The sequence below is a fragment of the Ixodes scapularis genome, unplaced genomic scaffold (assembly GCF_016920785.2).
Source record: "Ixodes scapularis isolate PalLabHiFi unplaced genomic scaffold, ASM1692078v2 PGA_scaffold1__304_contigs__length_218370807, whole genome shotgun sequence".
In the NCBI taxonomy this organism is placed as follows: domain Eukaryota; kingdom Metazoa; phylum Arthropoda; class Arachnida; order Ixodida; family Ixodidae; genus Ixodes; species Ixodes scapularis.
Window position 1 is genome coordinate 74,546,283 of NW_024609846.1, and position 72,089 is coordinate 74,618,371.

The window sequence follows — 72,089 nt, forward strand, 5'->3', positions numbered from 1 at the left end:
TGTTATTTGTGCACTAATCCACCATTCTAGAAAAAGCTGGTGCAATATGACCGAAAACGAGGTTCGGGGTTTTAAGGACGAAAGAATACTCTCGCTAGAAAGGAGAAGAAAGAAGCGCCTCAGAATGACCTCGGGGGCCCAAAGATAGCCAACAATAAGCACAAAAGAACGTTGAGGGTAACTGCAGCTCAATGGAGCCAATGGGATCTAGCTTTCATAGTCGAGAGAGTGCCCCCGCTCGCTTGAACACGTACTTACATATTTATCTCTTGAACCGGTGATTTTCTAAAATGGCCCACTGTGCAACACGTTCACAACTGTTGAAGCCTACGGTTTTGTGTAATTAAAAGTGATCATATTTCTTACCTCGGTTTCAACACCACAACAAAGAGGTTGCCTGTTGCTGAGACCAAACTTAGCGATGGGTACCTAGTTAATTTGACTAAGGAATTATTTATGAGCAGCCTGCTCCCCTCTCGATGAGGAAGGGGGTTCTACAAACGTTATATTAATAAACAAAACGCAAAAAAAAGAACCTTGGGCGGACGGGGACGTTAGAGAAGCGGGGAAAAGTGAACTTGCGGAAAGTGATCCCTTTCTTCCTTTTGGGGAATGTCCGCCTGCAGGCCACCTTCCATCGTCAAGGAGCCCCCTGCCTGTGCATCATCCCGCGCCCCTTCCCGATAACTTGCATTATTAAACCCTCAGCCTAGTACAACACGTTGTAAGTCAATCTCCTAGCCGTGACACATCAAAAACTTAGAGAGACAAGCCCTAACAAACCCCTAAATCGCGAAGCAAAAAAATAAACAAAAAACAAAAAAACCTTCACTAAAAAAGAAGAACAAAAAAAAAAACGGTTTACATTATGGACATTTTTTATTCTTAAAAAGGGCCCCAACCAGAACTTTAGAGTTGCTTGTGAGCACATCTAGCTATTTCCGAGTTCGTTGCATTGGTCCTGACATTCCTTTTATGCTCATTTAATCTGCCGTTAATGCATATTTATGTTTGATGAACATACCTAGACCCACAAGCTAGAGGTATTTCATACACGACACTGTTCCTGCAAGATCATGATTTCTCAAGATGAGCCTTTTTGCACTCCTTCGTAACCGCGTGGAATGGCGTCATCCTGTTCTTCTTGAAAACCGAAATAGACACAGGTATCTACACCAACGTTCTCCGCACAGACACAGGCGCGCAGGTGTAACTTGTGCGTCTGGGCTCTGTAAATAGTCTTTGTAAGGTCCAGACACCTTTCACCTTCCCTTTTGTGTCTGAATGTGTGTGTTTTCGCATTCTCTCACCACAGCATCAGAGGGAACGGTTTTGTGCGCCTCGGGTAGATGGAGTCACGAAAACTCTCCCAGATGTACCCAAATATCCGTCACACCAGCCGCAGCGCGTGCTTGAAAGGCACGAGATATTTCCGCCTTTTGCTTTGTTCTATACGCACCAAAATTGCGATATTTGTAAAAAAAATAGACGTGATTTCTATCTTTTTTCTCAGATAAACAATACAAAATTAGAAGCAGCATATTCCTTCATCGTTAAAATCCTTGTATCGCCACTTTAAATATTTTTATTTTCGTTCCACCACCCAGCCCGTCTCACATTATATTGTTTCCTATATGGGGTCGTATCTCCGGGTACAACGGGGACGTAATAAACGAAACGACCTAAATATCGCTCGCAGTTTACGGCAGGGCCGTAAGCTTGTCGAAACTGGAACACAAAATGTAATTTACGGAATGGCGTCTCGGCCCATCAGTCAGTGCGCTAGCGCCCTACATGAAGTAATCCAGTAACTTCTCAAACTGACAAAATGCAAAAAAGTCTCCCAGAAGTTTGTACTTTAAAATATTCAAACGCGAATAGACAGCGTCATCGTTCCAAGCGGAAAATTCCGACGATGCCCTGACTCTTCAGCACTAGTAAGTTGGGTTGAGCGGGTTAGGGCGCTGTGTAGCAAAAACCTTGTGAAAAGTTGTGCCTTGAATGACTATATTCGCAAGCTTTTTATTTGGCAATTTATTTGTGCGATATATAAAACGCGAAATTCCTATTGGTCAGTCTTTGAGACTTCGCCGAAACGTTGTGCCCGCGGAACTTCGAGTCTAGAATAAATGGTGTATTCACGCGTTTTCCGCGATTTTATCTTTTTGCTAAAGATTTCCTAAGTTAAAAGCTTTATGGTTGCCAGCGCGTGCAGCTGACTAAATTTGTTGTCACCGGGCTGCACCTTCCAGTGTCTCCCGCCGTTACAAATTAATTACGAGATATTTTTAGTTTCGTTTTAACAACCCAGACTGTCTCACATTGGTTTGTTTGCCTCTATGTTACCGGATCAGACCTGCGACAAGGACATTTGTATCAGAAGCGTAAACAAGACCGCCCTAAACCTCATTTGAAGGTTGGATGCGCAACCGTAGGCTTGTCAGAACTCGAGCTCGCAAAATATAAGCAACGACATGGAGCGTCGGTCTGTCGACCTGCACGCCAGCGCCCTCCATGAAACAGTCAAGTAGCTTCTCGAAATTAGAATTAAATGAAAAAAAAAAAGAAAAACAAGGGGAAGGGAACGTTAGCAATTTTAAAGCATTTCGGAATCAAAAAAAAAAAAAAAAAAGTAAGCGCAAAGCAGAAATTTAAGGATCGGATTTAACATTCTAAAACTGGTTATCTACTTTCACTTTTCAAAAAGAAAGCCTGGTCCGAGGGACCCCGCTTACCCATAATCCTTGAGAATCCTCAGGGGACTCTTGTAGCACTCCATTTCTTTCCGCTTGCTCGCTCCTTTTATTCGAGAGATGATATTCCTTCCGAAGGGGTGCTAGCGCGCACTGTGGGCGTTGTCACGCCGTCTAACTCCCTCGAACTACCCTCATTTCTTAGAGTGCAGTCGCATTCCGCGGTGGTTAAGCGTCGCGCCACCCCTACAGGGCTACACTCGGGCCGAGTTTGCGTTGGTTCTCCTGCGCTTCTGCTCATAAGCGAAGTGGTTCCAAGCCCTGGGCGGTACGGCTAACCCATGACCGCGCTCCGCAACGGCCGTATACGCCATGGGCGACTCAATGTGAGTGTCCGCGGTGCGTCCCGTCCACGCGCATCTTGGTTCTAGGGACTCCTCGGCCCTCTGAGGGGGGTGTACTGCAGCTCAGCGAGCAAGCCCGCTTGAACTGTTCGCGCCTCAGATAAGCGCCTCCAAATCCGTGAGATCCCGTCCGCGCAAGTAAGCTTTAAGTCTAGGGTGACATTGGCGGATCAACATAGCTACCTTTTTTAGTCAAACGCGGATGGTTCGGCCCTTGAGTAGAGCTCAAGGAGCCCGCGAGCTTACTTTACGAGGCTCTCGTCCGGGTGCTGAGTGCAGTTAGCCAGCTTGTCCCTAATACACATCTCATAATCGGGAGGCAGAAATTCCTCCCTGAACCGCGTCCAAAAGTCCACCATCGATAGGAACGGTCATTGCAACCGTCTCCAACGCGACGCATCGCCCGTTAACGCGATCGGCACGATCCGTACCAAGGCCGTTTCGCCTGATGCTCACAATGCGGCTACATACGCGTCCGGGTCCTGCAGAAAATCGTGAACCGGTTTTCTGTCGGAGTATCCCGCAGAGGTCGGCGTCGGTACTGACAACCCCGGTCGGGGCAGAGACGTAGGCGCGGCTTTTGCGACTCCTGAATTTGTCGCGATTTGTCGCAAGAACGTCTCCATCATCGATGTCTGTCGCGATGCCGATGTCTGCCGCGCCTCCAGCTGGAGCTGGTGGTAAAAGCTCAGCCTCCAGAGATGTTCGCGTACTAGAGCCTTCTGCCATGGCCCCCGCAACGTCAGATACTTCCCGAACTTCGCTCGCAGACCAGTCGTCCTCGTTTCTAAGGGGGGCCGACCTCGTCTGGGGGGCATCGTTAGCGTCTATCTACATTACGCTGAACGCTCAATGGATCTGTGAGACTCCCCGGGACGAACGAAACAAGCGGCAGATTAATCAGGCCCCATGTTGGATGCGCCAGTTATGTGGGGTGCTCAATAATACTGCCCCCCAATCTGTCTCCGCCTGGTCCGCCTTCCCAAAAAGTCACACGTTAGAGGAGAAGTGAATAAACAATTTACTGTTCCTTGGCGCTTGACCGTGTCTTCCCCGGGGCTGGCTCGGCCTTCTGTTTCGCCGAGCCGTTCGGGGCTTACTGCGTCGTGGCTGTCTTTCCCGGGGCTTGCTCGGTCCTGTATTCCGCGGAGTCGTTCAGGGCTTACTCCTTTGCGGCCGTTCCTGCTCGCTCCTCGTCTCGCACTGCTCGCGCACCAGTCTCGAGCGCCGCTCGGCCGCCCATGGCGTGTCCTACCCGCGCCTTCTTCCTCCTCGGCTTCTCACAGATTTTACCATTTCACTTGTACCAGGCAAGGAGATGTATATGGCCGACGTTCCGTCCAAGAAGCCTCTACTATAGCAAACCACTCTGTGGACAGTAGCGAAGATTTTGTATGAGAATACGAGACTCTGATTGTAGAGCTCCTTCCGGCATCGTCCTCATTTTTATCAGACTAAAGACGGCACTCTCCAAGGACCCAACTACAGCAAGGGTAATAGAGTACTGCGAAAAACAGTGGCCACCGACAAACAAGGTTCCCCCGTATTTAGAGAAGTTCAGCTCTATTGTATGGGCCTTTCAATAATTCAGGGACTTTTGTTGCGCAACGACTGGTTAGTGATTCCCCCAAGTCTGCGGGGAGAGGTCATGGAATGATTACACTGCGGACATCAAGGTGTCGTCCGGTGTCGGGCCAGAGCTACAGACTCAGTACGGTGGCTCGGCATAATAACACAAATACAAAATTAAGTAAATAATTGCCCTACCTGTCAAGAATATTGACGCCCACCTACAGAGCCATTTGTTCAAACACCTCTCATCAATCGACCTTGGCAGGAAATCGAAAAGAAACTCTTCCAGTTGTATGGAAAAGTATATAGTTGTCGACTATTACTCGAAGTTATTTGAGCTAGAAGAACTACAGCGAAAAACCACAGAAGTGATCAAATCTTTCGGACAGATCTTCGCAAGACATACCTGTACGGAAGTCATTCGTAGTGACAACGGTCCTCAGTTTGCGATCTAAGGAATTCTGCCGATTTGCGACTGCGTGGGGAGCCCAGCTAAAGCCTTCAAGTCCTTGCTACCATTCGGTCAACGGAGAAGCAGAGAGAACAGTACAAACGCCAAAGAACCTGCTTGGAAAATCTTCGAATACTGCACAAGCTCTTCTGGCCACAGATCTACCACCGGGCCTGAGAGTTTTCCCCGGCGGAACTTCTATTGGGACGAAAGTTACGCTCAACACTTGATACAGCGTCAAGTACCCTGACACCTCTTTGGCATCACACCAAGAGGTATCAGCAAAACTACAAGAAATGAAACACGAAAGAGGTGTCTTACGGTAAAAGGCGCCATCGTACAAGAGACTGCGAGGTGCTGAGTCACCACTCCGCAGTTTGGATGCACGCGGGTACAGCCGCACAAGAAATTGAACAGAACCAAGCTGAGCCGCCACGGTTTGACATCGTAGAAACAGGGGATAGCATGACTCACGCGACACAATATGAAGCCCAACATCTCAGAGACGCAGATCCAAGCAAACGGCCAGCACAACAGCGAACCTTTACACAAGAACAAGAAATGTTAGAGCTTCACGACCACTGAACCGTTACGGACAGTGGTGTTTTCAAGAAGAGGCTGGTGGTATACGAATAACAACACGTCTGGCAAGATGTTGAGCCAGACAGCACCTAGGCAGTAGGAAAGACGAACAATCAGGCTGGTGGGAAAGCGCGTGAACCGGGGTCGGTGCGCGCGGGAGATAAAGATCATTCCGATGCTTGCTGATATCTCTGGTCTCGGGTCCTCGTCTCTTGTCTTCGGATCACGTCAGTTTCCAACAATCTTTGTTAACTGTTTTGTTTCTATACCTCTTTTATCTCGAAAAGCTTGTCGTAAATTTAATAAGGGCCATTATCTAGCGAGTTCACTTTGATGTTTGTTGCGGTCAGATCATAAATGGTTAATATTGCCTATAAAAAGAAAGGTTACAAAAATCCTCCTTGGCGAAAGACACCAGTCGGCTGCTTGACAATGACACCAAAGGGGTGGAAACTGGGTTCTTTCTCCAATGAGCCAATTTTTGGCTATAGAAGATTGAGACGACTTGGGCAGCCGATTAGGAATTTGTTAGTCTTCAAAGGTGTTCATTTTCATGAAAAACTCTATCTCGCTCTCCGGCCTCTGCAATATTTCGACGCCGAGTGGTTAACAGAGAAACATCATCTTGACCTAAAATACGCAAACCTGCCTTACTACATTGAAGCAGATGTCAAATTTTGTGTTGTAAACAATAGCCAATGTCTTTTTAAAGTCACTAGTGTTGTACACGCATCACAACACGTGATGTGTGTTGTAAATAATAGCCAATGTCTTTTGAAAGTCACTGGTGCTAATGTGAGTTGGAAATACATGTTCGTCTTTATACCTTTTTTATTATTAGCGGGATTTTAATTTATTGTATTTCAACTCCAGTTAAGGCGCTCTCACACTGATAAAACAGTTGGCCAACCTTTTCCATGAACACGAGGGAAACATATTTTCGGCGACACTGTCACCACATTGAAGACTGTCAGGAAAAATGCTTTTCTCGCCCGGCAACCGTGTCTGCCGATTTGTTTTCCGACAGCCGGGAAACAGCGTGTTAGCGTGCTGACGGCGCGGCCAACACTCCCCGTGTTGGCCGCGCCGTCAGCACGCTAACACGCTGTTTCCCGGCTGTCGGAAAACAAATCGGCAGACACGGTTTCCGCCATCTCAATTGTTTACCTTAATTCGTGTGCGGCGCGGAGGGGCTGGATATGTGACTACAAAGTGCAAATGTGTTCGAAGTGCCGGAAATTACCACTGAAGGACATTACCACCGAAGGACAAGGATTGGAAAACTTGACAGGGGGAGTACCTTTTACTGTTTATTTTCTCAAAATGTTCTTTATTCGCTGACGAATCAGCTAACCCGAACCGAGGAAGTTGAGATCGTTGCTAAGTTCGTGACTTCCGCCACCGTATGAAGTGTTTCTGTCCCGGTCTGTTTTTCATGCAATTTCTAATTTTAATGTAACATAAAGTTTGCACCGGCAGTACCCCAAAGTGTCCTTTTTAACCCGATGTTGAGCTGAACTGACATGTATTAAAAACCACTACACGGACATGATCGGTTTTCATAACATTCGGTGGAATAAATATTTTTCAACGCCGTGAGCTCGTTTCCAAACAGTTCTAAGTGCAACTCATCTAAACGTTCACTACAGTAAAGAAAGAAAAAAATCACCACATTATTTTAGCTTCACACCAACCCTAATTATTGTGAAATAGATTTTCCAGGTCCTTGCTTAAGAAAGCTTTTAGAAAAAAAAAAAAAAAACGTTATTGATAGGGAACTCCGCCATTGAAGCTATCTTTGTTGTCGTGCTGAAGGCACAATAATCGCTCATCCATCGATCTGCGGTAACACGCGTCGTCCTACACAAGTTGCTGTAATTTTGATGCCGAATGCTCTGGCACCGAGGCAACGTTATTGCTGTCGCCTGTACTGCGTTGATTTTCCCGCCATGTGACAGGTTTGTCGGGCAACAGGGTGACCGAAAAAAAATATACCAACTGTTGATGAACATGCTGTGTTGATGTCCCCGCCATGTTTCCGCAATGTCACACGGCCTTTATTGGGTTGCTTTCTTGATTTGCTAAAATGTTGTGATTTGCTCTGCAAAAAATATTCACTTGTAAGATTATTTACTACTTCAACGGTTCACACATTTCTTCAAACTAACTTTCATATTTCTCTTTTTCCGTGGATTAGAGAAGTCGTTATCAAACTTGAGTAATTGGTTGAGCGGGATAACTTTTTAATTTTTACCTAGAGTTGCGCAGGTGCATTCTTTCCTTCCAATTGTTAAACGTTCTCCGATTGGTAAACGTTAAAAAAACAAAAAAAAAACTAAGAAACTGTTGGCAAAAGGTATAAAATTGAAAGGATTGTTACCAGTGGCACCTCAGACACATCAAAAACTGAGTAGAAAAAATTGTTCAATGGTATAACCAAACTGTTCACCGTTTTCGTCAAACCACACTTCTGTTTGAGCGCAGCCATGTACAGACCGGTGTACACCAGCCTGGCGAACCTGCCCGAAACCGCTCACACGTTTGGTCAAACCGCTCATCTGTTTGGGCGTAAAGGTTCCCACCATTTCACATTACACAGCGGCGTGGCAAACAGGTTTTAGAAACCATTTGTCTATTTGAGCGTAGCGGAATGCCAGCCTGTTCACACCACATGCATGGCAAACCAGCTTCTAACTGCTCACCAATTAGGCCGAACCGCTATCCTATTTGAGAGTAGCGGTATACCGACCTCTTCGCACCGCAGAGCGGCGTGGCGAACTGGCTTGCAACTGTACACCGGTTCGTGAAACCCATCTTCTGTTTGAGCATAGTAGGATACAAACCTGCTCACACCCCAATGCGGCATGGAAAACCAATCTGAAACGTCTATCCAGTTTGGTCAAACTGCACTCATATTTGAGGTTGACGGTACACAGATATATTCACAACTGCTCAACTGTTTTGTCAAATCACTGTCCTGTTTGAGCGTTGCGCTTCTAGAAGCTGCGGTGCGGCCTCTAGAAGGAGCATTTCGCATAGACATCGTGTGCAGCAGCCAATCATAGTTTTCAATCGGTGTGTCTCAAGCATCGCTCCATGCAAACTGTTCTAGGCCACAGTGGGCGCAATCTTTCTTAAACAAAATATGGAAATCAAGAACCTTATGCCCTTCATGCGCTGTCAAAAATTGTAGCGAAAATTTCATTCGCAGTAGGTCCACTTAGCGAGGTACAATCTAATAAAACGAGAATAAAAAAACTCGTCTCATAATCCGAAAGTCACTAACACTGGTGAACGTCGCTCCTAAGCGGTTTCCAGATTGTCAAACTCACAAGCACTTTGCATCAGCATGAGAGACAAACGGACTATACGGCGGTGTGTTGCCCGTTGCCACTTTCAACTGCGGCGGGGACAGGATTAAATCTGAACTTCGAGAACCTTTCAGGTTAGGATAACGCGAGAACGTATAGAGGGCAACGCTCGATTTGAGTAGATTTTTGAGTGTCAAGATGTCGAACTTTTACGCCGGAGCGCGACCTAGAGACACGACCACCGTAAGGTGCGGACGCGGCCAAAACGCAACAAGCGCATTCGAAGAAAAGAAAACCGGCAGCGTGTCACTATGGCGTAACACCCACTCAGTCGTGTGAAGCTAACAAATAGCTGCCAATACAATCCTTTGATATTTTTTCCAGTGGTTCGGTTACGGTTCAGGTTCAGGTAAATTTATTTTGTTCCGGTTCAGTTCCAGTTCGATTAATTCGATCCGCGAACCGGTTCGCGAACCGGTTCGGGGCGCTGAACCGGTTCGCGAACCGGTTCGGAAATTATAAATGACAAATTGCAACATCAAAATAAATTACAAATAAAACATCTGAAATCAGCACATACGAAACCGGATACATCGTAGTGTAAGGCTCAGGGATTTCTACCAGGAATGGTTTCTTTGTGTGCACTCAAAGGTTACCTCACCGACGTTTACGCATTCGGACTTCATCTAACTGGGTCCGACGCAGTAGCTGTAAAATCCGCGACCTCCTTACAAACCCACTTACAAGTAGAACTCGCTAACTATCCCGCCACCTCGGCGTGTAAGCAATTGAAGGAACAGTGGGGAGAAAATACAGCTTTCTTTATTTGAACTAGCCTTCGGTAACTCAAACTAGAGCCTTAAAGAAGTTTTCATTAAACAAGATACGGAATATGAAAAACACTTCACCGAACGCAATGCCAGAAGGACGTAATAGGATAAATATTAAAATAGAAGAGTTCGCTGTCTCAAAAATATGTTAGCTTCTAAGTGCCTATACCAAACCGGATGCATTATTATCAAACTCCACAGCCTTTTCTTTTCTCATTCCGATGGAAGCAAGCTTCAAGAACTCGCGCGTTCTAGAAACGTGTTATGAAATGAGCACACAGCAGAATTTAGGATTTACGAGATTGTAGGAAAATAAAATCCCGTGATGCGATTTTTTTTTTTTTTTTTGCGCAGCTTTTTAATTTTTTTTTCCGTGCAAGCCGCGACCAGCGCAATACTGTTTCCTATGTCAAGATTCATAAATGCAACGTTTGTCAAGATTCATGGATGCCGCGTTTATATTCCTAAGACTGAGTGGAGAAGAAAAATATGTAAGCGAGGTGTGTGTCAGTTGACGGCACTTAAAAAACAAATGGCATTGATAGCACATTCATTGTCAACAGCGCGTGGCCGAACCGTTTTGACATGAGCCGGTAACCGTTATTTTTTTCCGGTTCAGTTCTGGTTCGGGTTCATCGCGATAACAATATAACAGTTCGGGTTCGGGTTCAGTTCCGGAAAAAATACCGGTTCGGTTCCGGTTTTCGGTTCGGTTCGGTTCCGGTTCGACACCCTGATTTTTTCAAGAAGTAACCAGATGTAAAGTGCCGGGTGCGCACACTTTAGGTGTCGCACGTTCTCTATACACCTTTTCCACAAGGGAGCTGCCATCTTGAATGTCGTCACTTCTGGTATGCAGTTAAACATAGTTTTGATCTCGCCACGCCGCTGGAAGGTGTTTACGAAAAATGCGTGATTGTCGTACATTCGTGTTTTACCTCGACTTCATTTTCTCGCAGATTTCAGGTAGAAATATTTTTTTATTTTTTCGTCCCGCATAACAGATACAGAACCCAGATGACTGAAAACTACAGGACACAGAAAACGTCGAAACTGACCTGTTCACACAGCATAGAGTTGCTGCGTGTTAGCGCACAGTAGAGGCGCACTGTAAAGTTCCTTCATGTATTTGTCTTACAAGTAGCGTCAAATGCACCAGTGCACAAGGCGCTTGCCTTGTGCAGCTCTTTGAGGCAACACCATAGACCTTTTGCTTTATTAACCCAAGCTCATATAGCAAGCGCGAGTGTAGTAACACGCGCTGCGCGTATTGACTTCTAGAGCAGTAACTGTTCTAAAGTAAAACTTCATAACAAGTAGCACTTTTCACACGCGTTCATCAACGTCTTAATTTGGTTGTTTACTTCAAATATTTAATGCAGATGAGCCGAACGCGTGCAGCGCATGTACCTACACACTAAATACTGTAACGCCCATAGTCATGCAAAAAGGGTGTAAGAAGGGTGTAAGTCAGGAAAAATATAATTCTTACACCCTTTTTACAGAATATCTGAATATCGATGGTAGCAAGAAGGGTAAGTTCTGATGATTTACACACATTCCACGCCCTTTTTACGCCCCATATGTAGCGATTGTGTCTGAAATCGTGTAAAAGGGGTGCAGTGGGCAAAATGTACGCCCTTCATTCACACGGTGCGAATGGAGCGTAATGGTGACGTTCATGTTTATTGCTTTGGTGAAATTGTGGCTGCTGTACGGCGGTACAAACGTCGAGTATAGTTATCTCCACAAAATGTCGCGTATAATTATAAGGAAGTGCTAGAGAATAGCTTTTGCCTCTCCAATCGAACTCTCCATTCGACACGAGCCCGAACTTACGTGTCGCGCGTGCATCAGTTCAACTTATTTTTAAGAAGACGCCTCCGATCGCAAGAGGTGAACGATTACGTGGAAAAATACAGCCCAGGTACCGTACACTATTGCGCCGATATTGGCCTAAGATCGGGAAGATTGTGCCGATACCATTTTGGTCCACGCAATTTCTGTGAAGAACGGGATGGGTCGCGTCGACGACATCCTGAAATACCGTACGCGACGCCGTTTTTTTTTTTGTTTTTTTTTTTTAGTGCAGACTTATGCCCGTTACGTGAAAAATGTAATGGATTACAATTACAAATCACCCAGCCTCAAATATAATGGGTTACTGTTACAAATTACTTTCGCCGAAAAGTAACGGTTCACTTTACTCGTTACGTTACAAATTACTTTCACGTTACTTTTTCCGTACACTTATTCAGAAAATTCAGAAAACAGTAGAAAAAATTTTCATATTTTTCAAAAATGCTCTGCAACACTACTTTTCATTTCTCATATGCCTGTGCCCCGACGGCACCGCGCCCCGTGGAGCAATAGTGCTACCAGCATCTGCTGCGCTGCGTAAGGACAGCTACCACGTCCTAGACAGCTTTAAAGCCTGCGCGTTACGTCATATGACGTCACGTCCGGGAGGCCGGCACGAGCGCTGATTGGATGAGAGTGCCGCGTGAGCGTTCGCGTGGGACTATGATAGGAAACGAGCCCTACGCGAACGCTGACGCGGCACTCGGATACAATCAGCGCCCCTGCCGGCCTCCCGGACGTGACGTCATGTGACGTAACGCGAAGGCTTTGCTGTCTAGGAGGTGCTGGGACAGCGCAGCAGAGGTTGGTTGCACTATTTCTCCACGGGGCACGGTGCCGTCGGGGCCGAGAGGCGCTCCGATTGCACACCGAAACTTAAAAACCCGTCGAATTTGTGCGGTTTTTCAGAAAGCCGTTAAATGCTGCGCGTGCTTTCTATCATTCTGCAATTTGTTTATTTAGTGTTTTTCGATTATGCTCAGCAATTTTCTAATTAAAACCATGCCCTTAAACACAATATTAAAAACGTTAATTACGCAAAAATAATTAGCATTCTAATTATCTCGGATTTTAATAATTTTCCTAAATAGACCCTTGGCCCAGGACCAAAACGACACAAGCCTTTTTTCGTTGCGACGACTAGTCTTCGCAATATCAAATTTGTCCACTTTTCGGGAAACACCCTGTACATGCTGCTACAGTTAATCAAGGTATTCAAGTTGATAGTCATTTAAGTGTAAAAACACAGGCAAGAAGGTGAATGAATTCGATTTCAAAACTGAGACGAGAAACAATATAGAAACGGACACAACAAGCCTCGTGTGTTGCGTTCGTTTTTTTATTGTTCCTGGTGTCGGGTTTGAAATGGAAGAAAGCCAATTATTTTCTAAATTATTTTATTACACCGAATTGTTATGACTTCCTTTGTACATGACACTTATGCTCCATAATGCAAATCAAGCATCATGAATATAGGCAGAAAGGCAGTGGTGCAGCTGAGACTGAGGCCGTAAAGGGGGGGGGGGGGGGGGGGGAGGGTAAGCTTCAGAATGGCAGCCAGCATTTCACTGCAAGAATTAGGAGTAGAAGCTACGTATCTCAGTGAAACATTGGTTGCAGTGCTGAAGCTCAACTGGTGCTCCCTTCTCATAAATAAATGCAGATATGTGTTGCGGCAACGTCACTCGGGTATTGAATGCTCAGACAATAATAGGAGGCGCACATGAGCCCAATCGCCTCCAGAACGCTTCCTTGCCCAAAGCATCGTTCCTTGTCCACGGTCGGGAGGCATTGCGGATAAAAAAAGCTTATCCATGAAAAAAAAAAAAAAAAAACAGTATAAATATAGTACTTGAATATTTTCAATTCATTTTTTAAAACGCAAGCACAACTCGTGAAAAGTGTTAGTATGCCGAATTATAATAAACTCGCATATATACTTACTATATAGAGAGAGCTGAGTTAATTTTGGCATTATAATCCAGTATAAATTTAGAAGTGACCTTTTTTTTTTGAGGCGGGAGTAAAACGTTCACGCGAATCAGCTGGTGGCCGCTAAATCCGTCAGTAAATGAGACCAACGTCACAATTTGGGGGTCAGATGCTAGACAAAGATAAAAAAGGTCAAGACGAGTGAGTTGATCAATATTTTGAACAATATTAAAATCAAGAGTCAAGTCGATAAACATCTGTGTCCTGCGAAGGTTAACTTAAAGTAGGCCCATCAGCGCTGGGAAAATTAAAGTCGCCGAAGAGCAACATCCATCTGTTAGGAAAATAATTCTTCAATACGGGTAACACCTGCAATTCACTACGAAGCATTCCGTCACAATCGAGTTCTATAACACACACCGTAAAGTTGAAGATATACTAATGAATAATACCTCTAAAGGGCTATCTACGTGGACAACGCTTGTACATATGTTTTTCTCTGTCGCAATCAACAACACCCTCCCCCCCCTTTCACCTTGTTGGTCCCGACGATAGGTTTCGAAGTTGGAACTGACATTGAGTATTTCATTGTCGGTATGTTTGGGGTTTAGCCACGTTTCGGTTAACACGATGATACCTGTTTTGCTATCGGTTATGAGACCACTTATTGGTCATGTTTAGAAAGAACACTTCGTATGTTAGTGAAAGACAAAGTTTGTGCACGCCTTGTGATGGCGGTGAAAGACTGTGCGCAATGTTTGAGATTAGCAGCTCCTCTCCGTTGCTATCTGGATTTCCTGATGCAACCAAATTCGTCGTCATCCTCAAAAAACTTTGTTATCTATTTTAGAGCGCAGCTCTTAGGGGCCCGTTCCCGGCTTGAGCGGCGTCGCCGTCGCCGTCGCCGTCGCCGTCGGCGTAACCAAGGTCATCCCAAGGTCACGTGACCCCCAAGGTCACGTGACCCCTCCGTCACGTGACCCCTCCCAAGGTCATCTCAAGGTCACGTGACCCCACGTCTCCCAAGGTCAAGTGACCCCTCGAGGTCACGTGACCCCTCCCAAGGTCATCCCAAGGTCACGTGACCCCAAGACACCACGTGACCCTTTGGTCACGTGACCCCCAAGTCACGTGACCCCTCTGAGGTCACGTGACCCCCGAGGTCACGTGGTCTCCTCCCCAAGGTCACGTGACCCCCAAGGTCACGTGACCCCTCCCAAGGTCATCTCAAGGTCACGTGACCCCAAGGTGACCCCCACGTCACCCGCAGGTCACGTGACCCCCCGAGGTCACGTGACCCCCCTCCCCGAAGTCACGTGACACCCCCCCCCCCCGAGGTCACGTGACCGCCCCCCCCCGGAGCATATTAAAGAATGAGGGGAGGAGGAGTGGTCTACCCTCCCCTCAGTACCCTTCACTCCTCCTCCTCAAGAGCTGCGCTCCAATTCGGCGTTACAGGGATTTGTAAACGGCTTTCACTTTTTGCTTTTTTAACTTTGTCGAAACGAAGTTCAAAGGGAACCTGTCTTTTTTTCGAATATTCGAGTAGTTTACTTTTTGCCTCACGAACCTTTAAGGAAAAATCCTCCATAACGGTAAAGGTAGTAAGTACCCTTTAGCCCATGTCCCCAACTCAGTACGCCATCTTTGTCTTTGAATCGCAAGAATTTAACAATGGGACGATCTTTGCTTGATAGAAAGCTTTCCCAAGCGATGCGCTCTTTCGCTAAGGTCTCTATAGTAATGTCGATTCCAAGCTGCTTTGAATAGAACTCGATAACGTTGGCTTCGGGCACATTCCATAGTACAGTGCTATCGTTTCCGATACCGTAAAACAGTAGGTTAGAGCACCTAAGCCTATTCGCAACATCATCGCAGCGGGATTGAACATCGCGAATCCGAGATTCAACAGCACTCTTAGTTGGTATGGCATTAGCTCCAACCACTAGGTTTTTAGAAATGTTGCCAACGATGGCGGTCACCCTGGAGGATAACTGCTGCAGAGTACCATCTGGCGCTATTTGTTTTTCCTTGAGCTTCTTTATTTCGGAAGGTATGGCGCTATGTACCTGCTCTATCCTTTGAACGGTAGCAAAAACGTTTGCGAGAAGGTGTTCCATGGGCACTGTCACAGCAGCGTCATTGTCAGGTCCGGGGTTTGATTCCACATCACCAGATTGCATTAAAAGGGTACTCTGCAAACGTGCTCACATGACGTCCCGAAACCAAAAGCCCACACGACGCAAAAGGCACATCCAATCACTATTCACTCGGGCACGATACCACCAGCAGATAATAGTTGCTTGAAAAACGGCAAGCTGAAGTTTTCAAATAACCAACCTGCAGCAAAAAGGTGCCCGAGTGCTCCATCACGGTTGTGGTAGCGTGCCCCGAGTGACCGTCGTGGGATGGCGGCTTTTGTGGAGTCAATGTAGCTGACAACCAGTGTTTGCATGCTCCTAATGCTCCTAACTTTAAATCCACCAGGACTTGTTCCGAGAGCCGCTGTTTTTCCGTGGCTGGCTCGAGAATGATCGATTTAGTTACGTCCTGTGGTCTGGTCTGGCACATGGGCCCCGTCATTGCTGACGATGCTCAGAAGTATAATCTGCAGCCAAAAGATGCGTGAGTGCTCCATCACGGCTGTGGTAGCATGACCACGACATTGCAGCTCTTGGAGCAGGTGATTCCGGTCCATCACTTTGTAAAAAGTGATGCAAGTACTATTGAAAAACCAGCAGTTCCTCAAAGTACTACAAAAACTATTTTAACTGCGATTATAACAAAGGCAATAATTTGCAGCAAAACTATTGTTGTTGGAAGTGTTTTAGTAAAGGAAGATAAAACGTAAAAACAACTTTGACAAGCACCAACTGCAAAGCAACAAACTAATTTAACAGAGTGAATAAACAGCATATGACACAACATGTATTTTTCTTAAAATGACAATAATGCGATGAAGACTCATACAAGTGTTCCTCAAGCAATCAGTGCCACCGGAACAATCGTTGCCACCGAAACATTCGGTGGCATTGGAACAATCGGTGCCACCGGAACAGCACCGAAGGAATTGGTGCCACCGGAACATGCAAGGCATCAATAATCGTTCCAGTCAACCGGAAGCTAATATAAAGGGACAATAAGGGTCGGACACTCTTCTCGGAAAGTGGCCACTTCTCGGTCGAGCACATATTTTAATAGTCGCTTTTACGTAGGGAAATATAAGCGAGTAACTCGCGGTTTCTCAATTTCATGAAAGAAAAAAATTGTTTTCGTCTATGGAAGCTCACCGTGGGACGGAAGTGGTTTGTGTACTTCATTCTTATTTATTATCGAGCGGGAAACACATCATACCTGCTTAGAGTATTTAATAAATCATAACGGCGAAAACAGGTAGCATGTCGTCGTCTGCTTCCAGCCCGAATTTAATGACGCCGGTACCGCCATTCCGCGGCGTACGTTATGCAAGCACGGCCGTCGTTTCGCCCAGTACGCCTACCTCGAAACAAACGAAGAAACTGCCATTGAGAAAAACTTTTTTTAATCATGCTTTTTTTTAAATTTCAGTACGCAAGAGTGCTTATTGTAATTATTCAACAAGCGCGGTTCAGTGTTTTATGTTCAAAGTTGATTTTTCCTGTTCTTCTTAACGGCGCCCGAAAGCGAAAAGGTACGAATAGGAAGAGTTTGGGGAAGCCCAGAGCAAACCAAACTCCCATGGCAATGAGCCCTGTGCCTGCACACGTCCATCGAGTCGAGTCTGATGCGACGATACGTTTCTCTCGTACAACTGAGTGGGGAAAGCTGAAGCAACAAGTTTAGCGCGTTTTCTGACACTACGCGTGCTATTGCGTTAAGTGACACGTCTTTCATTCCTTCTGCACTTGGATTATCTCGGAAGGTGGATGCAAAAATAAACTAGCTTACCTTTTCAGTGCGGTTGAATGGGGACAGGTGATCGCGGCGACAGCGAAGATGGCAGAGCTCCCGCCCTTACCACCTCAGGTGGTTCCCCCGCGAGCAAGCGTGCGGACCCTTGCAAGTAAACATCGCGTGACGGACGGGTGCACGGGGCGCTCCTCTTCGCTCGTCTTCGTCAACGAGCTGAGTGCGCAGGTTTTCGGTCGGGTCTGCCTCCGCCACTCCGATGGCGAAAATTCCCCAATAAAAGAGTTCTCCGCATTCGCATGAATGGCACGAAATATAAGACATCTGCCAACATGAAAACTATCCCTAGATCAAACGTGGCGTGTGATATGCGTTTTTACTCAAAAGAAGAGGGAACGCAGACCTGAACTAAGAAGTATGTGAAGCCGTACATTTACAGACTCGTAAAGTCATGTCGCCTCTACGGCGTTTTTCCCGCGCGCCTCTCACAGCACTTTCCAGTTGTAAAAAAGGCAGTTAATTTCTTTTTTTTTTTATTGTGTAGCTCGTACAGCCGTCCACGTACAGACTCACCAATCGGGCGCATGGGCATTGTGCACACCAAGACACAAACACGGAGGCACCATACTGAACGACGAGAACAGCACACGGCATGCAGCAGATTCGAATCGTAGAAGTAAGCGTCACGCACACGCTCCTGGTTGCCCCAGACGACGATTCCCGATGGGGCGATTGGCGCCCGCGCGATGGGCAGCGCTCAGTAAGCTCAATGTGATAGCCGCTCGAGTTCGCAGTAACTAAAGCGCATTAAACCACTTTATCGAATGACTAACCATGGCTTACGGAGGGAAACGCGTTATGTAGACTGCATAAAAAGATTCTAGCGGCTCTTGCCTTACTGCGTATCACTAAATGCTTACCGGCGATGTTACTGGTCGCGCGTCTCAACAGAACGTGTCGCCACCATATGTTGAAGTGTTTTTTCCCGATCGAAATAAAATATTATGCGCTAATATTTCATAGCTATATACTACCTATTCCCCAAGTAAACCTAACCACTCATGAAGTAATAACTTAAATAGGTCAGAAGCTCAAATGTCATTAAAGGGCCCCTTTGAGTGATCACGGTCGCAGTTGGAATATACTATGTTTGCACTCGGCATACGTCTTTATCTCCCCAAGCGTGCCTCATCGTCAAACGCTTTAAGAATTTCCAAGTTCGCCCTGATCAATATGTTCTAATAACGTGACTCTGGGTGTGTATTGAAGCCAAGTGGACTCACAATTAATAACTTGAAAGTTATTTTTGTTGTAAAACAAGGTAGAAGGGCATAATAGTGTACACAAAACAAGCCATGCTATAGATTGATTTAATATAACGGTTCCTCAAACAAAAAGTCAGCGATTGAATGGAGTATTAATTAAGATACAAGCTTGGGAGAGTTAGGGTTTCATTATTGAAAGCAAGAGCGCAAAAGGACGAGGAGACTACAGGAAGAGACACACAGAAAATGACGACTAGCAACTTAAATACATCTACCATATACTGGTTCGCAAATGGTAGTACCATAAATATAAGCATCACCCGAAAAATCTTCACATTCGTTATTTTGAGCCTTTCGTTATCCCAGAAGGAATTTGTCTTATTATCGAGAGGGTCGCAGCTACGAATGCGAAGCTTTCGTGGGTCTGTTTCGGTATTACGACACTGCGTCTTGCACAATAGCTGAAGAAGAACATATACGAGTAGTAAGGCAGCGCCCCTGTTTGTATTTTACGTTTACATTTTCTTGTTGTGATTTATTTTCGCTGTTCCTTCTTATAATGGTCATATACAGTGCAATAAAATACACTCAGCCGTTAGGGAGACATTTGCTTCCGACGTTGTTAGCTTGTTGGCATCAGTAAAGACGGTAACTGATAGCAGTGTAGAACAACCTGGCCAATGAACGTATAGGATAATACCATAGTGCACAATTGACGAGGTGACGAAGACTGAAGCAAACTAAACGTATAATATGGTGAACTTGTGCCCGTACTAAACAGAAGAAGGCTAGCGTAGCAAGCGTCGATGGTGACGAAACAGCAGGATCAAACGCTGGAGCGAGACAAAGCAGTTATCTCTTCACGCATTTAGACAATTGACCGCTATCAGATAGCTGCCATTGTCCGGCGTACTTTTCCAAGATATTTGCTCAGGTCAGAGCACGGTTCACTTGAGCGATAGCTTATCCCGGCGAAACTCGTCTATTTTCATCTGAACGATGTCGGTCCTTAGAAATAAACAAGCATGAGGTTTAAGCGAATGACCCACCTATCTCTTTGAGTCTGCTAATCGCGGGATACTGGACAAGCAGGAAGCAATCTTTCGACAGTTATATAGCACTTTTACCACTCTTTCTTGTATAAACCAGCACTTTATTATATCTCAGGTGTCGCGGATATTGCATTGTTTTTATTTCTTCTTATTGCATGGAGATAAAAGGTTCCTGGTGTTTTGTGCTACTCTCTATACAGCTCAACATAGTCATCTGCAAACTTTATTGTTATGAGGTCGTCTTTTATGTTCTTCCCGTATATATATTTTACCCTTACCATCACGCTCTCCATTGCAAGTATAACCCTGCTTGATTGTGAACGTAGTTCCACGCACTTTTATTGCGTTTTACGCTTGTTTTTTTTTTCCTTTTGTAGGCTTGTTATGGATGTTTTCAAATATGGCATTTGTATAAACTTATCGACTGTTATCATTTTCTGAATTGGTTATCTGACTTTCCCGATTTCAGTTTTTTAATGCTCGAATAATATTTCTGATCTTTTTCCGATCCCTTCTAATGAACACCATGGCAATTAGTTTGAGCTCAATTATTTTGATGACACTTTGAAGAAAAGAAGAGGCTACGCAGGAGGAGGAGGAGCGGATGATACGGAGGAAGAGGATACGAAGAGGAGGAGGACACGGAGGAGGAGGATTTGCAGAAACCACGGCATATCGCAAAATCGAAGTACCTCAAGAGCTGCATTCTAATTTCGCATTACAGGGATTTGTAAGCGTCTTACGTTTTTTACTGGTCAGATAATACTTGTGATCTTTTTTCCGATCCTCCCTAATGTGCACCATGGAAATTCCTTTGCGCTCATTTTTTTTTAAAGATACTTTGAAGAAAATTACTTTTCTAAGCACTCTGCACAACCTGTTGCGCTTCAGTTGTATATGCGCTGTGCTGTCGGACATCCTCTGCCAGTCAGTTACCCGTTTCTGTGAATCAAATAGCTAATTTATTAACAACTGTATAAATAAAATTATTTGGTGATATTTTTACGAAGTTATCATCAACAGTTAGATTAAGAGCTAGAAAATGAAGCCCCTCTTTATTGTTACAGGAAACACACCGTAGTACAGCACGGTTTGAAACAAAGAGAGGTTTACGTAAGGGTGCAGTTGTAATTATGCTATTGCTCTAATGACTTCTCGGGTCAAAACTTGCACTCAAAACAATTTGGGAATACATGCATCACCTCAGTCGGCTTCAAGAAGGCACACATAAATGTCTGGTGCGTACCGGCCAACGTTTGCAGGTTTACTTGAAACGAAGGGCATTTGCTTCTCTGTTAGGCTCGAAATTAACGCCACATAAAGTGTAGCATAAAATGTAGAACTGACCTGGCTACAAGCCGGTAGCTTTTATTTATTTACACAGACATACGACTTTTTTTTTTAAATTCATGGTAGCATGCAATCTTTAGTCGATGCACAAAAAATCCTTAACGCTGCTCATCACACCTCGCGCATTTTGGGGAAGCGCAAAGGACTGCAGGGAACTATAACCTAGTCTAGAATTGAATTCTTTCCACTGATGTGAGTGGTATGTTTTACACTACCCGAAATAATTTGCTGTCCTGAGCGACCATTTCGCAACTGGTGCGCTGGGGCAAAGATCCTGGGAAAGCTTTATTAATATGTTGTCAGTTGGCCTCTTCTTTATATGGCCAACTGACAACTTTCTAGAAGAATTGAGTAAATCTGCAGGTTTATGGCAAGTTCGGATAACAAACTAAATCATAGACAAACCGGAGTAATATTTCAGTCGTCACGCAAAAATTAACATCTTTGTTTGACCGAGAACGCGCGGAACTTTATTCTTTCTTGAATCCCCAGTTGAAGTTGGGGGCTAGGATGGGCCACTTGGAGAATTTGCTGGATGCGAAGTACTCCTTGATGTTGGGCAATTCCTCGAACCGCTTCAAGTAATCGAGAATCGGGGGATGAACCAGGAAGGCATCCGGCTTGAATTGACGGTTCCAGTCCAGGCCTTCGTAGAGCAGAAAATCCACGTATGTGAGGCGATCGCCAAGAGCCCACTTGTGCGAGCGCAGATGCTCCGACCAGACGTTCAAGGAGGAGACCAAGCTAGCCTCGTGAAACTTCTTAGCTTCGTTGAAGTTGGGACTCATGGCCGCAATGATCAGGCCCCACATGAGGTCATTGGCCTGCTGCTCCAAAAAATCCAACTTCAACGTTTCTTGAGGAGATCTGAAGTTGCATATTGCAGAAAAGATTAAATTAGAGATGTACCCCCCCTCCCCCCAAGATAACTACACGGCTCTGTTTTGACCTGGTGAGAATTTTCGCTAACTTTTAATACTGTGACAGAAGTTCCGAACGAAAAAAATGAAGGAGTAATTTCAAAATTACTATTCGATAGGAATTCCCATTACGTGTTCGGCCGATCACCGATCAGATGCCGGGTCGTCAGTAGAGCTCCGATACGCGTCATACTCTTAGTGCTCCTTTTTCTTTCTAACTATAGTCGCTGACAATATAAAATACACAGGGGGAGGCCTATTATGTGCACACCTCTTGCTTTGTGATTGGCTATTCGGTGTTCTTAAAGGCTAATGCCGCATTCTTATTGACTGCGGAGCGATAGTAACATGTCCGGGAATCTCCCGGAGAAATGAACGGCAGAAAACTGAAAGTTAACGAAATATTTGTAGCGGATGTTTAGAACCGGCTTCTTCTTGAGACGTTTTTTACGCTTGCTTTGTCGGGTGCTGAGTCAAATTATTCCCCCTGCGTTTCGTATTGGCTTTTCTATAGCTAACGCGAAATTTTATATGTGGCTGGTGCTATTTAACTTTCAACAAATCTCATCGTTTTGTTTTCTGGTCGAGCCGAAGACTTCCACAAGATTGCAGCCAAAATCAGTGGAACTAAATTTATTTCTACGATAGTGGAGACGTTCTGCGACATTCTTCCATGTTATCGGCTTGGGTCCATGGGACGAAAATGTTAGTTCTATTAAATCAAAGTTATGTGTGTTTAGGATCTCTTATATGCTGGTCAACATACCAGGAAGTGAAGAAGAGGTGAACAGTTAGACCATAATTAGGAACTTGAATGTATTTGTTAAACGACCATTTCACTGATAATAACATTAGCCACAGGTACTTTCTTTTTACCGAATGATCCGTAAAAATTGGCACTTGACTGCCTGAACTAACAAAAAGCTCATCTTCATGCTCTATCATAGATTTTTTCTTTTTCTTTTTATTAGCATCGTGTTTGGATTTTTTTTATTTGTGTGTTTCTGCTTTTTATGTAAATCCGAACTACATATACCGTTTTCATAGCAGTGACCGCTGTGCCGAAAAGCAACCCCAATCGCAGGCAGTCTTCTTTCTGCGTGAAATATTGCTTCGTCGGGGCCGTAAGCTGTGCTATTCCCAGGCAGCGGATTTCTTTGGGCTACAATTTGTTTGTTGTGTGTGAATTTAAGGCCTTAGAAAGCCCGAAGAAGCCGACGTTGAGCCAAAGTTGACATTCTTTGGACAAATTTGGTAAAACGAGCGCACTACTTAGGTTTAACAGCTGGTAGTTTGGCTGTCATCTGTCATCTTTGGGCCTAAATTGCCAACGTGCAGGAGTTAGGCTTCACTTCTGTTTGTTCGTTTTTTTTTTTGTGGCAACCCTGGGCCTATACAGCCAAACGAGTGCCAGCATATTACACCTCACTCCTGGTTCTTCAGTTCAAACGTGGCATCTTTGACTCACGTCTGGCACGTAGACAATTATGTATTGAGCCTGAAGAAATGCCATAGACCAAAAAAAAAAAAGTAATCTGGCGCTAACTAGCGCCTTGCAGCAAAAACGCATCAAGTCCAAGTTATACCCCTAGAATTATCAAGCTTGCGCCAAGTTAGGCTTTCTCTAGCGTTCTACAAAATATAGTTCGAAAAATCGGTAAATTAACGGAAACACGTCTCCAGTGCAATTACCTTGCAGCCAAATCGTGCTTCTTGCCGAGGTAGCGGAGTATGGCGATCGACTGAGTGATCTTCACGTCGTCGTCGATGAGGTAGGGAAGGTTGGGAAACTGCAAGCCCAGTGAGTCCTTCTCTTTGGTCCATTCTGGCTTCTCGAAATTTGGAGCTGGTCCGTATTTGTATCTCCTGTCTTCAAAGTCCACACCCTTGTAGGTCAATAGGTTTCGAATGCTCTGGGCCAGGCCCCTTGCGCTGCTGTATCCAAGCACTGGAACCATGTCTGTAATGATATGCCTGGGTAAAATTCATAAAGAAAAGAGATGTGCAGAATTGACGAACCTATTGGGAAGCGACTACATGGATCATTAAAGGTTACTACTGAAAGGATTGTTGTCGAACTTTGCGAACAGGCAATACAATTGAAAGAAACGGAAGAGAGCAAAATATCGGAAGTTTAGAACTCAAGTTATCTTCAATACTTAAAAAGTTATATCTCGTAAAAATGTAACCTTGCCTTTGTCTGCTTGAAAGGCATGCGTATGTTAGCACAACTGACTTTGGAAAGAAATGTAAGCACATGGGGAGACTGTATTCCTTCAAAGAAACCATCAAATAATTTTTCGACTTCTCCCTCCTTAGCTTTAATCATCAAATCGAAAGTAAAATGAGAAATTACGTGGTCGTGACCTGCTTTTGCATGCACTGGAGGCGATGACTCCAAGCTTCCACTGTGCTTTTTAAGCGCACCACAAAACTTGTCATTCTTAAGCGATGATAAGTGCCGTCACGACGCTCACTGGCAACGAACGCGAATTCAAACGTTCGTCAACGGATTGATTGTTGACGAGCGCAGACATCCGAGTTACGCAGTGCTTCTGTCATGCATAGGGTGAGCTGGGCTCGGCTGACGTGCTTGGGTCTCGCGGATGCATCACAGTGAAAAGGCAGAGAACTTTCCAAGTAAACGTGGTACGAGGTAGACCGTTTTATATTCAAAATTTCGTACCGAAAAGCAGGCTAGTTTTATTTTTGCGCACTAAACGATATGCGATTAGTAAAATCCCAATATATCTCAGGCGAAAATTCACTTCATGGTCCCTTTAACACATTTATACATTTTGGCATTTCTATGCCGTCTGGTACAACCCGTCTTATATTAATCTCAGCTATAACATTATAAATTATTCATCCTCAAAAAAACTAATTCTTACTTCACGGCACGTTAGACAGACCGGGAACAGGACGACTATAAAGGCAATAAAATAAAGTTATGTCACATAAATGTACAATATAAAGAGACAGTATATATACGATGCATTCTCTGTAGGCGGTCACTTTTGAACTTGTGCACCCAGACTTATTACTTTCACGCGTATCTTTTTGTCCTGTAAAACCTCTATTCAGTTCGGACTCCCTTTCATCGAAGTTTATATAATTCTTCCAAATATGTATTTAGAAATAGAATTGCCGTCGGGAAGGCTCACCCTCAACCGTTATTTCCTTTCCTGCTATAGTTTCTTGCCTGTGAGGTCTCCAAAATAGTTCCACCGTTGGCCAGTGAAGCCGGAGCGTGCAAGTTGTGTTCGTGGGGGATCTTATACTGCACGTGTCTTGCAAGAGTGGCTCCGCTGCGGCAGAAATATTTCACAAAACATTCCACTAAAAGCAGCTTCCGCCTCCACTCATGCACTTGCTTCCATCTGCAATTTTAATTTTTTTATAGATTCGGTTTTGTTTTCATGCCCTTTGATTTTACCCTCACCCCTTGCTTACGTGTTTCTGGATACAACTTTATTCGCATGTGTTGACCTTTGGAGAAGCTACAAGACTTCGATAAGGTCAGACATGCAGTAAATTATAGTGGTCCGTGTCCGTCTCGGTGTGCTTCTTTTTAGGAACGACAAACATCTAAATTAATTTGTTAATAAACTACAATCGCTAACAGTTTAAAAAACCCAAGGCGCGCCTCATAGTGTTGACGTGTCTGGCTGCTACCGAACTGCAATCCTGGTGACTATACCAGGTTTACCGGTTACAGATATTATCTATATCAGATATCAGATATCAGGAAAAAAGCATGACAACGCGAAGAATCAAGACAAGAAAGAAAATATATTATATGTACTAAACTGAGGTAAACAACATGGGCACACCGACTGAAGAGTTCGAACTCAAATAACGATAATATAAAAAGCATGCTTCGCCAGTAGCGTAAAAACAGCGAAGGGGTAGGGGTAGACATTTTTTTTCCTCATTGGGACACGTCCAAATAACCCTGTCTCCCTCCCCGCTCCCACTTCCACTTAAAAGAAAAAAAAAAGTTGACAGGCCGAGTACACACGAGCGGGCCCTGCTCAAGGTCTCACCAGAACAGAGGAAAGTCATCGTGATTCGCTGGTGGATTACATAGGACCTAGGACCATCATTTCATGTAGTCGTGACATAATCACTTCTCTTGCATCAGGATAACTCGGCAAAGACAGGCGATTCTTGGATACGAATAGATACATGATTTAACTCACTCACTCCTTCATGCCTTCTCCTCTTAAACACTCCAAACCCCCTCTTCCTCCCCCCACTTTGCCGTTAGCATTTTAAACTAAAAATATAAAAAAAAACCTTACTGTAAAGCGAACTTGCGAAACCACACTTTTGCCGATTGTGGCGCATGCATGTGAGTTTGAGCATTTCTACGAAAAATACACCCAAAAGGGGAACGTTGATTTTGACAACAAAAAGTAAACATCATAAAAAAGAAAAAAGAAAACACATTTTTGTGATTAAAGCGCGTTCAAATTATGGTTAAATACTTTCTTTATTTTAAAATTTATCATAATTATTACGCCAACATAAATTTAACGGAAGTGGTACCAATTGATAGCATATAGGCCTACAGGCATATTCTATACATTCAGTTCTTCCAGCACTATGTAGGAGGAATCATGGGATACAACGCTCCAAATATGTCATGAAAAGATCAAAGATACGATGTCTGGAATTTTTTATTTGTGGTAGAAAATCTGCCATTGCAGTTAAGTTTAAACTTAACTTTAGCTTTTTACCTATTTATAATAACCAACAGAACTGGGTACAAAAATCTAGCATCAGGAGTGTACGATTTCACTTTGCTATGCTTAAATAATTTTTTGAAGAAATATAATGTTTTCAGTAAATAAAAAACTGGTTTTTGAGGTATATATATATATATATATATATATATATATATATATATATATATATAATAGGGTGGTTTCATCTGAAATCGGGCAGGCTAAAGGGGCCTAATTTTTATTTTTGAGGAAAAAATATAAGTTTTGGGAGAATTTCTGAAATGAAGAAGGGCGCAAACCGCATGCTGCCCAGATTTTTTTATCTTGAGTTTTGAAGCGTGGAAGCCGCAGTGGCAGAAACTAGTGTTTTGGCCTGCCGTCGCAGGTCGCGTGTTCGACACCCTCTGCTGCCACTACTATTTCTTCTACATTATCTTAGCTTTTCTCCTCATTTAATGGGTGCCATAAACACGCCTTGATATATTAGAATCGATATAGGAATTTCACTTTTTTCTAAACAAATGGTCAAACTCGTCGTTCAGGTTGATTTTTGGTCAACTTTGACAGGTCCTTACTTCGTGTGTACTTAAGACAAATTGCTTCTCTTCAGCTGTACAGAAAGCTCAAAGCAAGGCCATTATATATATATATATATATATTAATGCCATTATTATTTGTTGACTAGCCACTCCACGGCTTTCACGTAAACGTTGTGGGAAATAACCCGTATGAAAAGTTTGAAGTATATTTTCTAAAAAAAAACACTGTTGTAAAATTTTATTTTTAAATTCCCTTGGATATTATAGTCGACTACAGGAGAGAAACAATGTAGAAATGTAATATTTTGGTTGTAAGTCCTCTATTTCAGCCGCATTCATGTGAAATATGTGCTTATTTGACTAAGATACAGAACGTTACCGGCATTGTGCGGCTCTACGATTTCAAAAATATGTTTTTATTTTTGTTTACGTTTTTAAAAAGCGAGGTAAAGTAGGCGAACTTGTGATATTCATTGTAATTTAAATATCTAAATAAGAGAGAAGCCGCATAAGCACACTACAAAACAGTGAATAACAAGGATATACAAATCAAAAGGACGCGGAACATGTCAACAATTGTTTCTATATAAAACGGTTCAAAGATCGGCGAGATGAAAAATCCGAACGGATCCTTTTTTTTTTACAATTGAACCTTCTCGGGTTTGTACCAACTGTAAACCACATAATCAAACGTAACTACTTAAATTTTATTATTTGTTCGCTTTACTAAGTTCACTTCTTGCGTTTAACTTTTCTACCTTGCAGAACCAATTCCTTGTTACTCAACTACGTCAAAAGATGCGCTTTAAATAGCAAAGTAAGTTTTTATTACTACTGTGTTCCCAGCTGCGCATGCGTGGATGGTAACGGGGAAGCCGACCGAGCTGCAAGTACTTTCGTGGATAGGATAAAAGACACCAATATGATACGAGACACAAACTGAAGAGCATTTTTATAAACACAAATAAAACACTCTTGTAAATCGGACTTTGATCCCTGCTATAAGCTCCGTTCTGTAGAACCTCTATTAAGCAAATAACTCAGCACCGAACATCAAATAGCCTTGCGGGAAGTTACTTTAGGACGTATGGGGATTGACCACACAAAGTTGAAACAGCTACCTTTTTTTAAGAAGAGAGCTACGTACGTGCAAACAAGGCGTGGAAACTCGAACATTGCCTCACAATCGTGGCTTCCACCAACTTTCATCAGAAACGGCGCACCCATTTTCTTCATTGAATTCATGAGCATGTACCACCCCATATGAACCTCGTTTGCTGTAAACATTGTGTCCTTTATATGCGAGCTATGTTACTTTATTTTTGAAGAATAAAGCTTCTTTAAAAAATTTGAAATCAGTTTTAAGTGAATTGAACATGACAAAAACAAGCTATGTTATTTTGGTAGAGTTTTCATGTGATACTTGGTTCTCTTTTGTTTTCGAAGCACTATGATCTTCGATGCCGACGAGCCAAGAAAACCTAAAATTCAATTGTATCAATATTTGTATTCACGTTTTTGTCATTTACTCGCCTGATTGCTGAAGTAATTAAAAAACAACAGAGAAACCCGTAAAAATGAAAGATGCGCAGAGCCCACGCGGGCTTGTGGAAATAAAGAGGTTCTCGCATGACACAGACGGAGGTAGCCACGAGGGCCGGGGCCTGCGCGACAACGCCGCAAGAATGAAACGTCCGACGCCGTTGGAGGTTCCCGCCGCATTCATTTATTCAACGGTTCGCAAGCATCAGGCTGCGCACCTTGGGGAGAGATTGAAAGCGATGATGAGTGGCGCCATCTGGGTACTGTAGATTTTGAACAAAACATTATAAATACTGCGATTTCTACAAAAAAAGAGGAAAGATAAAAACTTCAAGTACAAAACGAGCGTTTTCGTAACAGTATCTAATATGGCAAAAAAGGTTTTAGCCAATTGAGTGATTGATTGAGCCTGTGGTGCCGGTAGGGTCTGCAGGCCGCCACACTGTCGCCACATCGGGGAAGAAGCATGGAGTATCACCGGCAATGGCGCCATAAGGATTAGTCGGGGACAGCTGCAAGCTACACAGGCGCTCTGTCGCCCCACCTCGAGTTACTAGATTAGCTCCGCTCCTCTGAGTTAATCTAGCAACGTTATATACAAGCATGCGTGGTACAAATTGCGACGTCAAGTCTCAGGCAGCCGTTTCAGCCGGGCGCAGCTCGGCGTACTGGCGAAAGTGCCGTCAGCTACGTTTGGCAATCTGCTACACCCGAGAAGGTTAAAAGGCATGCATAGGACGTGATGTCATTCTTAAAAAAAAAACTATTCAAACACAAAAAAACAAGAAAAACGTAAACAAGGAGAATGTAAACATCAACAGTATTTGGAAAACACGGAGAGACCTAGCGAGAATTAGGTAGGAACCAAATCAAATAATTTTTTTTTTTTTTTGCGTTTAGTTGCGTTTACGGTCAGACGCATCTCAACGCGCCTGGGCGGCGAAACGAAAGTGTGTGGCGTAGCGCGTTGCCGCGATGGGGCTTTGCTGTATCAGCCGCTGCAAAAATCGCACTGGTTGTTCTTTCGCGGGATTTCGTTTCACCGGTAAGGCCCTCGGACACTATATTCCGAATTTTGGAGAAACGTAAAATAATTAGTAATCTTCCGACGCTCGTCGCACTGAGAAAGCGACGGGTTTCGTTCCTCGGTCGAGCACTGTCGCGACAAGGACCCCCCCCCCCCCCCCCCCCGAAAGGGATCCGAGTGTGCTGACTTTCTGACTCTGCGCGCTTCAAAGCAGAGAACAAGAGCGTGTCGAAGGAAGTGTAGAGCCGGGGTCATTCAGTGACAGTTCGTACGTTGGATTCTTCTATTTCGGAACACCTCCCACCTTACCGCCCTGGTGAAGAAAAAACACATCTCAGACGTTCGGGTGATGGAGACGGATTTAACTGCTACTTAACAGAAACACATCGGGCGCGAGCGCGAGATGCTCGTGCTGCAAAATTAGCACAACACATGTACAGTGCTAAAATGCACATAAAAAGAAAAAGAGCGAAACTACGTTACAACAGAAAGGAAGCTTACGCGCAGGACGCGAAGTCGCCGGCCGGTTAAACGTCTCGAACTCTACTAAGCCGCCACCAAACGCAAAGTGTGAAACCGAGTTACGTATTTTCCGCCAGTCACAATATATTTACACAGTACGCGCTTGTTCGCTGATTTAGGAACCTCTATCAAGGTTTTTCGTACAAACGTGAGGTCACACGCAACGGGCGTTCGATGTTTTTCTTCACCTGCCATGCGTGCCAACGCGGGCATCAACCGACGTACACAAGCAAATTCATCGCGATCATGCTTTGGGTGATTTTCCAAGAGCGGACCGTCACCTCTCTGCTTTGCTCTGTTTACGAAGAACTTAGCGACGATCGCCGATAATCACAGCGTTTTCAGCGAACACGATCAGAGCGGAGCGCCACGCACACTCGCACTCGTCGAGGGCCGCTTTTATGATGCGATATTTTATTGTGCCGTTACGTTATGTACCGCGTTTTCTCGCGACAAGCTTTTTTGTGATGACTGTACAACCTTCCACAACCGCGAGCATTAAGGGATAGAGGCATCCAGTTGAGGAGGTTTGATTTGGGGTTTGGCGCTGGGGAGTGAGAAAGCGTGAGAAAGGGGTGAACGTCAAGGGGGTGTACGTCCTGCGGGAGCTACAGGGCTGACGTCATGGCCTCTACACATCTTCTAACCCTCTTGGCTACGCCCAAAGACGCCTGCACTGGCGCGGCAGCAGCAGAAAAAGGCAAGTTTTCCCAGGGGCTTGTCCGGCTTGTTTTGAGAACGTTAGTAGGACGTGAAGTTTAGTAAACTACACTAAACTTCAGTTCCTACGACACAGTAAACAATGTCGTGACGGGTTTGTAGAAGTATGCCGTGCACAAGGTCGCAAACTGGCTCGCTCGCACGTGACAGACGCAGTCGGCGATGGTGCCACGGGAGCGCAACAAAACACACAAGGGCATGCGCATTCCTCGAATCACGTGATCAACGATGGATGGATGGATGAATACGGCTGAGCCCTTTGGATCGGGCGGTAGCTTACGCCACCTCGCTATTTTGTTTTACCATTTAAGCTTAAAATATATAAATGTAAAATCTATATTCACTCCGCAGTGCAAAGAAAGTGAGGCTATGAAAGCCCCTTGCCATCAGTGAATAAAAAAATACCAAGTTTTCTCTCGATTTCTGCCACCATTCACTTAATCTTGGTAATCTCTACCAGTCTTGGAATCCACTTTCCCTTCGCTGTCTCTAAAACCCAATGACTTTATTAAATCTATGTTGTCTTCGGTAGGCATAGGGTGAGGCCCTTTACAGTAGAGTATCAAGTGCTCAGCCGTCTCGTCCTCCTCTCCACAAACAGTGCACACTGTATCCATTTCCTGGTACTTCACTCTGTATGTTCTGGTTCGCAGAACACCCGTCCTCGCCTTAAACAACAATGAGCTTCCCCTAGAATTGTCATAAATGCTTTCTTTGGCTATAAATGTTTTGCTTAATCTATAGCTTTCCAGAGCCGTCTTTGTCTGCATTCCCTCTAGCCACCGATCTCTTTCTGTGGCCTTAACTTTCTTCTTAACTGAGATTTGCTCTTCGGTATCTTCGCTATAGCCCAAAAACTTTCCTCTTAATTTCCTAGTGCGCTGTCTCCACTTTGTGTCTACACTCCTCATGTATAAATAGCTGAAAACCTTTCGTGCCCACTGCTCCCCATCTATTTGCCTCAACCTATCCTCAAATTCTATCTTGCTCACCGCTTCCCTGCTCTCAAATGACGCCCATCCCATGTCTCCTTGTACTCCCTGGTTTGGCGTTTTGCAATGTGCCCCCAAAGCCTGTCTACCTACTCCGCGCTGTTTTATTTCTAGTCTCGAATGCACTTCGGATTTCATGCATAGCGCTGCATTTCCAAAAGTCAAGCCAGGCACCATGACCCTTTTCCAAATCTCTCTCACCACCTCATACCTGTTGTAATTCCAAAGTGCTCTATTTTTCATTACAGCTGCATTTCTGTTGCCCTTACCTATTATATACTTTTTATGATCTCTGAGATATTCTGCACCATCACATATGCATACTCCTAGATACTTGTATTTACTAGCTCTCTCAACTGTAATATTCTGTATCTTCAGCCTCTCAACTTCATCCTCGTTAAAAATCATAACTGCTGATTTTTCGCTACTAAATTCTAAACCTAATTCCTCTCCTTCCCTACCACAGATGCTCATTAATTCCTGCAACTCTGTCCTGCTGTTAGCCATAAGTACGATATCATCCGCATACATCAATCCCGGTAAGGATTGCTGAATTTTTTGGCCTAGCTTACTGTAAGAAAGGTCGAATCCAAGCCCACTCTTCTCTAGTCTGTCCTCCACGGTCTATAGCGCCGCTTGTAGACTTTGCTTCAAAAAGTACAAAACCAGTCAACAAATACCCCTGAGTGCCCTGAGCATGACGTATACGTAGCACAGGGTGGGCTGAGCCAATACGGTGGACTGCGCCTCGTCCGCTAGAATACCAGATTTTGTTAATTTCACGCGCATCAAAATTGTTTGTCATTTCAGGAACTTTTAGGCGGAACTAGATCGAAATAGCTGGCGCGTGGTCTTTTTAGGGTATACTAAAGAGATGTTCATTGAGTCATTAATATTAAAAATGAACCGGAGTTGCGCTTCAGAAAAATGAACTGCACATTATGTTTTGTGGTATAATGTCGAGAGATACAGAGAGAGAAAGAGAGTAAAATACGGCATTAAATTAATGTAACACGTGGCCCAAACGAGGGCCACCGGAACGCCAAATTTCACATCAGGAGGGAAAAAAAAGGGGGGGGGGGGAGGCCGAGTTAGCAAGATAAACAGACGGAGCCGGTTTTGATAGGCGAATCATAAGGAAAGGACAAAATGAAAGCTTTGGCGTGAATGTCATTACTGAAAAGCCACGGTTCAAGAAACTCAAAACTTAAAAATTTTGCGAAAACGCGTAGTCCAAAACCGACTCGGCTCTGCAATGTAAGCGATGCAGCAGAATACTTTAAAACACGAAAAATAAGAAATAAAGGCCGAAAGACATGTGCGCGAATCAACAAAACCGTACGAATTTCAAAGAATCCACAGATGTTCTGTCTCTGTTTTGGTTTTATTTCATTTTTTAGCAAAGCAAAACTTGAGAGGGGCGCGAATCACACGTGGCATTTAGCACACACAAGCTGCAATTATTATACGGGAAAAATATATTCACAATTTACGCGCAGTTCGCACTTCTGATTTTAGACCAAAAAGCAGAGAGCGACTTTTATGCGTTCTAAATTTTGTGAGGTTTTCGTTTGGCGTTTAGTGTATGTGTTCCAGTCTCAAAACATGACGACGATTTTGAATGATAAAATTTAAGAGAGCAGTAAGTGAGTTTCTTCGTTTCGTTTTTATAAGCAAGGCGAGTAGGCCCTTTTCAAAAGTCCACCAAGCAGCATTAATGAGTCGCATTTTTTGCGGCACGAAGCACGTGCTTGGATCCGAGTTCTCGCCTAACACCGACTAACGTTGCTGGTGCGACCCACTTCTTAAAAATTAAAAAAACAAAACAAAAAAAGTCATTTATTAACTCATTAACTTCCCGGTTAGGTACAGAGCGATGTCGCAGAGCTCTCTGTTTTAAAGCGTGAAATGCTTTTTAACAGAACCCCACTTACAAACTTTCATCCGCCAGTCCGTCCCTCCGTCCTTTACGTTGCTCGGCGATTTTATTCATGTTACATGTCGCTGGCATAACTTTTTAGCGTTGTAAATGGACTCTTCGAGCTGCTCTGAACTGTACAGGGGTTGGGGTTGGGGACCCTGCCTCTGTACCTGGTATTGCCGGTGAAAATACAATTAAAAATGAATGAATGCTTGAATGAATTTCAAATATAACTTGTTATTTTTATATATCAGACTCGAGAAAGATGCCTGTAGGCATACATCTCTGGTAAACGCCACAAGTACTCAATTCCTGCAATCTGGGGAAGGAGCAGGGCCAATGAAAATGACGCGAAACAAAAGGTAATTAGCTCTACAAATGAAGTCTCCAGGGTGATATTCAGCACAAACGTTTTGCACGCGCAAGTCACGCGCACTGCATCATAGCAAACTTCGCAATTCAGCAATGCATTTTTTTTTTATTCGTTCCGTGTCATATTTGCTAAGAACTACCTTTAGATGCCAGATATGGGCTCTCCAGGGATCTAACAGCAGACGTATACTGGCAGGTACTGATATGTTATAGGCGTTGCCCATTCATATCTCCGCATTAGCATTCGCCGTGCACTGCCGAATTGCCTCTCAAAAATAGTTACACGATATATGTGTTATTTTGAGGTAAACCTCAGAGAGGTCCATAGAGCAACAGTTTATTTCTACTCTTGGTTGTCTTTTCAGCGAAGAGTCTATTTACTTTTTCGATTATCCGCAACGCATAAATGTTACTGTGACCAAACGAAGCTTTCATGCTCCTAGATTTTTTCCATGCGGAGATGCATTACAATGTTTGAAAGAACTTGGTTGTTCTGTGCTTGTCCTCCGTGTTTTATTGTTTCAATTTTATGTATACGATGTTCACATGACGAAACAGATGCTAGCTATTTCTTCCCTGTTAGCGGATTTAACTAATGAAACTTACTGAGAAATTTACGATGCGGATGGCAGCACACACCAATAAGATAAGAACATGCTAGTTTTGCACGAACCCCGAGTAATTCTAGTTCAGAGGTGATATCTAAAAAATCGCATGAGAGGGCATTTTTTTCTGCAATCTTAAACCACCCTCTCTCGCCTACAGCCTGTCTTTTAAAAACTGTGTAGTTTTCAGAAAAGGCAAGTTCCTTATTATCCATATCTTCAGACAACCAAGTCTCGGTTCCAAGGAATCTTTGAGGGTTACACGTGTCAATAATCGAGAAGATTTCGTTCAGTCAGACAAAGCGCTTCGGAAGTTACACAATAGCAACAAAAAGGGCGTAGTGAACCAAGGGGGTAAAAATTGACTGCGCTGGTAGTTTGTGGGGAAGGAAGAGGAACTGGCTTTCGTTGAAATCACGGAATGGTTTTTTTACAGTTGTTTCGTGTTATCGAAGATGAAACACTAATTCTCAGAAAACCTTTTTACGAAAACGCAGACTAGAAATGGCGCTTGCGTTGTTCGCGTACTCAATCAGTTGTTTCCGAGCACGAAATACTTTTTGTGAGTAATCCTCACTGATGAAAACCGTCGGCTCTTTTAAATTAGGCGCGGCAGAAATTATCGTCTGTTTGATTTTAAACTGACTAAAACGAACCACAGTAAGTCCTTGTCTTCCATTCTGATGTTTACCTGTTCTGTACGCCGGGCCAGTTAAATTCGGCTCTAGAGACAGCTGCAACGACTCATATATAATTTTGATAACTGCGACTTCCGATTCGTTTCATGTTCGTTCTTTAGATTTTTCCTTTTTTTAATGGCGTGAGTAGCTTCCAATAGCTTTGTTCTCCCAGCTTCCAATCTAGCGAAGAACGCGAGTACTTCTTTATCATCTGTCGATTATACGCTTTACGACGCTACCGGAACAGGATTCGGTTCAACATCACCCGCAGACATGAAAATTGTCTCAATGATAGCGAGAACACCGGAAGTAGAATTCAGAATAAGACAGAGCGGGTTGCAAGGCGAAGCTGTATGACACCACGAGCAAGAATAGATTATATGATCGGTAGCGCCCCACGGACGGAAAGCAGTTAACTCAATGTAGGAGTAATGTTGTCATATTTTCGGTGTGATTTTCTGATGGGCAGATAGGCGGTTGGCCCATTCGTAGCCACAGGGTACCGTCAATCATTGCCAGCTGAGTTGCCAAAAGCGCCAGTGTAAGGGTGAGGAAACGGTTCCCCACTGACAGCGGATATCGGCAATCGTTGATAGTGTTGTTTATTTATGTATTTATTTATTTACCCTCAGGGCCAGAGGCGCCACAGAGGGAAGTGGGGTACAAAGGTTACAAAAGTTGTTAGGGCTTTTTATAAGAAAAGATTATTAGCTATGGCAGTTCTAAAACGCGTGCAATCAGGGATTTCGGCGATGGCTCCGGAAAGGTGATCCCAAATTATTGAGGTGTTAGGAATAAAAGTCATAAAAATTCCTCGTGCGACTAGATGAAATACCAACTTTGTGATGGTGATCAATGCCTGCTGAAGCATAATGATGTGCTATTAGTAGCCTTTCTTTCGGACTCAGGTTGTTATGATAAATCTTATGAAACTGACATAGACGAAACGATTTTTTACGCTGCAAACTTTTGATTGGTCGTTGTGCTTCCGAGAGCGCGGACAGCAAGAATGATTCCAATGTCGGAAGACGTAACTAAAGAACGACAAACGAGAGGGTATTTGGCGTCACGTTGCTAAAATTACTCAGTTCGAAATAGATGTCATATTCTGGGAACAAGAGCGCCGTTGCCAGTTGCAGGGCACTGTGGCAGTAAACGCTCCGGTAATCCAGCAAATCAAGAAATGAAGGAAGACTGGGGAACACTGAATGATCAAAGTCAAGAAGAGAGCACGGTACCTCTAGGGAAGTAGATTACACAAACAGGCGGTCCCGAAAGTTCCGGCGAGCAGCACCCGGAAATAGGCGTACCCTACATGGTTTGCCGACAACCATCCATGTTAGTTTTTAAACAAGTCTTGAAGTTTTTCGTAAGGTTAGAAATAATCATGCGATCGGTTCAAGACATGTCTTGCTTTATTTCTCGTCACTTTTGTGAAATATACGAGCGCAATGCGATTCGGGGGCCGGTCATACAGTTCGTAATTATTGTTTTTGGCAAAAGAGCAGGAAGTCGCGAAACTTTTCGTTATGGGGAAGCCTATGTCCTTGTAGTGTCAACAAGTTCATAAGGTTTTTCGCGCAATGAAAAAGACTTTGCATAGACACAACGATGCGCACTTAATGAAGGTTTCCGCACGCCGCTTGCTGAGTTCACTGATTCCTCACGCTCACACAAATAGAGCGCTGGAAAGGAAAACGCAACGGAAAGGTTTCGTGATTAAAAATTAAAATATCGCCTTGTTCGTCTACCTTCTTGCTCTTGTCCACGTCTTTGCGCTGTTTTAATTTTTAATCATGAAATACCAACAAGCCCAAACTTCTACGTTAGTAAGGTTTCGGCTTTCACAATCCTACTTTTACAACTTCTTTGATTTCCTGATCGCCACGGATGAATTTATAGTGTAACATTAGGACCACAAGACCAAGTAACTGTGCAAATAATAGAAGCACAGTTTTACCACCGGCAAAAAATAAATAAATAAGGACGAACATGCAGCTTTTGTCGGGAAAAGTGGTAATGAAAGTCTTCGCGAACTCTCATGGTGCGTACGGGTAAGAGCCAAAACGCCGCAAAGAAATATTACCGGGACCCCTCACGAGGTTACGGGGTGTGAAGGGGTGGCCTCGTGTGCCGTAGGAAGCTGAAAAGAAAGTCCGTTTGCTCCACAAAAACGCACCAGCTCATTCTGTACCGCAGACGTAGACACATGCAGATGTTTTAGGCTATAAAATTCAGCTTCACTCCCTAGTAACCGGACACTGAACCCGTGATGACTCCTTCAGTATTCATTACATAAAGTGCTCACGTTGTGACAGCGTTTTCAGGACGATACCGTGGTTGTTGTCGAGATGAAACACCTCCTCAAGTACCAGAATTAAAACTTCTACAACTAAGATACCCATGAACTCATGCACTCGTGGTACAAGAGCTCCAACTTGAGTGGCGCATATTAAAATAAGGGATAAGCCCGCTAGCGATGCTTGTGGTCGGATATCTCCTTTGTGGTAATACAGCGGACTTTATGACCATTTTTCCGGCATAAAAGGTTAGAATGAGCCAACACAACAAATGCAATAAGCCTGAAGAACATAACATTTGAAAAAGATATTTAGAAAAAAACTGTTACTAATACAACAAACAAAAACAGTTCCGGGTGAACGGTCTTGTGCTGTAAGCTTAGCTTAACAGCAGGCGTTCGAAGAAACGTCGGAAGATGACATTTCTCTGTATTTATGAAAATAACAAAACTAAAAACTACAGATCGTGAAAGTTTTCCCGTACAATTTTTTGTTTTGTTTCATATATAGGAATTATTTCTTAAAGCTTGGGAGTGGGCGGAAGCGGGTAGGAGAATGCTCCACGTGTTTTTCCGCGTGTCACGTTCGCGTCTTTTCCATCAGACAAACCAATCGGCTTCGTTTGGTGTCTGCTTCACACAAGAGCGCTTGAGATTGTGACAAAAAAAAAAAAAAAGAAAGAAAAAGCATGTCATCTCTGCAGTGTGCGGCTGCAGCACTGTGGACACTTCTCCAGCCTTGAAAACACTGCTTGCTGGCCCGATAGGGTAGTAGGAGACCCCGGTGCATGGTTTACCGGCAGAAAAACTCGAATTGCCAGATAACAAGGGGACTGCAGCTAGCTACAACTAATCCAGCATATTCTGCCTTTGTTCCGGGCAAGAACAGTTAAATCAAACGTATTCCTATCGGACAAAAGAAATTGAGTCCAAAACACAACAACAACAGTATGTATGAGAGGTCTCCTGGAATGAGTCCAGGACTACCTTAAACAGTAACGTCGAGAAAACTATAAACATCACTCACCAAAACATAATGCATGCTGGCAAAATTAACCAAGCATGCAAAAAGAAAAATTTAAAAAGAATTTGGCAGGGGAAAAATCCTTCATACCATTCTGGGTGTTGGTAAAGCTGCGCGATAGTCAAACTAAAATGACTGGCGAAATGTATTGCTCACCAGTCAGGATGACTGGTGAGCAATACATTTCGTATAAAGCGGTTGAGACAGATAAGTGATCATGCGAGTGCTCGCAAAGAGAGCCATGCCATACCCCACCTGGGAAGACCAAGTAGGGCTCCTCCAATAACCGTCTCATTGCAAAGCATGCTTTGAGCACCGAATGCGAAGCCGACTGCCGTTACAACTTTATCGGGAAGCAGTGGTCTTGGGCAGTCGTATACTTGGCGCTCTTGAAACTGCACATTCGTGTGAGCGATGCGAGGCGATCGTCACAAGACACCGCGACAACGGCGATCGTGACGGTATCGCCCTCAAACACCATGATGTCGGGCCTGAGACGATCCCTCCTTAGATTCCTATACACTATTTATGTCTGTATTGTGGCCGCTGGTCGATACTCGGCGAGCAGGCGGCACACCTGCTTATATATAATATCGTCCTTTCATTCCGGGCACGTCTACGAATGGACACTCCTGTCGGATACGATAGGATGTCTACAGGGCATGGTGGCATCTCCTGCACAGCCTTGCAGCTTCGTCGGTGGGGTGATGGACCATGCCGTTAATAGGGTAGGTGCTAGAGCACACCCGAAGCGCTTTGATTCTGTCTCTGTCCTTGAGGTGGTGTGAGTCAGGCTGCAGCCAGGTGTTTCCCGGGGCCTGTCCATGATGTGCAAACAGGTCCCTGTTGGCATACTGAGCCCGGTGTTCACTCCACCAACTGAACCGGGAATGTCGTAGTGCGGCTGTTAGTTCGTCTGCCTCTGTTAATTCGGGAGGCACTTGGAGCTGGTAGTTAAGGCGGTAATGAAAAGAGCTAATGGTGGTCTTAAAAAGGCTGCCCACTGCGTGTCCCCTAGGCGTAGCAGTCGTGCCAGTGCCTTAAGTTGCGCCTCTGTACTAACTCGCTCAATGTTCACTGTCCCTACTCCTCCGTCACTCGCTACAAGGTACATGTGAGTATTTGGAAATTATTGTTGGGAGATGAAGTAACGCCTTAATGTGCACCCTAAGTTTTTTGTCGATGATGGCCGACTCCCCCGACGATACCAGAATTGATGATGCTGCATACAGATACTTTGGTGAGATTAGGGTGTTCCAGTTTTTGGAGTGGCTTCAGGAAGGCGGCCTCGATGATCGTTAGGTCGTTTTGACTTGCTGCGAGTGAACCACCGGGCGTTGTCTTGTAAAGAAGTCGGTGCCGAGGTATCGGATGGGTGTGTTAAAGGGAGTGGTCGGGGCGGGTGTGCCGGCAACGGTGATGGGACGCAGGTTGTAGGTGAGTCTGTTCGCTACGACTCTTCAGGCAAATAGGATGGACCTGGCTCAATCAAGCGACAGTCCCAGTTCTGCCAGGTGAGGTGAGGCTGGATGAGGTGAAAATGATGTCGTCAGCTAATGCCAAGGCTCCGATGATGTGATTGACGACGTCAAGACCTGCCCGGTCCAGGTTAAGGTCAATGAGTAAGGCCTCAAGCACGCAGTTAAAGACAAATGGCAAGAGGGGATCCCCTTGTTTGATTTTCTGTCGTACAGAGACCTTGACACTGTCCGCTGTTCCGCCGCCCCAGAGGGTGGTAGATGAGCCGGCGTAAAGTTCCTTGACCTCGATGTAAGCTCGTGGCAATCAAACACTCTTGAGGCTCCCGATGATGGCATAGTGGCTGATGGAGTCAAATGTCTTTCGTTCATCGAAGCTGAAGCCGTAGAGGTTTTGGCGGTCGTTTTCCTCTTTTTCTTGATGAGTACTTGCAGAATGATGATGTTTGATGATGCGCTGCAATCGCCTCTAAAGCCACCCTGAAAGTTGTGAAATTGATGAGCATCACTGAGTGTACAACCGCAAGAGGAGTGAAGAAATGGTGAATGGCCTGAAGTCTCCCCCCGTCGTGGCAGTGCGGGAATTGGGCAAGAAGGCAATCTTAGCTAATTTACGCTCCTCCGGGATTGATACAAACACAAGTTAGTTTGTAGAAAGGATTGCCAACACCGCTGGTGGGACGTTCCATAATTCCCGCACCGGCAGGCCATCCGGCCCGTGGGCCCTGCTGGTGTCCGTGTTCGCTTCGTAATTCGCACTCAGTGAAGGCCGGCACCCCTATCTCGTCCAGAGCGGGGTCGGTTGTAATGGCGCTGTAGACTGGTCGTGAATTGTTGGACATGAAGGGGTTGTACACCGTATAGAGTTCCTTGAGTGTAAATCTTGGATCTTTCGCCCCTTCCGCAGTTCGTAGACGAAGATTTTTGGGCTCAGTTTGTAAAGACGCTGGTGCTCATCATACTGATGACGTCACCTGTGAGACCTGTATTTCGGTGGCTGTTTTCTTTTTCCGTCGTCTGCCATTTTGTTCTCGTGGTGCGGCAACAACCTCGAGGTGGCGGAAAATTGTTGTCACCTTTGCCATCCCCGCCGGTCGAGTGCGGAGAACGCCAATGAGAGCCTCATTCGTGAGCCCCACTTTGTGCAGACACGTCTGTACTTCCTGTATGCCAAGCAAAATCCGGGGCTTATTAGATTGAGGCTGTTGCAGACGGGGTTGGTGCACGTTGAGGAGCACATGCTGGCCAAGTTGGTTAGTTTCTTCCAACTCACGGTCAGCTCTCGCTGCCTTCTTTGTGGCCGGGTTGTTACGGTAGCGCCTTGTTTGAGGATGACTGGGTACTGCCGCCTTCATGGCACCCATGATCTCCTTGCACCTTTTGATGTTACGCTGCCCCATTATACCCTGCCAGAATCTGGTGGTAAATGTCCTGGCAAAAGCCTGGTTTGTGAAGGGCTCGTTCCCGCAGTCGAACTTTGATTTGGAGGGTGCCGCGAGTTCCAACACTGTCCACCGCGCATGGTGGCTCTACTTGGCTGACGGTGGAAGTTCTGGGGTTTCGATGGTGGTTGTGGCCTCGGTGCTTGTGATTGCAGACAGCCGAAAAGCTGTCTGTTCTTCTTGCTTTGGTTGGATCACTTACACGTGGTTATGTGTGGGGTGGTGGTGAACTTGTCCTTTCCTCTCGTTTGCGTCTCTCTGTGTTCATTTCCTTCGTGTACTGAGCCGTCCGGCGATGGTCGCCGACGCTCTGCCAGGTACGTTGGGGCAGTAGAGCATCCAGCTCCTTGTCGCTGCACGTGCACTGGGAAGCCTGCAGTTCGCATAGCACCACTGCGTTTCTGTGTCTCGCTGTCCAGGGCCTTCCTCCTGTTTCTTGTAAGTTATCCCGTGGCCTAGCCGTCGCGAGGGCACCGTTGGCCTTTGTTGCAGCGGCCGTTTGGCCAAATGCCTGGCGACCGGTGAAGAAGTGATGTCCTGCTGTGGACAGGAGTGATCTTGCGCAGGCGGCACTGGCCCTCCTAGGAGAGTTGTAGGAGGCACGCCGTGGGTAGGCTTCTTCACGCTTGACGGAAGCAACCTTCGCAGCATCTGTTACTGCTGTAGTAATCCACGATAAAACTTCTTCGGCCCCGATGTCCTAGATCGTCGGCCAGGACACAACTTCGTAAGCTTGGGCGAGTTCCTTGAAAATAAACTTGACCTTGGTCGGCATGAAAACTCACTTCCTGCCAGAATCCTGACGTCCTCTGTGCTCCATGCACCTGGAGGTGGGGAAGGTAAGCCGTCCGCGCCGCTCCCGTGTAGCATCGGCACGGCAGCACCCCTCAGAGTCCTCGGGGGTGCTGCCGTGCCAATGCACTTTTCACCTTGTTCCTCTGTGTCATGCTTGACGAAGTCTACTGCTCTGAAAGACATTGTATTTGCACCTCTTTTTGAAGAAGGTGGGCTCGACTGCCTTGCCTCCTCAGTGCAGGCCTGAGCATCTGGGATATAAGTCCTTCCTTCTCTTATCAAGTCCAGCATGTGACAAAGTAGCGGTGCCACGTGCTCGCACACACCGCCCTGTCCAGCTTTTGCAGGTGCAGGAAGCCTTGGTGACCCGTCCATCCTGGTAGAGAACTGCATGTACTGTGTACAGCACTGTGAGAGTCATGGAAGCCTCCACATTGGCCTTAACAATTACCTCTTATGCAGTTGTGGTGTGGAGAAAAAATGAAAGACGTAGACATCTCTGTAATGCGAAATTAGAGCGCAGCTCTTGAGATGGAGGAGGAGAAGGTACGGAGGGGAGTGTATGCTCCTTCTCCTCCGTACCCTCTCATCTTCCATCCTCTCCTATCCGCTCTTGCTCCAATTCGGTTTCCCCGCTTAATTTAGAAGGGAAAATTACGTCACGTGACTTGATGTCACGTTCCCTATGAACAAACTCAATTTCTTCGCTAGGGAATTGAATTGGTGTTGAGGTCACGTGACAACAATTTTCCCGCTAAATTTAGTGCGGTTACGCCTACAGCGACGCCGACGCCGCGAAACACAAAATCGGGCGCCTAAGAGCGGCGCTCTAAAATGGTCTGCACTTAATGGGCCTTAACATCTTGTTGCCACAAATGATGTGCTTTTATGGTCCAGCTGCTTGGCCACGCCCTTGGATGTGGCTTTCCAAAAAGGCGGAGGGAAAGTCTTTCACCTGCTTGGCCCAAGGGCCTGCTGGAAGCGGTAGTTGCCTTGACTGTGGTAGCTCGCGTGACTGCGGTGGCTCCAATGGTGCCATAGCCTCCTTGAAGAGGAGGCAGCTTAATCAGAAATTGAAAAGAAGGTTGGCAATTTGACAGCGCAGATCGTTAAGGCCTTCGGGTTGCTTCGACCGTACCCAGATATGTCTAGTAGAAGTTCACCTAGGGTAACAGAACATCGAAAAGTGCCGGCTGTAAACTTTGTGCTAAAGAAAAAGCATTGGGTATTGCACTTGTTCGGCTACCTTTAAAGGGCCCATAAAAAGAAAAAAAAACTTTTTTTTAACAGTCTGGTTGGGACACGTGTGTCAAAAAATGAATTTTTACGCAGAAAAAAAATTTAGAGCAATGTTGACGGCGAGAGATTTATTTGAAATTTTGCGCGTAAATTCCATGTCTTTCAGCTCGGCTTCTCATCGGTAACGATGGTCATTCAAATCAGCTTCTCATTGGCCAATGGAAAGAGTGACAGCTTAGACGTTGGTTATAAAATCTTCGTGATCTCGTGAAATCGCCTTTTGAATTACATATTTTCAGGTTTAAGAAACAATCCATCGAATGAACGTCGTAATTGTTTACAAACGTTTTACAAAATCGTAACTTCCGTTCAGATGCCACGACAAAAAAAAAGCTTCGCTATTTTTTTTTCTGTCATGGTCGCTGTCTCATAACGCGTCTCGCGTACCTCGTGTACCTCGGGTGGTTTTATAGTTTTATCGCGTTTATATGTGAAGACCTTCTGAAGAGGGCTTGTTGCTTGTGTTAGTTAGTCATCGTAAGTACTTAGGAAGTGGCGCGGGGTGACACGTTTTTGTTTTTCTGCTCTCCTTTGCGTGATTCGTGTGTCCCGTTTACCCCATCTTTTGTTTGTTTGATGGCGCGCGCAAATGCCATTCTTTTTTTTTTTTTAGATGTCGGTTTCTGTAAAGCGTTTAGTGAAGGCACGCTGCACCGCACTCAACGATTAAAAAAAAAAAAAAAATCAGTTACCACTGCGTGTCCTCGCGGCGGCTTGAAGGGTCGTGCGGCTCGGACGAACTCGTCGAGGCACCCGCTCCGCGAGCGGAAGTATCGCAGCGAAGGCCCAGCCAGCTGCTGGCAGCGTTGAAGCAAGCGACGCTTCAGGTCGGGGTCCATCGCAACGACTATGTACTGTGTGTGCCACCACGGTGACCACGGTGCGTGCAAGGTACGACGCGGTACGACGTGCGACCGGCAGACACAGGGGCTGTGTTCCAAATCTTAGCCAAATGGATCCGAGTTACCCCGGCGGATCATGTCACGTGACAGCACATATTGAAAAACCCTGTACGCGGGTAGGTTTTAGAACGCCAAGGGTAGAACGCACTCTAGTGAAGTGCAAGCGCTGTTTAAAGCGGCGTGCTCGCGCTTCAGCTCCAGCTTCGGTCGCACATATAATAAAACTAAGCATATGCATGGCACGCCGTCAGAACCTCTCCTCCCCGTAGCGCCTATGAGTTGTCCGCACTCGCCGACGGAAGGTTGCGATTCTGCGCGGTCGTTTCTTTGCAAGTGCTGCTGAGGATAGGCCGACCCCTGTCTCAGCTCTGCAAACGTTCGGGGTGCAAAGGCTTAGCGACGAAAAAGCACCGTAGTAACCCCTCAGCAAGCAAGCGGTACTCGATGTCTCATGCTCTCATTTCCCGGAGCAAGCACGAACCGCGCGAACGGCCAAATCTAAGCGCAGTTGGCCTCCGCCTCGCGATTCCTACTTTATTTCTCTGCTCACAACGATGACATGTGCACTGATACTCAAAACTGCTCTCTCGCGACTGCATACGGGTTAAATTAATGAGCTGAAAGGGGGATAAAGCGTAATGGCAACATGAGTACTCTTCTTGGGAGCGGCTAACGAAGCGGCGTGGTGCGCATCGACGCCCGCGTCGAAAACGATGAAACACACAAAAACACGAATTATACACAAAAGTACAATACTCAAAACGAAATAAATACACTTATAAACAAGAAAAACACTCTGGAATAGATACAGAAATAAGTAATTAAGGTTAAACAATGAGGATGAAGAGGACGTCTAAAGAGAGCTAGTGCGATCCCAAGAGTGAGCAGCTGCAGGAAATGGGGCCGACGGAACACCGTTCCCACAATTCTTTCCGCGCGCGCCGGGGCGCTCAGAAAAATTGCGAGTCGTCTATACAAGCGGGGGTTTTTGAACCCACGAATTCCCTCGCGATACAAAATGTGCGTCCAAAGCACGCACAAACTATCAAACCCGCTGCCTGGGCTACAACGGTTAATTGCCCTAGTTATTGGTCGCACCTTTGACCAGCGCGGAAGGGCGCCACGAGAGCGCACGACACGAGAGCGCCAACGGGAGAGCGCGCGAGAGGAGAGCGCTGCAACACGAGAGCGCACGACGGGAGAGCGTCGCGACACGAGAGCGCCTTCCATTTGAGCGCGCGTCACGAGAGCGCATGTGCGCGCCTTGTTTTCTCGAATCGAACGCCTTACGTCATTTTATTGGTTGAGCACGCAGACCTGTGGGAAGTCTAAAAAATACAATTGTACGGCTAGACGCCGTACAATATAACCAAACATTCCGCGGACATACCCTTTGCAATTACCGTACACAGAAAAACAAAAAGGACAAGGTCATATTCCGTAAAACGTTTTGGTCCTGCTAAAAACGGGTTAGCTGCGTTAGAGACGTCTTCTTCTGCAGTTTTTCTTAGGCTTCCTGGTATCCAAATTTTCCGCCTCACTTTCGCGTTTGCACATCACAGGGTATCGGAACAAAACGAAAACCAAAAACGAAAAACGAAAAAAACGATATTTTTGGGCGGAACGGAAACGTAATCGAAACGTTATTTATTATTTTGTTCCGGAGTGAAACCGAAAAATGTTCTTATCGGTTTTCGGTTCAAGGGAAAATATCAGGTATTTCAGTAATTCGTTTCGCGCAGCGAAGAGACAGCCGTTGGTTTGTACCATAATTAAAGAGAAGACAAGCAAGCCATCGCCCCCACGTCTTAACTCCGGGCGAACAAGCATAGCAAAAACAAAGACAAAAATACAACGAGAAACAAAAAACATGACGCAAGGCGCCATTGCTTCCCACCAATGAGAGCGCGGTGGCGCGACGCCTCCACACGCTCGCAATGCTCTCCTTGGCTCTTGCGCCCAGAGCCGTATATGTAGAGAGTTTGGTCAATGGGGAGGTGCGGGCAGAGCCAGGGCGTGCGGCAGACTCGGAAAGAGGGCTTGGCATGCTCTCTTGACAAACCAGAAGCCGAAAAGAATCCCCTAGCGGTGGTAGCGAGAAACAGTTCTGATCAAAGGTCTATGTTCGTATATGGTTTTAATAAGCGCGTCAGAGTGAAGTGTAGTAACTCTTTATGCTTGAAAATAGGGTGCACGTGTTGTTTTGATCATGATCATGCAGAAAGATGTAAGAAACGAATGCGCCACTCAACTCTGGTTTGCTCGGACGGCGGATTCCCGGCCCTCGGCGCCTGGTGTACGGATTATGTCGATCGTTCCGCTAGTCGCACTCCTCCACATCATTTTGGATAAGCGTGATTGAAACATCACGTGTACCATATTTTCAGTCATCGAGAGTTACTCCAATGCAGTTATCAGCTTTGTTTCTCGCGACCACCGCCAGGGTATTATTTCCGGCTTCTGGTTGGTCACATTCGAATTTCTGAAGACGCCCTGGAACACGCCCAGCCAGCTTTCAGCCAATGGCACCTCCTCATTTGTCTCCTATACTTCCCAACGAATGGCCAAACTCTCTACATATACGGCTCTGCTTGCGCCCTCTCCCTCCATGCTTTCTTCGGACGACACAGACAGACAACAGATCACGGCAAGCGAGGGAAGTTTGTGACCCGGCGTTGTAGAAGTTCATCTTTTGTTTTTCTACGGATATGGCAGTCTGAGACTCTGTTGCAAAAGTGTACTTCTTCATCCCTATGGGCCTTCAGGGCCTTCTCGGCGCTGAAATTTATTTTATCGGACCAGAGGTCTTGCCTTTCACCGAGCACACTTGATGACGTGCTGCTTCGGAGATCATGCTCTGTGCCTTGATCATGATCTCATTCTCGAGGCAATGAACATGATCTCAGAAGCAATGTCGTTTCAGCGGATTCCTCTAGAGCGCCTGAATTATCTATTTTTGTGTAAAAATAAACGTTACGTTCCTTTTAATTTTTGTTGCGATTTTTTTTTTTTTTAATAGAAAGAAACCGTTACAAACCGTTACGGAGCATTATTTTTTCGTTCCGGAGCGGAAACGGAACGGAACTTTTTTGTATGGAACGAAAATGAAAACGGAACGAAAAACATTTCGTTCCAACACCCTGGCACATCATGATTAACTATCCCCTGCTCGCCTGGGCATTAACTGTCTTGTTTGAAGAACGTTTGACACTGAAAAACTGAATGCAGTTCATGAGAACGTGAACCCTAAGCCCTTTTTTCTTTTCCACTTATCTCTGAACAAAGGGCTGCTTCTTTTCACAGGTTCGAAAATAACTTTGGAGAACCTTGGAAAGACGACCTCCTTGTCGCACAAAACTGAACGAAGGAAATACAAGCATTGGAGAGGACAACATTTGTGTTCTTTCACTGGAAAGCGGGTTAAACGTTCAAGTTTAACCCGAATTTTCTAAGAAGGCACACGCGAAGTTCCGGGACGCGATTCTGGAGATACGGTGAAAGAGGTTACAACTTCCATGTCGGTCGGCCTTTGTTCATACGTAACAGAGGTCAAACCTTATACCAATAACACCTATCGTTATTGGGAGAAAACCTTCCAAGGTTAATCAACCATCAACCGTGGGTATAGAGGCGAATATAAAATGGGAGCTGGGCGTTCGTGACGACTAAGTTGGATCTTCCAACGGAGTGCTGTTCATGACGTGGAAATGCTATCGACCACGATGTGTAAGAAAGATCATCCCCTTTTGCAACACAATGGTTATTCCTATCGCCTGGATAGACTGAACGAGAACACCGGACAGAGGACATGGAGGTGCTAAAAAAAAAGCTGCAGCGGTCGAGCCAAAACAGCGGGGTGGGACAGTGCACTGACCCTCGTCAAAGTAAGCAAATGGTTATTGTACCATAAAACTTCTGTCTCTAGAATTTTTGATTTGTCAGAACTCGATTATACGATTGAGCTATTACGTACGCCGCCTTCAGTGTGCCACCACCAAGTCGCCTTCAGCGTGCCAAATAACATACTATTAATATATCTGAACACTTGCGCAGACCACCGGCGAGCACCAGGGTCACCTGCCGAATCCCGATGTCTGTCGGGCAGAGAAGGTGATTGCTGCGGTCAAGGAAAAAGCCAGGACAACCGATTATCAACCGCGAATGATGATTGCGCAGGCTACCAGTGGCCTAACAAGTTAGCCGAGATGTTTCACCAGGATTCTAACTAAACAAGTGCTTTAGATAATCGTGGTCGTCGTCATCGCAAGGAATGCTATGAATTTATAGACAACGACGTAAACTAAAAAGGATAAAAATAAGAGTTTGTTTTCTCTCTCTCTCTCTCTCCAGCAGCCCCGAATACTTTTCTTTCGTGGTGTTCCTAAGTGCAGAAAATTGACGCTTTTTACTTCAGGTTCTGAGCGGCGGCAGCTTCCCTCGCTAAGCGCCTTGGCCCGCTCAGCACAAAGGGCACGGCGCGCCTTAAACATGCCACTGCCTGCTCCACAGCATATCCACGAAATCAACCTCCCCAGCTGGCTTGAATCGCTTCCAGACGGGCGATCGTTCTTGCTGTATGACCCTGGCGCACAAGACAAAGATCGTCTATTCATGTTTGCAACGGACGAAAACCTTCGACTCCTCAGCCAGTACGCTGACTGGTTCGCCGATGGCACTTTCGACGTCTCGCCGTCGCTCTTCCATTAGGTACGACGCACGACTATGTTGCTCTACGTATGTAAGACCTGGCGGCTTTAAATTTTTGTTCTCAAAATTTGTATGTGACTAGAGTCACAGTGCGACACTTCCATCTCATCATGTCGCTTCCAAAATAGTGCGTCCTTACTTTGCATGACGTAAGGCGTTCGATTCGAGAAAACAAGGCGCGCACATACGCTCTCGTGACGAGCGCTCTAATGGCAGGCGCTCTCGTGTCGCGACGCTCTCCCGTCGTGCGCTCTGGTGTCGCGGCGCTCTCCCGTCGTGCGCTCTTGCGTCGCAGCGCTCTCCTGTCGCGCGCTCTCCCGTCGGCGCTCTTGTGTCGTGCGCTCTCGTGTTGTACAGCCGACCAGCGCCATATTGCCCGAAAACAACCGACACGCAGTGCTCTTCCAGGAGTAAAATAGAACAACTAAAAACGCGGGATTAACAGGTGCTGTGATGGCCACTGGCGAAGGGTTGCTGCGTGGTCGGTTGGGCGTCACATTTACATCGCGGTGGAGGAAGTTAAGGCGCATGTCCTTGTGCACCCGCGCAGACACACAGCCTGTTTGCCGCACGGTTGTTATAATTATTAGAGTAAGGATATATGCACTCCGGAGTGCACTTCGGACGGAAATGGCTATACGCACTCCGCTAAACTCGTATAAAACAAATGGTCACAACGAGTTTTCTGAGCGATGGCATAGTCTAGAATACTTGAGCGGGGTATCTCGAAAGCGATTCTAGAGAGATCTTGTTGAAGTTACCATGTTTATACCGATGTATAGATGTCTATTGTAACGGTCCTGGTCAGGACGTTCTCAAGAGAGTTAAGAAAATGCCAGTCCAACCATCAGTTAAAACTTCTTTCTTTAAATTACATTCTGGAGTCTTGCCGGTAAATACTTGGCTAGAAGAAAAACGTATGTTTGTACCGTGGGGTGTAAACTGTTTCCTGTGCCAAAAGCCGGAAACAGTGGAACATGTCTTTCTAGGCTGTTGGGACGGGATTTTCTTTTGGGACGTGCTGCAACGAACATTGAAGAAATCGTTTCCTTTGAATCCGCATGGCATTAGGTTTTTAGCAGTAGAGGAGGGGAAAAATGTCCCATATGATCTTGTGATGCTTGTAGGTCTCCACAGTATATAAAAATCCCGTATGGCCGTTCGCCACGCAGACACCGATGTTAGAGAGGTTAAAAAATACTTTGGCGAAACTATGCAGTACATATTAGAAATGTGGAAAGCTCAACCATGCTTACCTGAGTTTGTATCAGTACTTGGAGATGTGACACGCTTGGGACCCTTTTAGACATGCCGCGTTATAAGTCGATAAGCGTGGCATATCGAATCTTGTGGTGTGCTGTCCTGTAATGTCCATTTCCCGGCAATACAGAAAAAAAAAATAGCATAGGGGTTACGGTCTCCGCAAGTGGACGCAAGTTCGATCCGCGGTTGGCTTACTTTTTTTTTTTGAACATTTTGTTTTGTCGAGGCATTTGGCGGTATTTACGACATTTCTTTTTTGCGATGAACACTGAAAAAAACGAATATTGTCGACGAAACTTCGCAGAACTAAATGGTGTGTTCCGAGGTGCGATCGGGGACAGCGGGGCTTGAGTTGCCGGCTGGACGCCGCGAAGCGGCGTGTACTTGTTAAGTTTTGTAATTAGCAGCCGATACTGTCGCCGCGAAGCGGCGTGAACGCAGTCGGGGGGCTGTGTTAACGAGCTCCCCAGTGATACTCGCACCGTTCGAAAAGGCTGACCCAAATGGCATGAGCTCTCCACGGAGTGCGTATAGCCATTTCCGCCCGATGTGCACTCCGGAGTGCGTATAGCTTTACTCTAATTATTATTACCCGCGTTCAAAACTTTTGAAATGACACCCCCGCCCGCATCAACAGCTCCCAACCGGACAGATGTTGAAGCTTTTAAGAAGCGAAAACTATCTCAAGGACGTCAAAGTTGGCAGGCGTTCTACCAAAGCAATTGAAAAAAAAAAAAGGTTAAAAAAATTGTGTGCAGAACCCTTCGGGGTGCTTAGTCTAATTCCAAAAGACCAATTAAAGGAAAGGAAAAGTTAGATGAAGAAAAAAACATTACACGGCGTCAGTGCTTGGGTTTATACACCTTTCCGTCTAACCTCGACCCAGCGCGTAACGTGCGTAGCCTCGACTCGGCGACTCGGCGCACAGCGGGAATAGTTCTTCCGGTTCTAACACTTCCGGTATGCGGGAGCAGGCCTAGCCGGCTGGCAAAATGCTGAAGTGGTGCGCGTTAAAGCGGGTTTGAAGCCCTTGACAGCGAAGTGAGTTGTAATAAGGTGGGTTAATACGTCAATGTATCATGTCCACGCATATTTGGTCATCGGGCTGCGACTGCGCAGTCGTTGGCTGCAGCAGCAATTTCCGAAAACGGAAGATAGCGCGCAACAAATTGTGCACCGAACACAAGAAGTTGCAAAGCGAATGCGGCTGTAACGTATACACTTTGCATCGCTTCCCCGCTGATATCAGCGGGGAAGCGATGCAATATCAGCACATAAAAAAAAAATAGGCAGTATAGAAACGGACATCTACAAGTGCAGTATTAGGCCTCGACAAGACAAATGTAGAACGAATTTTGCAGGTTGTGGTGCAAATGTAAGACCCTGGGTGTAATGATTGTTATTGGCTACTCAAGTTGTGTTTTTCATTCCGTTCATTCCTACGAGGATGTGCACTATAATTTTGTGTGTTGCTCGGTAGCGACGCCCGTTAAAATACGTTAATGGAAACAATACGAAAAGAGGGCGCAAAATCGTCGTCGTCCTCCCCCCCCCCCCCCCCCCCCCTTTTCACCCCCATCTCCTGAATAGTTCCGACGCATCTGGGCGTCATACGAAGTAGAGATGTCCCGGTAACTAGCGATCGTACCTCGACGGTGCACCATAACAATAAACCGTTCGGCCCGCGTCGCCAACTCCCATTGTGAGTATTTCTACGATTAAACGATGATACTTCTATGCCCAGGGTCGCCCTCGCTCGCACATAGAAACCCTCCGTTATTCATTCGCAGAAGGCTGTCATTTTTCACAAACAACAACACGCGAAGAATAAACACTGGTAAACGTCCTCAGGAAAAGTGAACATGCCTCCGATTTCGATTACCGGCGACGCTGGCGACGAACCTCTAGGCGCTGTTGGCGCAACAACGGGCGCCATGAAGGCGAATAAACACGCCAGAACACAAGAATAATTCACACTTTCAATAACAAACAAATTAAGAACTCACTAAAAGGAAAACAATGAAGATACGATGCACGGGGTCAATGGGGACAACGCGGAAGCTAGGAACAACGCTGCTCTCCGCATACCAAAATGGGCGCACAACAACCGTACGCCAGACGGCGCGGCTGTCGCTGCAACACGCAAGATGGCGACGACTACGCGGAAAACAAGGAGGTTAGAAGTACTAGGAGGGGGCACGTTGCAATATTGGTGAAGCCTAGTCATAAAAAGTTTAAACGATTTTGTGCCCAGCGTGACCGCCGATCTGTCTGGTGATTGGTGCGCGTGACATGTCACGTGTGAGATGGGTGGTTGATTGTAGAAGGACTCCTTCCAGGCTTGCGCGCGCTCTGTCCGGTTGGTTTTATCAGATCGAAGGCTAGACTGTGGTGTATTCTAGTACCCCATAGCAAGACCAAGGCTAGCTACGGTCACGTGATGTGGTCACGTTGGCATGGTAAGTAAGGAGAGTAAGGAGGAAAAAGAGAGAGAGGCGAGGCGTCAAGGGAGCATGGCTTGTGGAGGCTACGCGGCCGACGTCTTGCCCTCTCCTACCCTTCCATTCTCCATGGCGGAAAAGGTGTATAGACCTTTTCCACAAGGGCGCCGCCATTTTGAATTGACGTCACTTCCAGTATGGGCGAAAACACAACTTTGCCGTTGCCACGCCAATAGAAGACATTTAGGATATAAGCCTAACCGTTACACATTCTCGATTTGGCTCCCCTCAATTTTTTTACTGGTTAGAGGTTGAAACGTTTTACTATTTTGTCGTCGCCCATACTGGAAGTGACGACAATTCAAGATGGCGGCGCCCCCGTGGAAAATGTCTATACTCGAACTCGCGAAGTGGTGAACTGACAGCGCCCTCTATCGTGAGGTGACACATTTACCTCTCGGTTCGGGACGTTGTGAGTTTAAGCGGGAGTTTTTGAACCCACAGGTAGCCGCGCGACACAAAGTGTGCATCAAAGGTACGCACGAGCTATCTAACCCACTGCGGGGCTACAACGGTTGGCCTAGTTAGGGTGCCTCAAGCAGGCTGTCGAACCGAAATTTTTATCGGTTCGGTTCCGGTTCATGTTCACGGCTTTCAGTTCGGCTCCGGTTCAGTTCCGGGGAACAAAAAATAACGGTTCAAACCGGTTCGAACCGGTTTGAACCGGTTTGAATCACGAAATTGAGAATATATTTTCCGCGTTGTTCCGGCAATGTACACTATTTATGCCGTGAAACGATTAACTATATACAGTGTGTCTCAAAAGAAAATTTACACGGTCTTTTTTACCGCAAAAATAAACTAGGCATCGCCGAACGCTCATTCTCCGCCCAAAGATAGCGCTAGAGGTCACAACCAGATGCAAAAGTTTCAGCCCGATCCGATAACTTAATCAAAAGTTATTAGTGATTTTCTTAAAATTTCAATGGGAAAATGGCGGCCGACGGAGTTTTCAAACACATGGCACCAGAAACCGAAAACGGGCAAAAATGGGCTCCATTTTCCCATTGAAATTTTCAGAACATGACTTATAACTTTTGATTAACTTATCGGATCGGGCTGAAACTTTGTCATCTGGTTGTGACCTCTAGCTCTACCTTTGGGCGGAGAATGAGCGTTTGGCGATGTCTAGTTTATTTTTGCGGTAAAAAAGACCGTGTAAATTTTCTTTTGTGACACCCTGTAGTTTCTTCCATCGTCCGTGCAATTTACTTTTGTTTTTAGGTGCCAAAAATATGAGATTCTGTTAATTAATTTCGACGCAAGAGTAGAAGGGCCACGGTTCCACTGATTGTGGCAGTTTAGGTACTTTTTGGCAGGTCATTACTCATCTCCTTTTAAATACTGTTTTGTGGGAGTGATGTCATTCGAAAGGCAATGCACTCCTCTTTCGTTTGATATTATGTATGCGTTGGTTTTTACTGTTGATGCGCGTTTGTAGCGTTGCGAATATGATGGCGCGGTCCCTCACTTGCTCCGCTAGTTCATGTTTTATGAACGATTCATTAAAGATAGCAACGTTCCAATATAGCAGTTTTGTTAAGATGATGTCGGAGCAGAATGTAACGATACACTTTTTGATATTTGCACTACTTCGTTTTTTTCATCCCTCCAAATATTGCCCTAAAATTGACATTTTTCAGCACAAATATGTTTTTAATGACAAGCGCTAGGGCAATGAAATTAGCTACAGATGTAGTGCTTATAATTGGTAATATGCAGAAAAAAATGTAATGTTGTGTAAAATTGTTTTGTTTAGATATTTTATATCAAACGTAGCCCTTTTTTGTGCTTCGAGTCATGGTACTTCAAATGCCGCTGTGGAAATAATTAAACTGTGATAAAATCTTTTATAACATTTAGAGCTACAATGGTTGCCCAAGAGGTGGACGATGGCTTTTTTTCCTTTTCAAAGTCATAACGCTCCAGGAGCCCTTCAAACTTACCTGTTTTTGACTCATATTTTTTGGACATCAAACATATTTATTGGCACCTAACAACATTTACTGTTTGGGATAGATATACATTGCGATGTATTAAATTTTCACAATGACCTTGCTTTGGTTTCTTAATAGGTGTAGAGCTTAGCTAATTTCAGAAACAATTAAAAACTGTTTGGGTGTTTTGTTGCGCTACCTGGCAGATGGCAGACAAACAGCTGATTTCTAGTGTTCAAAAACTTCCCAAAGGCGGCGTTGGCGTCTGTATCATCATCAATCTCCGTGTCTTTTTACATTCACATTTAAAAAATATATTGGAAGATTTACTATCGATAAATGAATGGTTTAAGTACTGGGTCAGGTTAATAAATCTCAGACAAATAATTACACGCGCGTAACGTGATATAATGTGTTCATTATTCGACATGATTGAAATCAATAAAGAATAAAGACGAAGAGGAAAATAATACACCCGAGTTCACTTCATGACTAGAGTAACTAAATGAGCTTTCAAGTATGGGCACTCCGTTCCCCGAAATTGTTTTGGGCACCGCCATTTTGGGTCTTGTTCAGAGCAAACGCAACTGCCGATCGTCATGATCCAAACGTACGACTTTCTCAGCATTAGATACGGTGCTAGGAAGCTGATGAAATATTGCAATGCTCTGTCGTGGGTTGTTTAAACATTTGTGGGGGACGGAAAAGCGTTCCCTGTTATTTTAGAAAAAGCTTCAGGTAACTGGCAACAATGATTTTAAGCCACAATATGGCCAATTGTCGTTACTCTGTACCGTAGCTAATTTACTGGCACAAGCGGGAACAATGAGGAAGAGGCAGATGTCAAAAGGTAGTGGCTTGTGGAATCCACGGGGCTTACGTCATGGCCCCTCCAGGTATTACAAGCTTCTTTAACAAGAGCATGAATAGTGTTATTAAATAAGCTACGCGTCAGAGTAGCGACACTTGGTCATATTGTGGCTTAAAATCATGGTTGCCAGTTATTTGAAGCTTTATCTGAGATCACAAGAAACGCTTTTCCGTCCTCCACTTTAAACAGTGTGCGACAAAGCAAAGGAACATTACATGAGCTTCCTAACACCGAATCAAATGCTGAGGATGTCGCACTTTTGAATCATGACGATTGGCAGTTGTGCCTGCTCTGCACAAGTACCAGAATGGCGGCGTTCACAACACTGTCGGGGAAGAGAGTGCCGATACTCTAAGCGCAGCTAATTTATTTGCTCTAGTCCCCGCGAAACTCCTTTTCCCTGACTGAAACTGAAAGTAAATATAAATAATACACCATTATTATAACTTATTTAGTTATAACCAACTATACACATAATGAGAGGAGGAAGCGGCCGGGTAGGAGAAACGCAGGTTTTATGTGCGACCGTTCTAACCGTCTCAAAAGAGAGAACGCGCGAGCTTGCGCTGGTTTAAAAAAAGGCATCCAAAGAAAAGAGGAGGCACGCTGTGCTCATTGTTATTTTGCGTCTAATTGCAAATTGTTGTGTGTATGTTTATACAGCCGGAAGTTAGTCCGCCTGAGTGGGTGTCTGACTCTCAGCTGTAGATGAGCAATTTAGCCAGTGCGGTACAACCCCAAACCTGGGGTCTAACGTGCACCACGCACACCGGTACGATGCTCTTCCAGATCGAAACTGGCAGGGGCGGGGTGGCTTCTGCAGCGCGAGCTTTCGCTCCAAGTGCTCCGAGCTGGTGTGCGCTAGACCATGCACTCGGCCACCGACCCCCCCCCCCCCCCCCCCCACCCCCTTTTGTGAGTCTAATTTATATACAGGTATAAGTATTTGAAGATCGACGATGGACGTCGATCGTCTCGAGTCTTATTGTTTATATAATGTAATAACATTATATAAGTAATAAACTTGTTGAAGGACTCAACGACGAAATTTTTCTATTCTTGGATTGTAATATGGCGGTAGCCTATTGTACTTACTGTTGATGAAGAGCAATATGAGGTGACGAGGTAATGATTAAATGATAAGGCTCTCTAAGGACGACGACATTAGTGGGTGTCGAACCACAACGTACAGTGCCAGACTTGTTTCAAGTATCGTGTACCCAAAGAGACTTTCTTCACCCGCAACCGAATATGGTAGAATCAATGAGGATGCTGCTTTACAAGTGTACGTGGAACAGGAAAACTGCACTGTGCAGAAGTGCGGTTTATTGGTTAGTAGGAGGGACGGATTTCTAGCAGCATTCCCTGATTGACTACTTGGAACAAATGGCCTCGTTGACGTAAAGTGTCTCCGTTCCAAAAGATTCTTGAAGCATACTTAAACCGCAAAGGAGTATGAGGCTAAGAATAAGAAAAAGGAGCCTAGTGTGAAAGGTCCAAATCACCACCATAGCTTCCACTATCAAATACAAGGGCACTTATACAATACACAAAGAGAGTTTTGTGATTTAGTTATATTTACACTCAAGGGCATTGATATCCAACGTATTCAGAGAGATGACACCTTCTGGTCAACCAACAAAGAGCCTTTTCTACTTAAGTTTTACATGGAAGGCCCTACTTCCGCTGAAATTCCTTACGTAGACGAGTTGCCCCACCGAATAAACTGCAATTACTCCCGATCTGGGAATCTCTCGATCTTCCTTCGTAAGCCATAGTATCATGAGATCGAGGGGTGTGGCTCTTCGTCCGCCGAGTATTGCTTCGGCGGGTGTTTTTACCGTGTAAGATGAGACCGTCGCGTGCTGCTGGAACAACAACCTAACGATTCTTCACTGAACTGCTTCTTCCGTAAACTTCAAAAGGGCTTTTTATTTTTTTTTTTCGCACACCATCTGTTCTGCAGGCCCGTTAGTTGCAGGATGGTATGGTGCACTAATGTGATGCCTGATGCCGGTTTTTTTTTTTCTTAAAAAACTTGTTTATTTTGTTTGAAGCACGATTTGGCGCGTTATCAGAGAAAAGTATTTTCGGTAGGGCAAAAGTAGGTAAAACAGACCGTAGAACGTCAATGACGTGTTTGGACGTCGTGGCAGGCATCGTGAAAACTTCCAGCCACTTAGAGCACGCATCGCCGATGACTCCGCAGATGCGGATACGTTTCGCCACCCACCGATTGAATAGTGGATCGTTTTCAGTTACTGTCCATGATGGCGTTGGACTCAAGGAAGACTTCGAGTCTTTCCAGAAAGTTAGCCCAGGTGCCAGGACTTTTGTCGAAAGCGGTAAGTGTTCGAAACGTCGACAACATTGGTAGCCACGTGTTGTGTTTGACACTGGGCACTTACCATTCGCTGAGAAGAAACTTGCCTTTTCGTCTGCCTCGAGTCGTCGGATATCAGGTCATCACCGCAATACCACCTCCCGACGAAAACGCATGTCCATAGTTAGCAATCACGTGAACTTATAAATTCCCGAACGCTCATAACTTGCCGTCGCTAAACACCGTTCATTCATAGCGTCATCATTGCAAATAAACGTCTTTCTATTTCTTCTGATGGTTTTCATCATATTCCTCCTAAGCTGTACTTCCAACATTATGTGTGTCGGCACTTCCGAAAATATTGGAACGGCGTTTGTTTTCTGGGAACCCCCCCCCCCCCCCCTATAATGTAACAACCTTTACAACATCTTCCAGACCCAGTGAAACACAATATTTCGTGACGTTATTTTAGTCGTCATTAAAATGGTGAGGTAAGTACCGTAAATCGCGAAGCAGTTTACTTGATGTCTGCTTCCACTGGTGTCTTGGAAGATTGAGTCTACTGAGCGTGCATTCGTGCAGAAGAAATTTTCATTGATAGAATATTAACGCGTCAATCAACATTGGATTCCTTCTTGGTAAGATTTATTACGAAAGCCCGTTACATCCGCCGAACCGCATCGTCCTATATCAGAGAACAATTTATACCCAGCCTGACATTCTCGCATACATCCGTTTGCTGGGCCACGCTACTTGAGCTAGCTGAGCACAGCTGGCAGCGGCGCGAGCAAGGCCACGAGGGGAACGTGGTGGTGCTCGAGCCATCCCACTGTGAACCAATGTTTCGGCCACCCCACTAAAGCCCCTTGATAAAAGCGTTTTTTACAAGTACCGCCAACCATTGTTGTGGAAGCGCGCGAGACACGTGCCATGAGCGGGTGCTCCGCCGCCATTCGCTTCCAAGGCCCGCTCATTTCAGTGCTGCGCCGCCATTTGCTTCCAAGGGCCGCTCGAGACATGGGCCTCGTGCACTCGCGCATTTGACGCTACTTGCAAGACAAACGCAAACACATCGAGGGGCTTTACACCCCACGGGTGCGTGTCGCCATCTATAGGTTGAACTAACGCATTGTTCAAGATGGCTGCCGTGGGACCGCAGCCTTAACGTACATAACGTCGTGCTCATACGACTCAACATCCCTTTGTTTACCAGTAACATATATTTTACCTGAATCAAAATGTTTAAGTACAAGAGTAAGAAGCTGAGCGGATTGCTACGTACCTGTAAATAGATCAGCTTCAAATTTAGAACCATACTGTATTTTCTTGTTCTTTCTTCATGTTTAAGTAAAATTCTAAAGTTCAAGCTGATCTATTTACACGGTATCAAATGTTGCGAAGTGTGGTACGTCTTCTAAAATACCCGTGATTAGTACAACTTTTTGTCGCAGTATTAAAAGTGAAATCGTGTTCTTGAACTAAGGAATTAAGTACATCACATAAAATTATGCAATTAGCTCCTCGTGGCCATATATATCATGAAATAAGGTTCACGAAATAAACTTCACAATATATATGTATATGATGACGACCCAACTGAGCTAAAAGCAATGAATTTTTCAAAATGTAGCAAAAGTTTTAGGATAATTCCTCTCAGTCTATTTTTATAGAAACACCGAGCGGCAATCCAAATGCCTGTTCTTCTAACCAAACATTGTTTACCCTCAGCACCGCACGCATGCTGCTAATCATGCAGCAAAAAGTAATCGCAATCGTTCACTCTAATATATACGCACCTCCGCACTCAGGCCGAATCTGGCCCAAAATAGCGTTTGCCCAAGTGAACATTACACAGAATAAGCTGGCATAGCCTGGCTGTTGAGGTTTGTTGTACAAGATGCCGGACAATTTAATTTCCAAATGAGCATCACCTTCGCTAATTCATGATTTTAACACGATAGCGTTAAGGAGCTCATGTCGCAGAAGAGCCGATGTTGGTGGGGTAACTGGAAAATCCTGATTGGTCGATAGGCTCATGACGTCAGAGCTACATACCCTCGCGCAAGAATTTAAAAAAAAAATGCTTACGTGAAACGTGACTTGCGTAAACGAAAAAAAAATTGAGAATTTAAACGGGATTCGAACCCACGACCGTTTAGTTGCGAGTCTGGCGCTTTTCACTATACTCCGTCTCACCTTCAGTCCGAGCGCAGCGGACGCTAGGAGTAATCCCAGCCAATCCAGCGTGGGGAGAGTGTCATGTGACCTTGAGTTCCCTGTGTCCCTCTGCCCAACCGGCAGGTCACGCGATTTTCTCCCGGCGCTAGATCGGCTGGGATGGCCTGTGGCGTCCACTGCGCTCAGACTGAAGGTGGAATGGAGTATAGGCCAGGCGAGGCACGCTTGTGCGGCAAATGAGAATGCGATGCAAACGAGGCCCGTTGACGCTATCGCGTTCCACTTTTAAAGGCGAAGCTTAAGTGTCCTTCAAGATTTTTTTTAAGTAAAACAAGGTAGTATTTCACGTTCTACTCGACATGGCAGCTACTTAATTAGACACTTTCCGGCGGTTTGCGTACGTAATCGTCATAGTTCCGCCGTGCGCCGCTGTTTACTTTGTTTTTGTCCAGCACAGACACATAAAAGTACTGTTCACCACATAAAGGAGGCAATAACAGACTTCTATATGTTTGAGAAATTATATGTGTGAGAAACACAAAACACTTAGTCATTTAAATTAGCTTCAAAATTAGAAATGTATGTAAGGCCGCCCCATATCACTTACAACGTGCCTGTCGATGATAAAAACGCCGGAAAATATTAGCAGAACACCTTTCAAATAATTTGAAGGGCATTGCTGTGGGTGGTCGGCGCTCTATTTATGTTGTCAAATATTCAGTTAGTAATTAAATATATATTTATATTGATTAATAAATTTTACTTTATAAAGTTCACATAACCGCTTGAGACCGACGCAGAAGGACGATCCTCGAAGCTACAGGAGCTGTCGAGTATGCGTAAAAGTGTTTTTCTGTTTTCTGATTGGCAGTGTGAAACATCGGGTTGCATGGCACGCTAAAAAGGACTCTGTGCTCACATGATGAATTGGAAGACAAATACACGAAATGTTCAAAAAGAGAGATAATTAATGTTATTTTTCCAAATAATTCCTTGCAGAACGCCTTACTGCAAAAAGAGATATGTAAAGATGCACGCAATGGAATTCATGATTTTACATAAATAGCGCGAAGGACAGACAAAGATTCTTAAAATCTTAGCATAACTTACATTTCATCAGCTTTATGAGCTCGAAACTTCGCGAAAAACTGCCTCGGGAGGCTAATGTTATATTCAGTTTTACCTGCACTTGTTTTGGGCCCTCACTTTAGGACATTATGCTAGAATAGTCATGCGCTCTAACATTTCTCCAGGCTGCCATATCTTATCGCGAGACTGCTATAAATACTGCACAACTTTACAATTAGGACACCTTTCGCTAGCGTTGCGAATATCACATTTCACCACAAAGCTGAACTATTTAGCACGGTATGCACGTGATGTCGTCACACTGTAGGCTGGTGGTCATTCTGATTTTTTCTTGGTGAGAATCGAATTCGATGGTGCAAAAGGCACGCTGCAGGAGGTTCAAGCTCATTGAAAGCCGAGTATTTGAAAGGCACGTATTATTATTCTTAGTGCATCGTTGTGAGGAACGGCGTGAGCGTCTGGCACGACAAAAACGTGCTTTTTGGCAAGAGCGTTTTTGCAAACAAAGCAGTTTCCGGGGTCACGCTTTTTGGTCTGCGCCAAAGATGCAGAGAAGAGGAACCTTTAGAACACAGTATGTTTTGAAAACTCCCCCTCTCCCCCCCCCCCCCCCCCCCCCAAACACACAGACGCACTTCTTTATACAGAGTTGCTGTTAAGGGCTAGTTTCCCCAGTGTCGTATCCGTCAGCAAAACAAATGATGACACTAAACTCTGGAGAGCTACCGCCATCTATAAATGGCGACGGCAACCAGACAACCGGCTTGCTGGTTGTCTGGTTGCCGCCGTTGCGCATAGACGGCCGCAACCCCTCCAGCCTTTCCACTCTGGCTTGCCCACTTGCGGCCGGTCATTACTTCACTCCCACCATAGTAGAGCTTTTCTGGTCTTCCTTCTTCACCAGAGTGGAAAGGCTGAAAGTATTCCTGAGGAATTGCCTCCTCCGTTTGTATCTGTTAATTCGACAATTTTATTTGACACTTGTTAACCGCAGCTCTTCATTGCTTTTATTTTGCACCCTGTGAAGTTTAAAGGGGTCATAAAACGATATGGGGTTGGAATGTTCATGACTTTTCCGAGGCGTACTGGTCCTCTGGCCCAGGTGTAATCGCACAGGCCTCCACTGATTCAGAAGCTTCTTTGTCGCGGTGAAAAGGCGAGGATTAAACGTGACTACTTCTTTTAGTCTTGCCTTCCCAAAGATTGATGTCGTAATTGTGGGATCGAAACCACCCGCATGTCGACAGTCGAGCGCGGCTCATGGATTGGACAGGAGAACTGGGTGAGCTCCGTACATAAGCTCGTAACAATCAATGCCTCGGTGGACAATTGGGTAGTGGCTCGTGTCCAACCACTGAGGTGGTGAGAATAGCCCAACTCTAACAATGCCTGGAGCTCAGCACGCGTTTTCCTCCTTTAAAACCTCAGCGCGGGGGTATGATTAACGTTGGCGGCATAAAATAGGCACCAGGCCACGTGGCCGCTTCTAGCTCCGAGTTGAGGGGACGAACAATGCTCATATTTCTCTAATTTTTGGGCGACTGCCATTGCCTAGAAAAAAGAGCAAAGCCAAGTTCAATCAGTTATTAACGTTTCGGAGTGATCCTGAGTAGTATTTAGTAATGAATAGAAATATTTTTATAGCTCATTTAAGCAAAATACAGAGGGGGGTCGAAACTTGGGCAATAACTTGAGAACGACGCTCGTGTGAGACTTATAGCGACTGCCAACGTTCGGCTGTTCCTCTGAGGTCACTAAAATATATTTCGTTTTTAGGTATTCCTTCCGTACACACGTGTAGTTCTATGTAACGTCACATTAATAAATCGCATTTGGTCATTTCAGAACTTCTATTCTCAGGTACATCTCTCGGATGCACTTCAGCAACAACGAAAAAATGTTTCGGTGCCTCAATAATGTAAAATTGGTCTTGCAACAGTTTTTTGTATTTCAATAAATAGTGTTAAAAATAACCCCTGACGTTGATAGCTTGCGGAACCATCCATTAGTTCTTCCCTAATAGCAGATGCAGAAAAAAATAATGGGCAGAGACAGCTGTCGATATCTCCTCAACTCGCAATTCGAACAAGCGGCCGCGTGGTCTGACGCTAACTATATACCGCCGGTGTTCATCACGCGGCTAGGGTTTGGACAGCAAAAGCTTGGGCTGAGCATCAGATATTGTTAGAGTTGGGCTATTAATTCTTAAATTTAATTGACGTATAGCCACTACCCGAATATTTGGCGATGCTGATTGTCATGAACCCGAGCACTCAACTAGGGGTTATGAAAATCGCTTACGTCACGGTGTCACGTGACTCTCGGAGCGAAATCGTAATGTCATGTTACGTCGTGCTGTGAACAAGGTTAATACATCTAATGACTTCCTCAAATTAAATCGAGTTGACGCAATGAGTCACGTGACGTCACGAGGCCACGTGACATTACTTGACAGCATGCAATGACACCATAACGTCACGTGACAACGTGACATATGGTTAAACCTAGTGCCAATACAAAGGTGCCACGAAAACCCCTTTAATTTATCATACATTGCAATTCTCTATATGACGATTTGATCAATAGATAGAAATACAGCCGCCAATTTTTTATTCCCATCTGTTCATTTTGCGATACTAACAAAAATGAAAAAAAGAAATACTACCTTGAACCGTTTTGAACCGGTTACCGCTATTTTCCTTTTCGGTTCGGTTCCGGTTCAGTTCCAAGATGGCGGCGAAGATTTTGGTTCGGTTCAGTTCCGGTTCGGCTAAAAATAACGGTTCTGTTCCGGCTTTCGGTTCTGTTCGGTTCCGGTTCGACCCCCTGGCCTCAAGGTCCTTCTGTTTAGGGTGATGCCACCCTTTATAATACCACGGCCGGACTGGAAGCGCGCTCTCTTTCTCTTCATACGGCCTTTGAAATTGGGGTAATCGCCACCTCCCGCCGCAATTCGCAGGCGGGGGGGGGGGGGGGGGGGGGGGGGGGGGGGCGCTGTCATCTCACCCCTGGGTAGAGTGCTTTCATACACACGCGCTCTTTTGCGTGAGTGGTGACATCTCAGCCATTTTTCCGCCCGATCGTTTTTTTATGCATTTTGAAGTGCGCGCGATCCGGTGTCACTCAGCTCGAGCGCGTACCTTTGGCTAATGCATAGACGCAATTTTACCGCCCAAGTCACGCACCGAGTGCGCGAGAGCGTCACGCGCTGGCACATTCAGGGCACCAATGGATGTCTTCACCCTGAGACAGACAGACATGTAGGCACCCTAACCCCTGGGCTACCCTTTGCCGTTTGCACAGAGCGCGTCTGACATTGTATCTCAGCGCTGTCGCAACTTGCGGCCGAGAGTTTTATAGCCTTTGACACCTGATCCTTACGTTTCGACCCTCAGCCACTACCTAATGAGCTTCTGATGAGCCCAAAACGGTGAATATTTGACGCACATCTCCGAGATATTCGGGAGTAAAAAGTAGTAAGTAGAGACAGCGTATGCAATTGCAAAAAAACTATACCCGTCTTTACCTCCAGGACTTCTGATGCAACTCAAGAACAGGAGGAGACGGACCCCTTCTACGAGTACCAACTTTAAATGATAAATAATTCGTACACTCTCGTGAAATGTAAGCAGGCCCAATATATCTATTGCCGTGGTCTGCATCATCATTTCATAGGCCGCACATGAAGTCGGTCAGCTGCTCTAAACGAGGGTATAGTAGTCTGCACAATTTTCGCACAGTGCATATTAGAGCCTAATGTGCTTTTCCGAGGACTAGTGCGCATATCCTGCTGATTTTTCGTTTCTGTCCGTGACCGTCTTTGCATGGTTAATCAGAAGTATTCTGAGCAACCGTTGCCAAAAGAACAACCTATGAAGCTCGAACACCTGCGCAAAGCAGTTCGAAGGGACTCTCCGAGTGGGGTAAAGTGGGGTGAGGTGGTTGCGCCCCCGGCGGCAAGCAAGTGAACTACATACGGAGAAAAAATGCCATTGACTTCCGGGCGATTGCAAAGGCCGTAAGAAGAGAAAGAGAGCGCGCGCTTCCAGTCCGGCCGTGGTAGTACCTAGAGCCACTCGATATGGCAGCGTAGCTGCCAGAGTAGCGCCACGCTTTTCCCTGTGCCGCCTCTCACCGCGATTGGTCACACGCGGTGCCATAGCAACGAGCTGAGCTGGCTCGGTTTCCGTAGCAACCGAGTGACGACTCGTCACGTGACCTCTCAAGAGCCGTGATGTCATCGGTAAGATGGCAGCGCGCAGAGCTGGTGGATGCGAGTTTGTTCGGTGCGCGGAGTCATGATGTGCCGCAGCTTGCCGACGATTTAGGGCTTCTTCGTGCTTTCTGACGTAGGTATAACGTGAAGATCTGAAAGAATGATACTTTGTACCCTTTCTGTGCAAGATCGCTCTGGATATTAGCACCTGTGCGACAGCATTATTAATATCGCCATAGCGGTGCTCGGGTTTCCGGATGTGTTTGAGGATCGATAAGACATTTAGGATGCTATTTTCGCATTCTCTTAGCTTTATTTGAACGTTGGAGTGTCTGAGAATCGATGCGAAATCTTTGCGTCGCATGTTGGGCCTTGGGGAATTTTTTTTTGCCCCAGGTAACCGCATGATCACAAACTATTAGCCAGGAAGCTCCTGCAATGTTTACGTTTTGTACTAATCAACCAGGGAACCTGAGTTCAATCCCCACCCCTGCCCGTTTCGATCTGGATGAGCATCGTACCGGCCTGCGGTTGTGTATTACTACTGCGTGGTGCACGTTAAAGACCTAAAGACCCCAGGCTAGCGGTTATACTGCATTGGCTAAATTGCTCATCTACAGCGAGTGACTCGTCGCAACTTTGAAATGGCTGATCAACTACACGCTGTATAAATATTCACACAACTCCCAGGTATACTAATCAACGATTTTACGATATGCGCAGCGCAAGTTCGTCTGCTTCTTTTAATAAGGGGTTGTGGTGAGGCCAGAACGCCGAGCTCTGATTGGTTCTGAATAAAGAATAGTGGGTAGGCCTCAAGGCAGCTTGCTTTTAGGTCTTCACACTACCCTTCAATCGCAGCCACTCAGATCTCGGCGTTCTGACGTCACCACAACCCCTGCAAAAAGAAGCAGACGAACTTGTGCTCCACATAGCTTTCAGGATAACATTTTCGCATTTTTCTAGCTCTCTTTGAAAGTCTGAATTGCTGAAAATCATAACGAAAGGTATACGGCGCGTGTAGGGCCTAGGGGAAATTGTTTCAGCCCTGGGTCACCGAATAATCGCAGCATTTCTTAGTGAGGAAGCTCCTGCGATCTTTAATCTTTTTTACTAATCGCCAATTTTAGGAATTGGCAGTTCTGAAGATTTTGATATAACTTGCTTTCGTTGCAATAGCTTGCATTTGATCGCAGTGTTTTTTGGTTTGTTTTTCAAGTGAAAAACTGGCGTTTGCTCAAGTGACGTATATGAAATGGCCTGCTATAAAACAATGCATCAAGACATACTATTAAACTTAGATGCTCAGAGGTGTGTTCGTCTTTGTGATTAACAAGTTACAGACGTATTCATTTCTTACGAGCGCAATATTTATTTTCTGTAGCTGGGCCCGTTTTGTGCTCCTTAATGTCAGTGTGCTATGACGTTATCATCATGTGTATATGGTTCTAAATATCCTCTTTACAATGCCTACAAACGCCAAAATGACGTCAGCCGACCCCAACTCACGCATTGGACACGAAAACTGCGTCGCTCGGATGTATGCGCTCGTCAGCAATCAATTCGTCCATGGATATTTGAATTCGCGTTCCTGGCCAATGAGTGCCCTGACAAAACTTATCATCACTTGCGAATGTCAAGTTCTACGGTGTGCTTAAAACGCACGATGAAAGCTTGGGGTCATCGCTCCGGTGCCCTAGCATGTCACGACTGCGTTATTTCACAGTTCTCTTTTGAGTTGAGGATTACAGGTAAGGAAGAAGAAGTTTAAAAATAATTTCGTGGCCCCTTTAACACGAATATGTGTGCTACACCAGATAAAAATATTGACTTTTTGAATGCCGGTAAACTTCCGAACGACCATTTGGCATGTCGGCAAGAACATCTCATATCCGACGTCCGTCTTTTTTGATGGCGTCAACAATTCCCTAAAGACCACGATGCCGTCCTTCTTGGTTGAACCCCGTTGACGTCGCTCCTCACCAGTCGGTGAGAAAATCTCATCTTGAAGGGATGATCGGGTCTTGAAGAAGTATGATGCTAAACATATGCTCGCTCACTATGGGGCAGTCGGGCAGCAGTCATGTCCCGAGCCAATCGTCCTGTCGTGGCCGGCGTAATCGGATTTTGTTCCATCGGAGCGAAGTCCGAAAGTACTAGGACGGTGCGTTCGTCCCACGAAGCGGCCGCCATCCCGGCGGCTCCGAAAACCACTCGCCTTGTGTGTGCACATACGATACCATAGCAGCTCTCGTCGCCCGACAGTCTCCGGGCTGCAAATCGTCTCACTTTTCAGAAAAAAACAGGCACCGTTCCTCCAGACGTTCTTGCCGTACCGCGATGCCAAGCGTCTTATACCACTTTTCAATGAACGAATGGAGATATCAACTAGACTACAAAGGTTGCCGCCCGGCGTCGCTGGAAGCACGGTTACCATGGCAACCTCCCAGGCCCAAAATGGAGATCACTATCAGCGCTTCTGACGTCGTGCATCTAGATAATTTTGCGTCATGTCGCTACTCTGGCAGCTACGCTGCCATATAGAGTGGCTCTAGTAGTACCCGATGCCGACAGCACGCGTTCACGGGGAAAATACAAAGAAATTGACGAAAACAAAATGTTGCCGTAGAACAGTCAGCGCCAGAAACACGTGTAGGGACACGTTCGTTCACGCGCTTCTGAACAAAAGATAAAAATAAAGGTGTGGGATAAAATGCCGAGATGCCACCACCCTAAGCAAAGCACACATGAAGGAACCCTAGGCCTAGTTAGAGCCACTCTATATGGCAGCGTAGCTGAAAGAGTAGCGACACGACGCAAAATTATCGAGATACACGACGTCAGAAGCGCCTATAGTGATCTCCATTTTGGGCCTGGGAGGTTTCTATGGTAACCGTACTGCTAGCGACGCCGGGCGGCAACCTTTATCTAGTTCGTATCTCCATTCGTTCATTTAAAAGTGGAATTGATTGATTGAAGTCCTTTAATGACAAGGATGGCTCGAGGCCGCAGTGGGGAAGAAGGGGAAGGGGGGGGGGGGGAAGGGTAGTGGAGGGGGTTTGGTCATTTCAACATGTCGGGCAGGGTACTAGGGCAGTCCACTCGCACTACACCGCTCGGTATAAGCCACTGATTTTTCCATGATCTGCGACCGCCTTTTGGGCATCATCGTCTGTTTGTATAATAGCAGTAAGGGCTGCAAGAGAGGTCACTTGGAGGTCGTCGATGCGGTCTCGGCCCCGTGCGAAGGCAGGACAGTACTTTATAAGATGCCACAAATCTGCGCGGCACTGTTGGAGACAGTGGCTGCATCTTGGTGGTGCGGCTGACACAGGTGGCGGCTGCCACTTACTGATTATGTGTGGTGTGTAGGCCGCGTTCGCGATGACTTTGTTTATAAAAACTTCTTGCTGCCTAGAAAGTCCTTTGATGACAGGCGTCTGGGGTGTAGCCTCCATGATACGCTGTTTGCTAGCGGTCTTAATGGAGGTGCGAATGAAGTGCATGTACGCTATATGCCTGTTCAAGGGTGTTTCGGTCGGATCCAGGTGATAAGGTGTCTGGAGTGTGGGATTGTCGGGGTGCGGGGTGGCGTAAGTGTGGTCCGTCCCGCGTGCCTGTACGGCTGCTGCATGCGCCGCAGCATTACCCCCGTCATTCGCTGTATGTCCTGGGGTCCAGAGTATGGTTACCTTAATTCCAAATTCTTGAAGCATCTGCAGTCTTTTTCTAATTTGATTCGCTGTGGCGTCTTCCGTGGTGGAGGAGGATAGTTCCTGCACCGCTGCGAAGGAGTCGGTTAAGATGCGATATTGGTGTCGGAGGGTCGCGTCTCTGTCAGTGAAAGCTGTGTTCTGTACGTCCTCCAGTGCTCCCCAAATGGCGAGGAGTTCCGCATGGAGTGCGGTGCCCTGTGGGAGAGCACATGAGTGCTGTCCTTGTATGCGAGGGTCGGTGTCGCAGATCCAGGCCATGCTGACTCTGTCGTTTCTTGCCGTTGCGTCCGTATAGACGTTGACAATGTCTGCACTGCTAGCGTGCCGGCAGCTTCGGCTGCGCCTAGCCTCTGCGGCCAATCTGAGCATAGGGCGGCTGGTGAAGCTTCCATGCGGGGCAGTTTCCCAGGGTGAAATGATCCCACTGACGTCCGGCATTGTATCGCACCGTCGCCTTTGGTCCCATAGGGTTGTCAGCTTTCCCTGGTAGGAGTTGTCCAAGCGGGACTGCATTCGGATACAGGCTTCGGTAATGATGATCTGGATCGGAGGTATTGGTGCCAACTGATGGAGGAGGGCCATCCTAGTGTGCTTGGGCAGCCCCGTTACTGTACGCAGGGTGGCTCTGTGTAATTGTTCTATGTCGCGTAGGTCTTTCGGAGAGAGTTCGTATACCGGCGCCCCATAGAGGACTCTGCCTACTGCAACCGCACGCGCAAGGGTTGCGGTTGAGCTTTGTCGCGCCCCGCCATACTTGTTGGATATGCGGCGGGCGGCGTGAAGGGGGGGTGTCCAGTTCTTACGTAATGTTTGAATCCACTTGTGTGTGCTATTACAGCTAGCGATCTGGGCGCAAAGGATCCGAATATGTCCATTTGTTGAGGTGATTGGTGCCGAGCCGAGCACTAGGGTGATTTGCTTCCGCGGGTTGGTGACGCGCTTTCCGTCTATGCTGGTGAGTTCGGTCTTCTCGGGCGATAGTTGCAGCCCCAGTTCATCTAGGGTTTTCTCTAGACTTAGGACTGCTGCTTGTAGTTCAGTTTGCATTTGTTGTTCATCTAGGTGGTCGCTAGCTTCAGTCCATATTGTAATGTCATCTGCATAAATAGTAAATCGTGCCGTGGTGTCTCGTTCCAAGGCATCCGCTACCGTTGCCATGGCGAGATTGAAAAGCATTGGCCCGAGTATAGAGCCCTGGGGCACGCCTCTGTCAAGGTAGAATGCGCAAGGCGTCCACCCCGGTGCGGTTCCGTGAAGGCGTATGGGTCTACTGTGAAGAAAAGAACGAATCCAGTTGTAGGCTCGTTGGCTGGGATATCTCTGAGCCAGTTCATGAAGGATGACTTCCTGCCGAAGGTTGTCAAAGGCCTTTCGCATGTCAATGGCCAGGACATAGTCAGGCATGAGTTTCCGGGATTTCCTGTTGATCACTCGCCGCAGAAGCCAGAGGCAGTCGTGCGTACCCATGTTGGGACGAAAGCCTGCCTGCGCCGGGTGAAGGCCTGGTTGGACGTATTCGAGGTAGTGTTGCATCCGGGCGAGTATCATTCGTTCGATAAGTTTGCATATCGTTGGCGTAAGTGATATGGGGCGTAGGTTCTCGGGCTTGGTGGGGTCCTTGTTGCCTTTAGGTATCGGATATATGAGCGAAAGCTTGAGTGTATCAGGCACAAAGCCCTGTTCCCAGGTGTCATTAATGATGTCAAGTAGCTTTTGTTGTGCTGAAAGAGGAAGATTTCGAAGGTCTTGCCAATTGACGTTGTCGTGTCCTGGGGCTGAGCGGGCCTTACTTTTCAATAGTGCCGCGGTAAGCTCCCCCAAGGTGAAGGGAGCGTCAAGCCCTGGGTCAAGGTTTGTTATTGTTCGCTCCGGAAGATCGGGTGCTGGGCTGTCGCGAGCGTGCGGGAAGAAGGTCCGTATTACCTTCGTTTCCACTTCCACTGGGTTGCCTTGCAGTAGAAGGCCTTTCAGTGGGGGCTGTCCTTTCTTCTTCCCTAGCATGCTGCGGAGAATGCCCCATAGGCGCTGAAGCCCAGGAATTTCTCCGAGCTTCGCGCAAGTGGAGTGCCACGTCTCTGTCTCAAGTAGCTGCTGGTGGGCTTGTATGGTTTTATACTGATTTTTAAGCTGCACGAGATCGCGGTGGCGCTTACCGCCATAGCGGTACCGGTGCGTGAGTTCATGTACTCTTTTCCAGAGGTTTGCAAGGTGTGCGTCCATGCACGTTGTTGTCTCGTCGCATTCAATCATCTCTGACGCCGCGGGCTTAGCGCTGTATATGATGCTGGC

At 45.8% G+C, this 72,089-nt stretch overlaps 1 protein-coding gene across 2 annotated transcripts; it reads right to left on the bottom strand.

The window, feature by feature from the left end:
* Positions 1 to 21,633: 21,633 nt before the first annotated feature.
* Positions 21,634 to 25,490, bottom strand: LOC8035806 (glutathione S-transferase-like). 2 transcript variants are annotated; one of them, XM_002400682.5, is made up of 3 exons: positions 25,275 to 25,490; positions 23,803 to 24,084; positions 21,634 to 22,057 (listed from the first exon to the last, which is right to left on the bottom strand). In XM_002400682.5, exons 2-3 carry the CDS (start codon positions 24,066 to 24,068, stop codon positions 21,661 to 21,663), a joined length of 663 nt encoding a protein of 220 aa, XP_002400726.4. In that variant the 5' UTR covers positions 24,069 to 24,084; positions 25,275 to 25,490; the 3' UTR covers positions 21,634 to 21,660. The 2 variants fall into 2 exon arrangements, with proteins under 2 accessions (XP_002400726.4, XP_029829258.3); XM_029973398.4 differs by having other exon boundaries at positions 23,803 to 24,070; positions 25,275 to 25,432.
* Between the last annotated feature and the right edge of the window lie 46,599 nt (positions 25,491 to 72,089).

Bases quoted from the DNA above. Each gene is read 5' to 3' on its own strand.
- LOC8035806 (XM_002400682.5), bottom strand. From the start codon at position 24,068: ATGGTTCCAGTGCTTGGATACAGCAGCGCAAGGGGCCTGGCCCAGAGC. The intron at 22,058-23,802 runs GTAATTGCACTG...ATGCAACTTCAG, and splicing joins AAGCACGATTTGGCTGCAAG to ATCTCCTCAAGAAACGTTGA.